The sequence below is a fragment of the Atractosteus spatula genome, chromosome 24 (genome assembly GCF_055471065.1).
Source record: "Atractosteus spatula isolate fAtrSpa1 chromosome 24, fAtrSpa1.hap1, whole genome shotgun sequence".
Classification (NCBI taxonomy): Eukaryota; Metazoa; Chordata; class Actinopteri; order Semionotiformes; family Lepisosteidae; genus Atractosteus; species Atractosteus spatula.
In genome coordinates this window covers 8,756,515-8,828,603 of record NC_142729.1, presented here as the reverse complement: position 1 = coordinate 8,828,603, position 72,089 = coordinate 8,756,515, and the positions used below count along the sequence as shown (strand labels likewise).

Sequence of the window (72,089 nt, the reverse complement as noted above, 5' to 3'; positions counted from 1 at the left end):
TAAAGTAACTGTGAAATTGTTCTTTTTTTATCAAAGTCAATAATTGTCAATACCAAAAAATTCCCAGCACAGATCCCATGGAAATTCTGTGTCTCCTGGTTTCTCTTCAGTCTGAATCGCCGTTTGAGATTTCTAACAGGCATCATCCCTGTACAAGCTCTGTGTTTTGGAACTTTAATTACAGGCCCGCTGATGCCCAATTCTCTGTCAGTTATGTTTTATTCAAATGGATTGAATTCCACCTATTTCAGTACACTATAAAGTGATTCTGTTTAGCGAGACACCTTTATTTACACCATTTCTCCTCAAAAGGCCAACAGCTACCTGAGCTCTTAAAGCAGGGGGCTCACACTCAGTTCCTGAAGGGCACAGTGTCTTCTGGATTTTATTCCAACCTGAATAGTTGACTGAGACATATTTCTGTTATTTTATTAGGCATCAACAGGAGTTTTCTGACAGTCACGTCCTAGAAGGGACAGTCACCACCTGAATGCCTCAATATCTGCAAATATATTACAGGTGGTGCAATTTATAGTGCAATTGAGGTGGCGCTGAGCGCTGGTTTTAGAGGCTGTGCTACAAGAAACAAGGGTGGAGAAAGGTGAATGGGAATTCCATGAACTGCTCAAAGAACGACTCCACCAAACATGGCAGTAAAATGCTAAAGGACATATTTCCAACTGCACAATGAAACTGTTCTTATTTAAGCTCAGGCTTGTGGTGTGTGAGAGCCTTCAGCGACCCTGGGGTGTCGTGTGCCCAGGTCAGAGTTACAGAATGGGATTGCTCTTTGGTGGGTGTGTCAAATTGCAATGAATGGTGGACTGGTCTAACACATGTGAAATGTAATTGAAAGTCTGGTGCGCCTTCTCTTTTGTCGAGTCTGTCAGACCACGCTTTACCAGTGTTAAACAACTGTGGTTGATACAATGACATTCAAACCCACTGTGTTTGGTCTCCAGAACACGATATACATCAGGACACGTCATTCCTCACGCATTTTAACACAGACGATTGAAGATGTTGGGGATAACACTTGAAAACTGACGTATTTTACAGCTTCGTGGTTTTTAAAATCTGATCGTTTAATTATTTCCCCTAGTTGCACGCCTTACTTCAGAAGTATTCGTATAGATCAGACTAAAGGACAATCCTACTGAGGGAGTAAACGGGACTCTTTTGAATCCAGGGGCAGGCCAAGACAGCGAGAGGAAGAGAGGAATGAAATGCGTCACCCGCGCCAGTGGGAGCACATTCTACAAGCTTTCGTTTTCTCGGAAAACACAAAGATATACAGTAATTATGGAGAGAAAGAGGAATTACACCCGGGAGAGGAAACACACAATACCTGCAGTAATAAAATCCTCAACACTTGTGTTCAATTACATCAATATTTATTTGAGATTTCAACTTTCCAAGTGCGAGAAACGGAGTAAATGAACACAACAAACCTTCTTCATCACCACCTGAAACAGAATCATAGTACAGTAAGTGATCCCAAATCCCTCCGGAAAAAAAAAATCAGAGGAATATGTCTTTTCAACTACAAATGCGCACAAAATTCCTCCATAAAGAAAAAAAATAAATAAAAAACAATGAGCATCCCGTTAATAAAAAAATACTAAAGATTGTACCATTAATCTACGGAGAACATACGAAAAAGATACTTAATTCCAAACGAATTGAACTGAAAAACAATGATCGCTGCTCGGGTCCTTGGTTCGAGAGCGAATCGAGTACGGTGGTTTCTAAACTTTTCCGAAAGCGAGTGCAAATACTCAATTAGCGAGAAGCGCAGACAGAAGTAGCCGCCCGTTCCCTCTGTGACTTTACTCTGTTTCCGTGTTCAACACTATGAGCAACGACTCACTTTCCAGGGGGAACCGCCTCGGAGACATTGGTGTCCTGCCTGAGGCTGCTCCTTCCTTGCCAGTTTAAAACAGACTCGTCCATCCAGCTGCCCGACACCACGCAGGGTTCTGTCCTGCGAGAAACGACCTGGGCCAGCGGGACTTTCCGAACCTGCCGAGCTCACAGCCTGACTAATGTACCATCGATTGCCTTTAAATAAACGTTCCATTGAATATCCGTCATTTAGTGGTTTCTGTAAAGTTTATTATTAAAGTAACTGTGACATTGTTCTTTTTTTGATATCACAGATTTTCAATACCAGAGATTCCCAGCGCAGATCCCAGGGAACTTCTGTGTCTCCTGCTTTCTCTTCAATCTTAATCGCTGATTGAGATTTTTAAGGGGCATCACCCCAGTCCCCAGCTCTGAGTTTCAGAGCTTTTATTACTGGACCACTGAAGCCTCCTTCTCTGCCAGTTATGTTTTTATTAAAATGGGTCAAATTCCTACTATTTTAGTACATTATAAACTGATCCTGTTTGTTTAGCGAGACACCTTTATTTACACCATTTCTCCTCAAAAGGCCAACAGCTCCCTGAGCTCTTAAAGCAGGGGCCTCACACTCAGTTCCTGAAGGGCACAGTGTCTTTGGAGCTAATGTAGTGTCAGAAAACAGACCAGAGTCTCCAATGAAGAGGCTGCAGCAATCTGGAGGAGAAACTAAGACTTATTTTTAACCTGTTAATGTTAATTTATTAAATGTTGATACAAGTGCAGTACAAGATATCTTTATTAATGGGCGGGGAAAAGGAAGATCTGCATAAACTCCTGGCCAGTAAAAATATGGTTGAGCCCAAGGAACATTTTTTGGTAGTGCCTGGCTCCCCACTACAGCACCCCAACAATGGTCCTGGTACCAGCAGTGCTCTCGATTTCTGTGGGATTTCCTTCTTTTGTATATCTTTGTGATTGTGATATCTTCGGTATCTTGGTAACCCTCACAATAAGATCTACCATCTGTATCCAGGCAGTTATATGTTTTACATGCACAATTCTATGTATTAATAAATAGATTTTGTGCATTTGAACCTGTGTGTGTGTGTATCACTGATTATTCTGATGATTGATTCCTAATAGCCAAAAGAACCACAATGTAATTTACTATTACAATTAATAAATTGTCCCAGTGAATTCACAAAACTCCTACATGTCTTAACAAAGACGTCCTGTGTATCCTAAGATGATATGATATGATATGCGTAACGGTTCATACTGTATATTCCTAGTGCTTTTTTCCCCAAGACCATTAAGTTAATATTTCCTTATTATGTATATAATGATATGATATGTGAAAGAATAATTTTGTGAAAAAATGCATTTACCATGGAAATGTGTGTATTGTAGCACAAAAGTAACATCCCTGCTCCTCTATGTCATGGCCAGCAGTGTGTTGGTTGGTGTGCATGCATGTGAAAATAATATTCATAATATTCAGGCTTCTTCCTAACCCTTGTCTGGTTTCAGCTCATTGTCCTAACATTTTTTCTTTCATACAGTAGTTTTCTCCTGGTGCCTCTGTGTTTACATTTCAATAGCTTTTCTCTTATTTGTCCCTCAGATTGCCTTACTGGTTTCTGAATTTGGCCTGTCATTGGACTTTGTCTGTGCGTTCAGTATAATCTTCTGGTTATTACTCTAGTTCCTTGTCTGTTGGTACTTATACCTGCACAGGGTCTAGGCAGTTCTTACAACACCCAGGGCAGCTGAATGCCAAGGACATCTTATATGACATTTCAAACCCTTTTGTAAAGTCCTACAGTAAATGACGAAAGTCTCAGAATTTGTGATGGTCGTCAGGAATACATACGGTACTGCATGAAGAAGATGTAAATCCATTCTATACAGTAAAATAATTCAAAGATAAAAATCATACCTCATTGATTTAAATTACACAGAGAATAAATAATAGCTTTGCATTAATATTTTGCACACTGTGTATATAAATTGATGAAAAGGGATTGCACCTGTACGAAAATGCTGTTAGGTGCTGAAGAAAGATGTGAAGACGGGTTTAAATTAAATCCTTTTCTGTATGAGGTTTCGACTTCTAAACAACAAGCTGGACTTTATGGCAGGAAAGGTGGTTAACTGATAAGGATTCCAGATGCGAGCTAAGAACCCCCTGGGGACATAATCTTAAACTGACCATTTGGCCAGGGTCTCTTAACTGGCCAAATACCATGACCCCCCTCTTTACCATAAGAACGAATGACGTCAGAGCAGCAAGGAAGGACTATATAAATCTAAAGTTTGTACCGGCACTTTGAACAATACTTTGGTTTTGTTGTTTCTTGCGGGAAACAAGACTTTGGCTTTATTCTTTCTTGCATGCAATTAACTAATTTGTTTAACTTCATCTCGGGATCCAGAACCTTATTCTTTCTGTTACAACAATTTTGGCGTAGTCATCAGGATGCTCCAGAAGGCGCAGAACTTCCCATCGGCAGGAGAGACGATCAGCATGCACATTACTAAGAGGACTCCTCTTTTAAAAAAAAGTCCCGACTCTCTCTGACCGATTGGGAAGTCTCTGCTCCCTGCGAGAATCGCCCGAGATGACAGAGTAAACGTGAGTTCCTGAATTCCTCTGGCCCGGGGAAGACACCGGTGTACAGTATGTAATGGGTGGTTTGCTGTAAGCCCAGAATTTGGTCTGGCAGGCGGTGATTCGCGGTATTGTGTGCAGGCGTTCGAAACTGGTATATGCCTTAATTGCGACCGGGGTTCTGAAGCTGAGTGGTGCCTTAAGGTAGGCACGTAATTCAGGACTGGTGTGGGCCTTAATTGCGCCCGGTGTTCTGAGGCTCAGGATTGGTGTGGGCCTTAATTGTGCCTGGGGTTCTGGAGCTTGAGTTGTGCATTAAATGCACGTAATTCAGGACTTGTGTGGGCCTTAATTGCACCCGGAGTTCTGAGGCTCAGGATTGGTGTGGGCCTTAATTGTGCCCGGGGTTCTGGAGCTTGAGTGGTGCATTAAATGCACGTATAATCCAGGATTGGTGTGGGCCTTAATTGCGCCCGGGGTCCTGAGATTAGCTACGCCTTGATTGGCGTGGTGTGTTTTTTTGTTTTAAAGGGAACAGGAGAGAAGTAGAAGATATATATGTATGTATGTATGTATGTATGTTTTTGGTGTTTTCCTTGTTTGTGAACATATACACATGCACGATACATAAACACACCTCATAATAAAAGAGCAAATCACTAAGTAGCAGAATTAAAGGACGTTGAGACCCGAGAATCGCCCTGATTGAGCTCAGTGCTTAAGTCCACCCCGAGGCAAAAGCAGCGATGCTGGAATTCTGGGGATGGTGATGTAGTGGTTTGATGGGTTTACTGAGACAATTATCAATTGTAGCAGTAACCACGAGGTTGTTCGTTGGGGCTTTTAGAAAATCAATCGTCAGAACAACTAACAACGCACACACACGGGTTCAATACACGAGATACATTTATTAATATAAACTGTGCACCAAACATATACTAGTCTGCCTGGATACGAGCGGCAGACCTTACTGTGAGGGTTATCAATATACAAGGTATATAATCTCGAAGAGATGCAAACACAAAGAGATACACAACAGAGAATATATGTCAATATATATCGTTCGGTTACCAAATCGCTAATCAGTGTTATTACCCACTGTTACTCTAAACTCGGAAGTAAATACATTACTCATGAATTAAATTGATAACAACTTGTGTTGAGGTACAATTAAATTCTCGAGACGCAATGTAGAACATGGGGTTTACTTATCCACTGTGTTTGGATTTGGAATTTCCCGGCACGAACACCAAACCAGCTGACAGGCTCTGTTGCAGCGGTTGTCCAATGGGCGTTGTGTCGGCGTCCTCTGGCTACCGGCCAACCAGTCGAGGTGCAGCTCGGAGTAGGACGGGCGGAGGAATCTGACTGCGGCGCGCAGGGCAGTCGTTGCTCCGAGGGGATCTACCAGCAGTCCGGCTGGCTAGTAGAAAGTCTCTATGCACAGAGTGTGACCGCGAGTCCTCACAAGTCACTCTTTTGCCTGGGAAGAAACTGGTTCGTTCCCGGTCCAGCGCTGCTTCTGAATAAGCTATTCAGGTTGTCGACGAGGGTCCAACTGTAGGCTGCCGTTGATCAAGCGGAGCATTCACGTTGGTAGAATTCTGAGTACGTACGGGATCCTCGGCCTCGCGCTTAGAACAAAGTCCAAGTCCTTTTGCAGACAACAGCAGTTGTCACGTGATTGTCTCTGAGGATGCGCGAAAATGGCCAAGGAGAGCCCAGAACTGAGCTTGCGCTCCCTTTTTGATCAAGACCCAGATGTGTGCTGATTGGTTGAGAGTTTGGCGGGCATTGGAGACCCACGTGGTATTACCAGTCCCTGATTGGTTGGTCAAGGTGAGATATAAGTCACTTACTCTTGACACTTAGAAATGCAGTCCAGATGTCCATTCGGCACTCCCTAGACTGATAGGCGCCAGTGTATGACCATTGATCATGATAGCCAGGCTTAGCTAATGGCATCCCCGTCTGGGAGCTTGCTTCTTATCAAAAGAAAAACATCTTAAATCAACTTGCATGAATTCTTTCTCTGTGGTTGCACCACAGAGATGGAGGGTGAGATGGGGCCTCCTTTAGGAGCATACCAACGCTTAACTCTGTCTTATTACAAGCATTGCCGCTACATATCCCCCCTTTTTGAAGGTCACGAGGTCCTGAGGCGTTGTTGCCTTCAAAACAAAAACAGTGTTAAGTGATGTTTGTTGTACCACGGTGGATTCTACCACCCAATATTCACATTACCTCTCGAGAATTTGTACAGGAAATAGTGTTGAAAAGAACATTGCGTATACCTGCTCTCAGTTATAAGGTACCTAGGAATGAGGCATTGGGCATCATCATTAGCCCTAGACCTTAAACTTCCGGCAATTCACTATCAGTATCGGATAGCTCTGCAGCAGGCAGACGTTTGGGAGTGGTTACCTGATTTCGGTGATAAACCATTGCTCCCTTTGTCTCATTCAAACTACCCCGCAAGGCTTTGATACAAGAGAACAACATCCAACACATTACCCCAGCCATGATCCAGCTACCCAGCAGCAGTGTCAAGATGACCACGTTTATTGTTCTTAGCGCCCCAGAGGATCCACAACGACTGTGCTTGGGACCTACCAGTGTAGTTTTTAAGTTTGTGTCATTAAGAACAAATTCGACTACCTGTACACCCTCAAGACTTACTGTCTCTTGGATTCTCTCATCCAAGTCAACGCCGTGTCCTCTGAAAGCGTCCACAATCTCGAGTTCCGTTTCATACAGTTCTGACTCCAGGTGATACAGTGCTAAATCGTTGAGATGCACTATCGCTCCTTCAGGAACTTGTAGAAAAACTGTTTGGTTGGGTAGCTGCACTTCGGTAGCTGTATCATGCCTGTCATATGTTATTGTAACCATTAACTGTGGTGTGCTGACCAGCCATTTCTTTCCCACCTGCTCAACCTGGGGTTCGTTAACCTCTCTTTTGCTCGTCACTGTGGCTTTACACTTTTCAGTGGCAGCCCCCTTTCTGATACCACACAACCTCTGAGTTGTGTCCCTAAGGAAAGGCTTACTTGGACATACCCAGTGGATATCCTTGGTTGACATACACAGTTCCAGGTTTGGAGCAAGATACAAATTTGGATCATCCTCCTGGTGAGCTACGAGCGGTGGGGTGGTCAACTTCACATGCATGTCCCCCCTCCAGAAGCCAACGTTCGATATAGACTTGAGTCTATAGATATCCTTGCCACTCACGATGGGAAGGTTCAACAGGAAACCTATTTCCTTGGCTTCGGGGTTGACATGTATAGGAATGGCACTGCCTAGACTGTATGCAAGATGTACCTGTAATGGCTGCACCATCTCAGAAGTGGTTGTCCTAAGTACTTCTTCTACTAAGGACAGTGGAACCAAATAAGTTGGAATCTGTCCCATGGCTAGGCTAGTTATCGTGGCACTAAGCTCCCTAAGCAAATCCTGCATCAGCATCCTGACCTGTTGCACGTAAGCATAATCCCACTGTAACACGTCGACAATCCTGCCCACGGTGTGGAGGGTGTTATTTAACACTGCTGCATGAAGGTTTACTGCTAATATTGTGCCCTGTAAGGTTTTCCCTAGGCTTTCCAGCCGCTGCTGCTGTTGATACAGCCTGTCCTGAATTTCTGGCATTTCCTTAAGTAACCCAGACACCTGCCTTCTCAGGGTGGTCAGGGTGACAGTGTTAGCAGCAAACAGACCAGCTGAAAATAGCGAGCCCACGGCGGAGGCCGCAGCAATCAGACCCCCCAAGAACCTTTTGGGGCGGCTGAGGCCTGTCATCTCCTCCTGGCTGACTGTTGCCTTTCTCAGCTGGCGGAGCATGTGTATAGTGTCTAGCTGGGCATGCCATACAGCATCCTTAGCCCACTGCCTGCCATGATGGGACACCCTACTGTTCATGTTGATGTGCTTCCGAAACACATCACCTGGGTCCAGCCGCACATACACTCGCTGAGTATATGTTCTGCAATTTGTTAACAACAATCCGGGAGCGTCCTGCAGGACTATGCCGGTAGGAGGACCGGGTTCCACAACTTCAAGGGGCTGTGTCGAGGCGATCCACAGCACTGTCAGGACCAGCCGTGGCAGTTTTAGGATTCCCATTCTGGAACACAGATGAGGCACATGGTACAGTTCCACTATAATTTTGAATATATTTTCCTAGGAGGACCTACACTACAATACCTAACTACCTGCAGCTACAAAGGGGCACCCCCCTCTTGATCGGGTTTAGATTTTTAACCCTATTCTGTGTCCTCCGGCGCCATTTGAGGTGGGCGATACAACCGGAGGTGGTTGCGATGCACCCACTTATAGACCAGAGATTGTCTTCCTTTTTCAATCCGAATTCGATAAGCTACCGGTGATACCTTATCGACAATCTCGTGGGGTCCTGTCCAACTGGGTAAGAACTTCCGGGCCACCCCTGCGGGTTTGGCAAATTGGAAGTACAGGACCTTGTCTCCTACTTGGAGTTCCTGGTTAACTGCCTTTCGGTCATAGTATGCTTTCCTACCCTCTGCACTCCTTCCCAGATTGTTCTGGGCAAAAGCAAAGGTTGCCTGCAGATGTGCTCGCAGGTCTGACACATACTGATGGGCCGTAGCAGCCCCCGTTGTGCTAAGGTCCTCCACCCCATAAAGACAGTGTAGGGGAAGAGTCATCTTCCGACCTGTCATCATCTCAAAAGGTGGGACCCCCGTAGAGCAATGGGGCGTGGCTCGGATGGCCATCAGAACCAGGGGCAGCTTAATGTCCCAGTCCCTACTGCTGGTGGAGACAAACTTTTTGAGCATACTAACCACCGTTCGGTTTGCCCTTTCTGCCTGGCCCGAGGATTGAGGGTGGTAGGAGATATGCAACTGGGCCTTGACCCCAAGCATATTCCACAGGGTTGCCATTACTGTAGCTGTGAAATGGGTTCCCCGATCCGAGTCCACGGTCAGGGGGAGTCCCCATCGACTGAACACATGGTTCACCAACAGCACTGCAGTTGTCTCTGCCGTGTCGTTGGGCGCTGGGAGGCACTCAATCCATTTTGTGAATGCACACGTAACCGTGAGGAAATATTTGTTCCCTCTGGATGACCTCACCAGCGGCCCCACCCAATCCATTTGTAGATTGGACCAGGGGAATGTCATGCCCTTTTTCTGGAGTGGTGCACGGTGCAAGGGCCGTGATGGTTGGAACTGGCTACACGTCAGACACCCCTTTACATACGCGGCGATGTCTTGGCCCATGTGAGGCCAGAATGCCACCTGCTGGATAGTGTCGTATGTGGCCTTGATTCCCCGGTGACCCCCACAGGGCTCGTCATGAGCGTGTTGGATCATGACCCCCCGATGGCAGCGGGGAACTACCCACTTTGGGACACCTTGTGCAACTGGTACACAAACCAACAACCCCTTTATAATTTTTAGGTTGTCTTTCACCTCTGCCAGCTCCTTCAGCTCTGGAGACTGGCTCAGCACCTGCTCCGAAAGAGGTTGACGCACTGGGTCAACGATATGCTGATACATTAGCCCAATTGCTGGGTCCTGTTTCTGCATTTCCGCAAGATCGGTGTTAAAACCCTGTGACCCAAGCACTACAGATTGAGGGTCAGCTCCGACATCCTGTCTAGCCCTGCTTCGGGTGACCGCCTTGACCTCAGCCACGGTTTCTGGGGGTAGCCATTCCTGCTGGAACTGCCAGGGTTCACCCTCTAAGGCGCCAGACTTAGCCAGCCGGTCAGCCTCATCATTCCCGTCTTTGTCGGGTCCCTTCACCTGGGAGTGTCCCTTCACCTTCCTCCAGTAAACCATCATTCCAGCCTCGGTCGTGAGCTTGTCACTGGCCAGGAACAACTCTTTGTTCTTTACTTCCTTGCCCCGGGCATTTTTCATGCCGTTACCCTTCCAATACGGAAGATGGGACACGAAGCTATGTCGGGCGTAGTTCGAGTCACTACAGATGACAAATTGTTTAAGGCCATTTGTCAGGGCCTGCTGGAGGGTGATCAGCACCCCAGCTACTTCCGCATACTGACTAGTCTTTGGTCCTAGCTTATAGCGGGTCGGCCCACAGGGAGTATTGTCTTGCCAGACTACTCCTACCCCTGCTAGCACCTGCTGTTCGTGGCGAAAAGAGCAACCGTCAACATAGGCCATGGGTAAGCCCTGGCCCACGTTTTCATCGTAGTACCGGTGATTGTTCGGTAGCTCAGCAGCGGGAATTGTTTCTGGAGCTTCCATGTCAGTGTCACAGCCGTGACACACGTGGCCCAAAGCCAGGCCCTGTCCCAGGTACATTTTCTTGCTCTGTGCATAACGTACCTCTATCTCATAGCCTTGTAGGGCCATCATCCATGCCACAATCCTGCTATTTGACACCCTGCCCGCTTTCAGTCTCTGGCTATGCAGGAATGTCACAGGTTGGTGGCAGGTTTCGATGATGATCTTTTGTCCCCCTACATAACTACGGAAGTGTTCTACCGACCAGACCGTAGACAACAGGGCCTTCTCGCAGTCCAAGAACTTTTGCTCCACTGGGCTCAGGGCTCGACTGGCATACGCCACCACCCTTCGCTCTTGGTCATATTCCTGACTCAGAGCAGCCCCAAGGCAGTGCTCTGAGAACCCTGCTTCAAGGTAGAAGACCTTATTTTTGTCAGGGTAGGCCAAGCACGGCGCACTACCGAGTCTGCGCTTCAGCTCCATTACAGCCTGTTCTGAGGAAGGTCCCCACTCAAAGGGCACGTCTTTCTGCAACAGCTTGTGGAGGAGCCTTGCTATTTCAGCGTAATCCTCAATGAACTGCCGGGAATAATTACATACTCCCAGAAAGCTGCGCAGTTCAGATAGGTTAGTGGGCGACTTCATATTCTGGATAGCTTGGACTCTGCTGGACTGTGGCTGTATGCCTTGGGCTCCAACCAATAGTCCCACGTACTCCACTTGGGTCCTACACCACTGTCCCTTAGCCAGAGACAGTTTGGCCCCTGCACGGGAGAGCTGGGTCAACACATGCCTGATCTCGGCCATGTGTTCTTCCCAGGTCTGACTCCGCATCAGAATATCGTCCACATAGACCAAGTTGCCCCTGGCGGCTGCATCACTCATGGCTTTGTGCAGAAATATGTTGAACTCCGCTGGGGAGTTGGAATACCCAAAGGGGCATCGATTCCAGGTGAACTGCCTGTTTCCAAAGGAAAAGGCCAGTTTGTACTGGTCTGTCGGTTCTACCTTAAGGGTCCAGAACCCATTGGCCACATCCACTGTGGTGAAATATTTCGCTGTTGTCACCTTGGCTAACTCCTGATCTAGGTAGATCATTGGCCATCGTGACAAAGGAACCTGTTTATTCAGCTGCCGGTAGTCAATGGTCAGACGCCACTTACCATTGGGTTTCAGCACCGGCCACAGTGGGGAGTTATAAGTGGAGTTACACTCTCTTATGATCTGACGCTCTAGTAGAGCATCCAACGTCTGCTTTATGGACTCGTATGCCGTGAGGGGAATGCGATACTGCCTGACATAGGTTGGGCGGGCGCCAGGGGCCGTAGGAATGCGCACTGTGGTGCAAATCCGTCACCCCGCAGTCATAGGCGTCCCGTGCAAACACTTCCTGGAAATCCTGGAAGATCTGACGCAGCTGCTGACGCTGGCTTTCCGTTTCCAGGGCATCTGCCTTACCAACCTGTTCCTGTACCTGCTCTAGGAACCCCGCTTTTGACGGCATGGCGGTATCCCGGGTCGCACTCTCGGCTGAGTGGTCCGTCGGAACCCCTGCGTGTACTGTGTACACAACCATCTCATCCTTATCGCTAAGGTCCACTCTGCACACTTCCTGGTTGCAGAATCCCTCTATTGGCATAATTGCAATCATCCGCCGGGGGTAGGTGTAGTACACCTGCTCGGTTCCCCCCTCCCTGGCCAAGGGACCAGGGAGCTGCCCCAGTACTGGGATGGCCAGTTCGAAATCATAGAAACCATTGTCAATTACCAGTCCCATGTCAGTGCGAGCAGGGATTTTGACATCTTGTTTTGCTATGTTTTGCACCAACAGGCAGGTGGCTCGGCCATTCCTTTCCAGTCTGGGGGTACCACAGACTGCTAGGTTCAGTCTGATAAACTGAGCTGATGGTTGGAAGAAAACCATCTCAGCGTCCATTCTCTGTCCCCTCTTTAGGACAAGGCGTACCGGAAACCCTGCTGTTGACGCAGGAACGATCAGGTCCGATTCGTTTACTACCTGGCAGGCCTGAGGAATCGTCTGACCTGACCGAATGTTCTCGGGGTCGCCGCTTAGAGAGTGGGCATCTGGGTTCACCCGTGTCCACAGCACACTGTTTACTGTGTCCAGTTGGGCGCCCAGTCGAACCAACAGGTCTGCACCAATACAGACCGAATGGGTCAGCTGAGGTGCTACCTGGAAGTAGTGAGCAAACTTCCTTTTTCCGATGGAGATGGAAGCTGCGCAGCTTCCTTTGCTCCAAATAGACCTATGAGGTGGGGGTGCCCACCACAGAACCTGTGATTGCGTCACCAGGGTCACCTGACGGCTTCGCGACAGGTCCTCGAACAGAACTTCACTGATTATGGACTTCTCAGAGCTGAGGCTGAGAATTACATCATCAACCTGCACTTCTGCCACCTGGACCCCTCCCACCACCATGGGGTGGTAGTCCTGGTCCCCCTGAGGTACCAGGGCGCACAGAAAGGACTCCCATTCATTACCGGACAGGGAGATCCACTCTTCTTCAGGGATGAAAAAGGGGTGTGCTTTACCTGGCGGGTCAAGCAGCTGCTCGGAGCACTGCTCCTGTAGTTGGGAGACCGTGGGAGTGCTGGCCTGGGCAGGACTTCCCTGTAGTTTTGGAAAGCAAGAAGAGACATTTATTTCTCGTCCAGAGGAACCAGGAGGATCCTCCAACTCAGCTATAGTGTTCAGTGGGCACTGTGTGATCACAGCATAACCACTGAACCCCCCTTTTTGCTGTACGACAGGCTTAGGGTTTTTGACCTGAGCCCACAATTTTCCACGCTGGCAGTCCACCAGAGGCTCCAGCCTGTCAAGCAGGTCTTGGCCAATGAGTAGTGGCTCTGTTTTAAACCTAGAGATGTAAACAGGATGCACCACGTTCATTGGCCCGAACCTAAGTGCCACCCACACTCGGTGTGTGATCCTGGCATGATCCTGGGTATAGCTGGAAATATCTATCTTACACGGTTCTACCTTAAGTCTGATGCCTTTTCCTTTCGCTACTCGTTTGAGCTCGCTGAGTAGATCGGCTGACATCAAACTAATTTCAGCCCCAGTGTCAATCAGTGCTTCTCTATCTAAGACGTTTTCAAGAGAAACCTTGATATAAATATGCCTTGCTTTGCCTTTCTGGCTGAGATTCCCTAAGAATTGTTGGAAGCCTGCCTTTTCTTTGACTTCAGGGGCGGGGTCAGCGCCCAACTCAGAGTCACAGCCTTCTTCCAGGCAGGAACCCTCCCACCCAATCAGATAGACTGAGGGAGGGGTTTGGGATGGATCCCCGCCTCCTCCAGTGAGAAGGGGCGTGGTCCCCCTAAGCTCATTCACGCTTCCGGCATTCGGTGCGGAAGGTTTACCCTGTCCTGATCTCTCAAGCAGGGCTTGTTCAAGCCTGGCCAGGCGGGTTGCAGTCGACTCCCTTCGTCCAGCCTTCTGATAGGCTCTGCCTGTGCCCTTGCCTTCCCCGTAGCGCTCACGGCGGCTCTGACGCTTAGTGCGGTCCTGCCTGCCTATTTTGCGCCGGGGCTTAGCGGGCTCAGGAACCTCAGCTCCCTCGAGCTGAGGCGAGTCGTCAACCCTGCTGGCTTTAGTGGCGAACACGGCCGTTTTAGCAGGTTTTCGCTCTGAGGAAGCAGAGACTTCAGCTCCCCAGGCTTTTTGAGCCAACCTTCTAATGTCAGCCATTTTCATCGCTTTTGCATCAGTGTGCATCACAATCATTTTCCTGATTGAGGGATGCAGATTAGCAATGAATAAACCTTTGAAATTCACGTTCTCTTCGCAACCCTCTTCATTCCGCCCTGCAAAATAAGTGCGCCTAAGCCTCTCATAATAGTCGCGAGGGGCTTCAGCTTTTTCGTGCTTAATATGGTGCGCAGCGGCCACGGCAGCTATGGGATCGATAAAAGCCGAAAATTCTCCGATCATTGCCTGACACAGCTCCTCAAAGCTATTACAGACCTCCGGTCCTTGTCTAGACATCCACTCGTGGACCGCTCGGCTAGTAGTTTTCCTTACTAACATAGCCTTTTCCTGTTCGGACGCTCCGGGCATAAACTGCAAAGTGTGTCTCAGCTCATCGATGTAGGTTTCCACATTATTCCCTGACACTGACGGGTCAAACCTTTCTACATCTTTGGCTAACTGCCTCAGGGAGTGGAGGTTAATTTTTACGGTTTCTCCGCGGGCAGGGGGACGGCCGTGATCAGGAGCAGGGGGTCTCTGCCTGAATTGCATCGCCTTTGCGTCTCGCGCAGGACTCGGCGATCTCCCCCATGCCGATCCAACCACAGACCCTGGCCGGGAGAAACCTCCCCCCGGCGCGCTGGGTGAGCGCTCCGGGCTGCTAGATGGGCTGGCATGCAAGTGGAATCTAGCCTGTTTTGCTTCCAGTACGGCAGCATCTAACTCCTTTTGCCTTTCCTGGCTGAGATCATTTAAACGCTCAATTTCTTTTCTTTTTCTTTCAAGCTCGCTTCCAGGTCTCTCCTAGCTACCTCAGCCGCAGTTTCTCTAGCAGACAGGTCATCTAATTTACCTAAAACTTCCCTGAGTCTGTCTTCACTTTCCTCATTTTTCACTCCCTTTTCTCTGATTATATCCAACAACTCAACTCGCTCCGCCTTATATCTTTCTAGCTTTCCCTGAAGCTTTTGAAACTTTGTCAGCTCGGACAAAGACAGTTCCAGCTGTTTAGCTAGATTTAAGGCGAAACTCGATAGGACCTGAACTGCGTTCACGGACCCTCCTGTGTTAAGCTGGTTCGCTACCTTAGCTACTAAATCTACTTGCAGCTTCTCAATATCATCAAAGTTCAACTTTTCGATACCGCTCCAGTAACCAGGATTGTCGTCGCTAGAAATAGTACTTATAAGCGACTCCACTTCAGACATTTTAGCAGCCATTGTCATTACGTCAGAGAAACTTTAAGAGTATTACTTTTTTTCTTTTACCAAAATACAGTATGGAATCTAAACACCCGAGCAGATGGATTTCCAATCAGCACACGTTACACTAAACGCTAGAAAACAGGGGGATTTCTTTACGCCGTTATCAGCACACCCGGTATTCGCGTATAGAAGCCGCGGTGCTGTGCTGAACTTGAACTCACAGCAATATCAGTTATTCTGTGCGATTGATTCTCATTTCATTCTAAACTGCCCACCCAGGGACGCCATTAAATGTAGTGGTTTGATGGGTTTACTGAGACAATTATCAATTGTAGCAGTAACCACGAGGTTGTTCGTTGGGGCTTTTAGAAAATCAATCGTCAGAACAACTAACAACGCACACACACGGGTTCAATACACGAGATACATTTATTAATATAAACTGTGCACCAAACATATACTAGTCTGCCTGGATACGAGCGGCAGACCTTACTGTGAGGGTTATCAATATACAAGGTATATAATCTCGAAGAGATGCAAACACAAAGAGATACACAACAGAGAATATATGTCAATATATATCGTTCGGTTACCAAATCGCTAATCAGTGTTATTACCCACTGTTACTCTAAACTCGGAAGTAAATACATTACTCATGAATTAAATTGATAACAACTTGTGTTGAGGTACAATTAAATTCTCGAGACGCAATGTAGAACATGGGGTTTACTTATCCACTGTGTTTGGATTTGGAATTTCCCGGCACGAACACCAAACCAGCTGACAGGCTCTGTTGCAGCGGTTGTCCAATGGGCGTTGTGTCGGCGTCCTCTGGCTACCGGCCAACCAGTCGAGGTGCAGCTCGGAGTAGGACGGGCGGAGGAATCTGACTGCGGCGCGCAGGGCAGTCGTTGCTCCGAGGGGATCTACCAGCAGTCCGGCTGGCTAGTAGAAAGTCTCTATGCACAGAGTGTGACCGCGAGTCCTCACAAGTCACTCTTTTGCCTGGGAAGAAACTGGTTCGTTCCCGGTCCAGCGCTGCTTCTGAATAAGCTATTCAGATTGTCGACGAGGGTCCAAATGTAGGCTGCCGTTGATCAAGCGGAGCATTCACGTTGGTAGAATTCTGAGTACGTACGGGATCCTCGGCCTCGCGCTTAGAACAAAGTCCAAGTCCTTTTGCAGACAACAGCAGTTGTCACGTGATTGTCTCTGAGGATGCGCGAAAATGGCCAAGGAGAGCCCAGAACTGAGCTTGCGCTCCCTTTTTGATCAAGACCCAGATGTGTGCTGATTGGTTGAGAGTTTGGCGGGCATTGGAGACCCACGTGGTATTACCAGTCCCTGATTGGTTGGTCAAGGTGAGATATAAGTCACTTACTCTTGACACTTAGAAATGCAGTCCAGATGTCCATTCGGCACTCCCTAGACTGATAGGCGCCAGTGGATGACCATTGATCATGATAGCCAGGCTTAGCTAATGGCATCCCCGTCTGGGAGCTTGCTTCTTATCAAAAGAAAAACATCTTAAATCAACTTGCATGAATTCTTTCTCTGTGGTTGCACCACAGAGATGGAGGGTGAGATGGGGCCTCCTTTAGGAGCATACCAACGCTTAACTCTGTCTTATTACAAGCATTGCCGCTACAGTAACATGCCACTGTTTGTGCATGAACAAAGTTATACTGCAATTTTCCTTAGATACGCGATTAAAAAAAATCAATTTTTTGAATCCCCGGCGGAACACATTCCATAAGGATCAGCGCTTTTATACAGTATATCGGCTTTAAACACATATATTTAAACACGCGTTTACAATTTAAATCAAAACGCGATTCAAATCAATATAAATGTTTATTTTGTAACGCATAGGTGACTATTCATTGTTATTAAAAAGACTTAAATTCGATCATGTGATATTTAGAAATATAAATTTGTTTGGTGCGAGTGAGGTTTTATTTAATCTCTGACCAAGGGAAACGTTTCATTTTTTCAAAGAAATGTTTGTTAAAAAATAAAGTCATTTAGCTGTCTTTAGCCCTCTAAGCTGGTTCATACAGAAATGTAGAGAACCAGGCTCAGAACACACAGCTTCATTAGCGAATACATATGCAGGACAACTAGAGAAGACGTTTTACAGAGGATGGATTTTTAGAAACATCCCATCAGTGACATCACTGAAGTCAACTCCTACTGTAGGTAACTGTCGTTTGGATAGTTTCACAAGAACCAGACAAAGGTTTAAGCATCGCTTGTTCTAGATAAAACTGCAAAAAAAAAACAACAACCCATAATGTACTTCTTTGCGGCTCTGTTTGCCCAAATCATATATTCACAATGTGAAATTAGAAAATAATATTACGTAACCAAAATCCGCAATATGGAAACAGAACCTGTGTAATTGTTGACAGATGATGTTCTCGTAACATTTTTACAAGACGAACTACAACATTTAAAAAATGACTTGTATGTACTTGATATCTCTAATCAATCCACGGCGATATAGTTAAAGCAGTCCCCGCACAAAATGAAACTAAAACACCCTGGGCATACCGTTTCGCCCTTCTTATCAGTTGCTCAAAATTAATTTGACCGTATGAAATGCATAATATAAACCTAGGAACATATACAGTACGTGAGCAGTATTTACGTAGTATCGGTGTCAAGACATACCTCTAAAATACTGTAAATCAAGTTAAAAATATCTCAAGACCAATTCTGGTCATAATGAAACCATGTTCCGTGTATGTTTTCTTTAAGTACCGAGACCAGCCATATACTGTATGTTTATGTTCCAAAATTAATATCGTTTATGGCCTTCACACGTGTTGCAGTATGCTCCTATTCTTTTTATGCTCAGGCACTAAGATTTCCCTTCAGTGGTAAAATTCCATATAAATATTCAATACTTAAACGGGCACAGTTAAGACATTAAATATACATATACATACTGTATACAGTACAGTTTGCATACGGTAATATGTTTATGTTCCTAAATCAATCTCTTTTATGAGCATGTGAAAGGCATGGTGAATCGAGTCTCAAAAAATACTGTACTTTGCGTGATTGGAAAAAAATGCGTGATTGCAAAATGCTGTGGTGTTACTTTTACAAAGACGGTCAATGAAAAAAATAATGTGGACCAGGGCAATACTTTGAGTTTACAGCTTGATCCAAGGTCATTTATTATTAATACTATTAGTAATATCTTCGTTAAAGACTTTGATGGCTACAGCTCAAACATGAGAGATTGAGCTTTATTAGCTCCACCTTGCGGAAATTCCAGATACTATTATTTTGCTAGCGGTATTTACCGGTAACTTGCGGTATTTACCGGTAACTCGCGGTAGACTGCGTACAGCGTACCGGAAAATAATGCGGTATCGCCCGCGCATTTTGAATGGCTGCATCTGTACCATGGACTTCACAGTGCCCTAAGAAACTTCAGATTCCCTGAAACACAAGCAGAGTTCCTGGACTTCAGGAATTTAGGAATATTTCAAGGACATGAAAGAGGCTTTTATTCTCTTTGGCCTGCAATTAACAATGGCATTTGCCCTGAGGCTGTAGGACCTAAGGAGGTTAAAAGTTGATCTTTTTCCTCTCTGAAATTCAAGCTGACCTTGTGTAAAACTAGCTGTGTTTCTTAGGTTGATTTCCAAACTGAACTGACTTAATTGAAATATATCCCACAGCTACATTGCATTCCTTGGCCTACCATTCACAGCTGTAATATTTTCCATTTCTCTGGGACACAAGGATAACAGTGCTGGACCAATTTCTCTAATATATTGAAACAAAGGTCCTGGACCATAGCTTGGATTTGGGCATTAATGCATTAATGCATGTAGGGCACAGAAAGGTCAGTTTGTTTGCAAAAAAGGAGGATCAAAAGTGCCATTTTCATCTTCTTAACCCCTGTGCCTTGCAGCCCAACTCTCAACAGGCTCTTCCAGGAGGATAAGCTAGATTGAACGGGCCAGTTTCTCTGAGCCCTCTGTGAAACTAACCTCTTTACACCATTGTAGTGAACAGGGGTTTTAATTTACTGTAATAAAAATTCTGATGGTAAATTGTGAGAGTACTTTTTAGGAAGCAATCGAACATAATATAATATAAAAGAAAGGAACAGAGGTCTTGTAGCATAAAATCCTATACTCAATTTAGAAACCAGAAACCACAACCTTTTACAACACATTTATGCACTCGTCATTTTACACAATAGCAGCTTGAATAGTTTTAGGTTGAGATGTCCTTCGTATTTTGCCAAGAACAGTTTTGGAATCTTCTGTAAGAAAAACAGAATACACGACTGTCAATTTGCCAGGTGAGATGGAGGGAGCTTTAGAGAACCCTGTCATTGGATAGGTTCCATCTTTTAAGATACCACATCACAAGTTGTTGACTGGCTGAGATGCAATTAGGTATAGTTCTGGACTTTTAACCATTGCTCCATGGAAGGCGTTTTACAATATCACCAGGATGTTAACTGCAATACACACTGTAGACAATTCCTTGACAGATGCTATGGCTCTCAACCTGGAACATGTGGGTAATTCTGTTTGTCTGGCCTTGTGCTGCTGATCATAAAACCCTCTGTGCTTTTTACATGAACATCAACCTGTTTGGTACAAAATGTTTCATACCACTGCTCTACAGAAACTGTTTGGCAGTAAAACAAGAGTCTGGGGAGTTACTGTACCTGGAAGCATTCAGACCCAGTTAATTTTAAAAGTAGTATTGTTTCATGAAACCAATCCTAACTGAATTTAACACACATAATTGTTTTTTAATACAGAAAAGCATCATTCCCCCCCAACACCACCACCAAATCCAGGTAAGGTTCGTATTTCATACATAATCTACAAACAAATATGAGACAAAAGGTGGCTCAGCAGGCCAAAATTGTATTTCTTTTTGTCTACTTTTAACAATTACTTGTTTCACCATGTAGTTAACCATTACTTTAAAAAGTAATGCACTTATCCTACAGTATGAAGTGAAAGACAGGCTTGTCACTTAAGTGGAAATTTATTAAAAAAAAAACAGTTTATACTATCCCTGTGATATCTTGCTCTTTTATCAGAGATCATATAAAAGGTTGCTTGGATTGTTTCCGTGAGTGGGATTGTCTTGGAATGAGTTTGATCAAACAATTGTGTGCACATCATACCCACCCCCTTACACAGCCCATATAACTAAAGTGAGGAAAAGGAAATAGCATTGGGTTTCATGGTGTTCTGAAAACCTAAGAGAGAGGCACCAGACTGCTTGGTCAAGGCACACAGATTATTAGAAATCCTTAATAACACTTCATTCTCAGTGGAATAGTACACCTTGTCCCTACACCCTCCAGCTACCCTCCCTACCTATAAAACCTCCACCCATACTGCTTAAACAGTTACTCCAATGGAACCAATCCCAAAGCCCAGAGTCAACCTCCTGCTGCCATGTTCATCAGTACATTTTTATCTATAGTCTATATACTGTAATAATGTGCTATACTGCACATTGCCCACCCGTTAAATAAGCTCATCTATTCGCGGCATGGGATAAGCATCGAACACTGAGATTTCATTTCATTTTTGAAAGTTATAGTAAAACCTAATTGTTCTGTCTGGCTTTGGAACCAAATACAATTGGTTAGGCCCACTCACTATGAAACTACCATTGCTAACATTTGCTCCACCTTCTCTTAATAATCTTTCTTATTGCTTTGGGAATGCGGTAAGGGGAGACTATACATTTTTCCCTGGTTCCGTGATGATGTGTGTTATGTTTCCAGCTTCTCATACTGCCGCTTTAAGAAGGCGCAGACTTTTCCAAAGTACCTGACCACTCACCTGTTTCGTTCGATCCTCACATTCTCTGCATTTCTCTATTTTAGGAAACCTTAGTCATTCACCCTTTGCTCAGTATTTTTGGAAGTTCTCTCCTAGTATTCAACACTTCTCTTCGTCTCGTTTGGTCTCGTTTCCCCTGTCTTACTGATTGCTTTTCTCCTCAGGCCTTGATTCTTGGATTACGCTTGTCGGCTTGCTGTTTTGGTTTTGCTTTATTGGTATTCGTACTCTTCAACTTTCTGGCTCCCTGGTTTATGACTTTGTTTTGTGTTTCCCTTCGGTTTTGAACTTTTGAACTGGTTTCAGGCTTACGGCATTAGAACACGGTTACACTACTCCGCGCAGGATTCTTCACAATCTACCTGGCTACTTTAACAATGTGATGTTGAATAAAGTGGTTTCTTCCTGGTATTCTGGAAAATACATCTTTATTCTGGGACAGGAACTCCTGCAAGTCTTGTCTCTGGTTTTGAGCTACTGTTAGTCTCCCTTGGCTACTGGATCAGTGCCTTCTTCTAGAGGATCAAGGACAAACTGGACTGGTGAGGATTCTGTCCCATGCCATTCCTTCAACAAATTAATGTTATAGATTTGAAATTGGCTTCTTTTTTAATTTTAATTTTATAATTAACAGGACCCAACTTTTACTGTCAGATTCCCACCACAAAGCCACAAGAAAGTTTTCCCCTGGATGAAATTCCCTTAGTGTGACCCCTTGGTTATAAATTTGGGTTTGTTATGCCTGTGCTTTCTCTAAATCTGCCTTCATCCTCTCCCTCATTTGTTCCACATGTACAAGATTGTTGTTCCCATGTTTCTTTCACTAGATCCAATTATTCTCCGGGTCTTCCAGAATATAATAATTCAAAAGGGGAAAATCCCATAGAAGCTTAGGGAGCTTCCAATATTGCAAACATTAAATAGGGCAAAAGCTGATCCCAATTTTATCCATCCCTGTGCATAGTCTTCCTTAACATGCTTCTTAGTGTGTTATTAAATCGCTCTTCCAAGCCATCTGTTTGTGGATGATAAACTGAGTTTCCAATTTGATGAATACCAAATAGTTTACTTAACTCTCTCATAATGTTGGACATAAAGGGAGTACCCTGGTCTGTTAGGATTTCCTGAGGGTATTCCTACTTTAGAGGAGAACTTAGGAGAGTTCTCTAGCAATGTTCTTTGCACTGGCTACCCTTAAAGGAATTCCCTCAGGATATAGTGTAGCATTATCCACTGTCATTAATATATATTGGTATCCCTTAGCAGATTTGATAAGAGATCCATCTCTATACGCTCAAAAGATGTTTCTATTATTGCATGGGACCAAGGGGGCTTTTATAATAAGGCTGAGGTGCTGTCCTTTGGCACTCAGGACACTACTGGAAGTACTGTTTTATCGCCTTACTTATTCTGGGCCAAAAGAAACCTTTGAGGAGACTTTCAGCTGTTTTCTTTACCTCAAGAAGACCTCCCAGGAGATGGCTGTGTGCAAGATTGAGGAGTGTTCTTTGATAAGGCTGTGGCACAAGCAGCTGTTCTATCTCTTTGCATTCTCCCTTTTGGACCTAATAAAGCAGATACTCTCTCACCGCAAAATAAGAAGAGGAAAGGGATTGATCACACAGAAATCCCTCAATCTTTTTCACGTGACCCATGCATGTTTCAGATTACCTTCTTCCAGTTGCCCTGTTTTAAACTGACCTCGGCGATCACTCACTTTTAGATCTGTTAATTCTATATTCAATAAATCTACATCTATTTTAGATTCTGTTGCTTCTTTTTCTCTTGGTTCCCTCTGGGTCTCCATGGCTTCTTCTTATCCCTATGGCATTTCGTGGTGTCATTCACCATATCCTCGAAGCAAATCAATCTGGGGCAGAGCAGTGACTCTGTGGCTAAGGATCTGCACCTGTGGCTGGAAGGTTGCCAGTTTGAATCCCGCGGCCGGCAGATTAATCCTACTCTGTATGGCTCCTGAGCAAAGCCCTTAACCCCAGCTGCTCCAGGGGTGCCATATAAATAGCCGACCCTGCGCTCTGTCCTCAAGCTTCTCTCTCCCCGTCTGTGTGTCTCATGTAGAGCAAGCTAGGATATGCATAAAGACACATTTCTAATACAAGAAATTGTATATGGCCAATAAAGATCTTATCTTAATCAATGGGTGTTCTTATTGGTGTCTGGACGATGGAATTCTGGACTCTCTTCCTAATAATATGGGATAGAGAAGTTGTTTGGCCACACCCACGGTAGCACGATATTTACCTTGAGAGGTGTTCAAGTTAATACCAGTGGTGGGATATATTTTGGTATCTACATGGATATGGATGAATTCCAATTTCTTTTTTAAGAACTGTCCCTCTGGGTACCCAAGTTACCGGAGTCCAGTAGGGCATCAATGGTTTTCCCTTTTACTTTAATTTTTGTGAGTAGAGGCTACAGGGCAGTTGGATTTTCTTCCGTCTTCTAAATCTACCTGTCTGGGATCTGGCTGATTCGGACAGTCAAAGGCCAGATGTCCTAAATCATGACAAATGAAGCATCTGAGAGTATTCTGTCATGGTGTAGTCCATCAAATAAGTCTTCTTTGTGGGGACATTCGGAGAGGGATAAAGCTTTGAACTGGTCCGCGTTTAGCCTTGAGGAAAAAAAAATAGAATCATTCTCTGAGGTTTTTAGAGAAGAAAAAAGGTCACCTCAGCTGTGTAGCTGACAGCATGGTCCTGGGATGAATGAAGGGGAGATGCGTGAGAATTTAATATAGAGCTCTTGATCAGAAGCCCAGGTGCTAAAGAGACACATTCTCAGGTGACAATCTCGGAGGAAAAAACAATTTAGAGGGCTGCTTTGGTAGTGTTAATGGCCCTCTAGTGGTGAACAGGAGAAGATTCCTTCTGTCCCACACTCCATATAAAAGAGTAGAGGAAGAATTATACATCTGAATGTTTTCATTTATATCATTATCATATGTAGCTAAATAATTGTTACATTTATCTGAGATTGTATATGGTGTTGTCAAAGGCTACAAGATAAACCTGACTTTCAATAATCTGGACTGCTAAAAGACATGGAGATTAAAGTGGGGAGAGGAACTGCAGTGGGACCAGTGCTTAAGGGGTTCATGTTCAACTGCATTTATATAGCACATAAATACAGACTGATAGATGTACAGAAGCATTTACAAGCCTCTTCATATCACTCTATTATGGTGTCAAAATATACAGTGCAAACTCTAAATTCATGTTATTGCAACAGTCTCAGACAATCTGATACTTTACTGTCAATTTGTAGTTAACCAGAACCAGGTAAGGAAAAAGGATTGAAGAAACTTTGATGATTTCAAGTTACATAAAGGTTGTCATGATGTCATTTCTGTTTTTTAGAACTTGTTAACCCATGGAGGGAAATAGTCTGGGGCAAAGAGTAAGTATTTAAAAACACAGTATGAAACCCACATCACACTGTACCTCCCAATGTGGAGCTGTAAGAATGAGATGAAAGCTGTTCAATACAGTCCTGGAGAGCTGCTGTGTTTGTATGTCCCTGAAGAACTGATAGAAGGTGTTCAGTTAAGAACAATAATGAGTATAAAATTGTTAAGAGAAAGAAATTGGAAAGAAAAACTACATTATTCCTTAACCCGTCTCATACCTCCTGACACCCATAGTGTAAAACCCAGAATCCATAATGCCTGGTAATTAGTCATGGTTGTCAGTAATTGGAGTAAGAAGCCACGCATATAAATATATTTTTCATAATAAAAATCTCAAATAAAATTGCTTCCTAATTATTTGTTCCTGAATTAAGCATTATAAAGAAATATACATAATTTCAATGTGTATTAAAAAAGGTTCAATGTGTTTACATTATGCTATAATAATAAATTGTTCCTTATATATATCTGGCAGAGTAATGTAGCTCTCCAAATCTATGTGGATGTAAAACAATAAAAATGTAAAAATAATATAAAAGTAATGTAAAACATTTGGATCTAAACATAAAAAAGCATGTTGCACTCACAACAAGATATAAAAATAAACTATTTCTTTACTGTACCCAACATGGTAATTTTGTTTTGTAAAATAGAACTTGTTTCTTTTTTAAAAATTAATTTAATGTTTAACATTCTGTAATATACAATAGAAAATTAATACAAGTCTAAACTCTATACAACTTAAATTCTATCATTGGAAATGTTTGTCTCAAGGGGCTCAGTATTGAGTGGAATTCAAAACCAGGCTTCCAGACACCATGTTAAGCATTCACTGCACCACCTGGCAGTTTTACAAAACAGTGCTATCCTTCAACACAATATTAAAAAGTGTGGTGTGCTATGTTGCACTGAGGTGTGTTCACTGCAAATTACTGCATTATCCTGCGTGCATTCTGAATGGCTGGATCTGTATATATTAACAGAGATGTTCTTAGTTGAGTAGCAAAAGCAAAAAAAATGTGAACAGGAAGAGTGGTAGAATTGTTTAAAAAAACATAATTCTTGGTCTGAAAATGATTGTTTAAGTAGAGTGACCTCTACTTACAATCGTAATATCACAGGAAATTGTAAATACAAAATTTCAATATTTACTATTATTTTGTTAGCCACTTCGTCAAGCTGTTTTTGACAATAAGTATCTACCCACAGAACAGTGTAGAAACCCAGTTATACACCCTTCTAGGATGTATTATTTTTTCTTTATTGTGGGATCTCTTCTTTCTTATTTGCAGGGAGAAAGCAAGACTGATGAAAGAAATAAGGACTTTAACACCAAAATACAAAGAAGCAAAAGAATTAAGAATCATGATGACTGGACAGATCAAGGCTGGAAAGTCCAGTTACATCAATACAATTGATTCTGTGTTTCAAGGTCATTTGACAAGCCGAGCTTTGGTTGGTGAAGATAAATACAGTTTTACCACGAAGGTTAGTAGCCATCTAGAGGGTCTGTTGAATGGAATAATATATTCAAATTCTTTATAAATTATTTGCAATGCTGATAAACATACGGGTAATTTAGTTATGATAGTATATAGCAAACTCTACAGTGACTTGGCACTATTAATGTATGGATTATTCCTGACTGTTAATGTCATGGATTGTGACGCCTAAATGCAGGAACTGCTTTTGTTGTGTCGATATAGCAATTATGAGGATGCTAGGACCCTTTTTTTCTTGCAACAGGATCTTTTTTTTCTTTTTTTCAGTGCACTCACAGTTAACTCACAGTTATCCTAATGTGCAGAATATCCCAGTTATTTACAGTATTTCAGTCTTCCCTTCACATAAAAGTATTTATATAATAATAATAAATTATTGCTTACACTTATATAGCGCTTTTCTGGACACTCCACTCAAAGCGCTTTACAGGTAATGGGGACTCCCCTCCACCACCACCAATGTGCAGAATCCACCTGGATGATGCGACAGCAGCCATAGTGCGCCAGAATGCTCACCACACATCAGCTATCAGTGGGGAGGAGAGCAGAGTGATGAAGCCAATTCATAGATGGGGATTATTAGGAGGCCATGATCAGTAAGGGCCAATGGGAAATTTGGCCAGGACACCGGGGTTACACCCCTACTCTTTTTCGAGAAATGCCCTGGGATTTTTAATGACCACAGAGAGTCAGGACCTCGGTTTTACGTCTCATCCGAAGGATGGCACCTGTTTACAGTATAGTGTCCCCATCACTATACTAGGGCATTAGGACCCACATGGACCACAGGGTGAGCACTCCCTGCTGGCCCCACTAACACCTCTTCCAGCAGTAACCTTAGTTTTTCCCAGGAGATCTCCCCTCCAGGTACTGACCAGGCTCACACCTGCTGAGCTTCAGTGGGTTGCCAGTTGTGAGTTGCAGGGTGATATGGCTGCTTGCTAAAGCTAAAAAAAATTCTGTGATTGCCCACTCAACACACAGAACAGATGATACAACTAATATTAAGTACAAGAACCCGATTGACCCCAGTTACCAGAACCAAATGTTCCAAAAGAACAGTCCAGTATTTTTATTTTCCATAACCAGCTCTGGCTGGTGGCGTGGTGTGCCTCCTTACACCACAGCAAAGAAAAGGTGTAGTTTCAGGCACCCTCCTCTGTCCCAGGCATCCTAAACAACATGTATCTATGCTCCTTTCACTTCCCAGTTTGTCTCCAACTCCAAACATGTTTTACAGTAAGATGGAGAAGCTTTTCTCCGCTGCTTTCAGTACCTGATATCCAAGTCCTCTCTTGGGTCCAATAGCTACAATCTCTGTGTTTTCTAACTTCTGTCTGACTTTTCAAAATTCTACCCTGTTCTCTTGACTTTGGGTTTTTAGTGCCCCCTTAACAAGGGCTCAAGTTTTATTCTCAGGGGATGTGGAAGTCTTCCTTTGATGTTCTGGGTGTGGGCAGAGCTCACAACTCACTGCTCAGGGCTCATTGAGGAACCAGCTGTATACAGGTGCACTGTGTATTCATGCCCTGTTCTTGAGCCCCCCTCCCATTCACAGGCACAATCAAACCTGTCTTGCAGCCACACCATTAATGAAGGATAATAATTAATGAGGAAGCTCAGAGAACAAGGAATGAAATGCATCAATACTTAGGCTGACAGTGTGCATTCAACGCAACTTAAAGTCAATACAGTCCCAGACATCTGGTCCATACATCTCCCAACTTGTGATAAGCAGAAATTTTACCACCTTTTAGCCTGATCATCAGATTTCCAAAGTGAAACATTGTTGGACTTGATCAGTAGTAGGATGCAAACCTCTTTGAAGCATTATGCATTTTGACAACACTACAACTAAATAGACTTTCAAGATTTCAAGATTTTTTATTTGCCATATACAGTAAGTGTATTGAAATGCTTACTCATTCAGCTGTAGCCAGTAACAGTGAAAAAAAAGTAAAATATGCACAAATGACAAACAGACAATGGACATTACAATAAATTTAGACATTAGATGTTTTAATACAGCCAAGACAGGACATACAGTAGTGCAGACAGTCCAGTACCTTAAAGTGCAGGTGCTAATTTGTGCAGTAGTCAAAGCTTAGCTGTTTATGATAAGTAATTTTTTTAATCAGTTCCTGAAGAGAGAATATGAAAAGAGCAAATGTAGAAATCTGTTTAATGTTTCCAATAAGTCTCCATAATGACTAAATTTGTGCCAAAACAAAGGCAACTATCCATGAAGACCTGAAGTGAGATGATCTAGTCTTTTAGTACAATTGTATTAAAATATCTATACGGACCTTTAAAGTGCAACACACTGATGCCTAAAAGTGGTAATTAAATTTCATCTGCACAATGGGGATAATTCTCTCAGAATTTATAATTTTGCTTTTCTGACTTTTCTGTTTAGTTTAAACCATACAGAGTAGAGGACTGTGCAAATGGAGAAGGAGATGGAGTTCTCCCTTTTGTTCTCTATGATGTCATGGGAATAGATAATATTGTGAAAAGTCCTGATGTCTTCGTCAGTTTGGTGAAAGGCCATATAAAAGATGGATACACGGTAAGTTGTACTCACAATGCATCACAATTCCACCAACACATAACTGCTTTAGGAAAATCAACTGTTTAAACACTAGCCTCTTTAGACAGAGGGCTTGGAGAGGAATCTGAGGTGAGGCACATTAGCAAGTATTGAGTCAAGAATGGTAAAAAACAGGTAATTCAGGTGGAGTTCTGGATGACCACTGACACACAACCTCTGTCTCTGTAATATTGATGAACAGTCTGATTCTACTGTTTGCTTGTACAACTGCTGTAAGTGTAGCTTGCAGTGCTTTTGGGGTGTGTGCTACAACAGCACAATCATTAACATACTGGAGCTCAAGTAAATATTCTGATTTTAGCTTAGTGGCATTTTGGAATCTCCTCATATTAAAGAGGTTCCGGTCCAACCAAAAGTTAAAAAAATACCTCACTTTCTACAAAAATATGCGTGCGCAGGAGTGTGTAACTCACAGGTGGAAGATGTTAAATAGGACTGGTACAAGCACACTGTCTTCAGGAAGCTCTTCAGTGATTGTGGCAATACGTCTGTGAAGCATGACCATCGCAAGACCTTTGCCAGCAGCTGAGAGGAGAGATATTGTCCTGCTGTTGTCACAGATGGATCTGTCAGCCTTCTTCTTATAAATGCTGATAATGTTTTCATCTCTCCATTGATGTGGAATGCGTCCTTATCTCCACAATGAAGCGATGAATGGTTCACATACAAATGTAACCTCCCTGTTTCAAAATTTCAGCTGGGATGAAGTCAGGCCCAGAAGTTTTGTAATTTCTGTAAGACATGATAGCAGAATCTGAACTCCTAATAGGAGAGAGATGGCATTGGATGGTCTTCAATGTGTCATAGACTTTAGCATGCCATATTTGTCCTTGTGGTTCTGTATTTCATGTGCCTTGGATATCCAATACTCATTTCAAAACTGTTGCAGAACATTCTGTAAATATTTTTTTCTCCATTCTTCTTACTGTTTTCTAAAAACCTTAGAAGTGGGTTTGTAGTTCTTGTGCATGGCACCTAGCTGATTTGAGATGTCTTTTGAGTTATCATCAAACAAGTTTTGATGTTTCTTTCAACTATAGCTGATGGATTAGGGTGCTTTCTCATGGAGCAATATAAAGAAGTCCATTCCTCAATTGCACCTTCTTCTGTTAAGCCTCAAGGTTTTCTAGAATGCTGCATGTTGGTTCATACAGTACCTCCACTTCTTGTGTGCCACAAAAACACAATCACTGCAGTTGTTTTTTTTTTCTTGGAAGAGCTCTTTATTTGACCCAACCTTCATTCGTTAACTATGATCATCCTATGGTCCATCCAGCACTCTGCTTCTCTCATGACTCATGTGACAATATCATATTTAATATCGGAGCGCTTAACAATGATGTAATCTATAAAATACAAGTGCTTTGACGTTGGGTGCCTCCATTTGTATTTATATTTCATTTGAAAGATGGTGTTTGTGATAGTGAGACTATGCTCAGCACAGAGACTTCAATCCATTTTTCTCTTCCATATCCAATGCTGGGTTTCCAAAGCAACCCATTCCAGTTGTCACTATTGTTCTCTACTCTTGCATTGAAGTAGAAGGATTTTGTTGTTCTGGGGACTTGGAGCTTCATCCAACATTCTTCATTATTTGTTTTCAGAGTTTGTGCATAAGCACTAAGGAGAGTGGTGTCACGATTGTAGTCCCTCCCCCTTAAGGGCGCTCCAGCTCTTTCACTTCGGACTTGATTTTGTGCACCTGCCCCCTGTTCCAGCCTCCTTCCAGCCCACCTTAAAAGCCAGACGCTGACGTTAATCTGGGCTCTGTATTGCTTTCCGCATCATGCGAGGCCCAGGACCTGGATGCGCCTGGCTCCGTTATGCTTTTAGTTTCTGTTCCTGTTCCCATTCCCGTTTCCCCTGCCAGTCCCAATCTGGCTCTAGTTTTTTAATTGTCAGTCCCGGATGGATCGCCTGGCTTTAGACTTTTGCCCTGTCTTTGGATTCCTCTTTTGACTCATCCCAGGATTGTTTGCCTCGGTCTCACCTCCCCCGATCACCAGCACTCCATGGACATTCCCTGTTTTCATCCCCGTATCCTGTATGACCTTTTCCCCGTGTTTTCTTCACTTTTCCCTGGATCGTGTTATCTGCATAGGGTCCAGAAAAACGCTTCCGTTACAAGTGGCATGCTACTTACAAATGACAGGGATGCAAAGTGACATACAGTAAGCCTTTTGCTTAAGCCAGTAGGTGTTTCCGTGGGGAGAAGCATTTTTTTAATTGCGGTCAACACCATACATAGCCTTCTCCATTCTACCTTATAGACCCAGAAGTCTGGTCTCACTTTGACCAGTAATATCATTATTACAATGTTTCAACTCTGCTGCAATGAGTGCAGTCCTGTGTATGGGTCTATCCATACCATAGTTGCTATCCAGAAGAGTCCTTATGACTATTGCTAGTCCTTATGACTATTCCATATTGCTAGTCATAGTAACACATTACTGCTGTGACATTTTCAATCACCAGGCTCAATGCCCCAATAGGTGAAGCAGCCTACCTTAGAAAGTGTGAGTGGACAATATGTGGGCCACCTTTTCTAGGGTGGTGTGGTCCCTAAAAAAGGGGTGTTCAGAAACACCTGGTTCTCTGCATTGAGATCCCAGCTACGGATGACAAATAGCCCTGTGACACTACCATGCAGGGCCCAGACTAGGGGCTTCCAGGTCATCCAGCCCTGCCCCTGTAACCAGGACCCCCATTGCCAATAGACTTTAGTAATGATAGGAAATTATCATAGAAATGATAATTCCAATCCTGTGATGTTAATAACTGAACAATTGGGGACATGCAGAATCGTAGGGGGAGCAGTACAGAGCCATTCAGGAACAAGGATTTACAGGGGTAGTTCCTGTGTTGTTATTGTCTGAAACCAAACTGGAAGGTTTTGAAAAGCTTATTTGCAATGAGATAGTTGCATAACTAAATTCTAACAGCACATTCTAAAGTTTTAGCCAGAAAAATAATTTAGATATAGGGTGAAAACTAGAAAGGGGAGAACAGCAACAACAATCATCCAGGAAGGAGGTGGAACAGTATAACTCTGGTGGACAACCAAAAACCTCTAAGACAGTGTTACAAAGCTGGGATGAAGCAGGTAATGTAGTAGGTAGGTTTGGCTTGAACAGTCTGGTGAGGGTGGTGAACAGGTGTCTAGGATTGTTAGGATGTTCTCAATGATATAGGAGAAGTAGCTGGATCCAGATGCAATCCAATGCAGCTGTAGTGTGCTCTCTGAAGGCACCAGTTCTGTAGGGTTTGGGCATTTACTGGGACAATTATTAATTGTAGCAGTAAATCACAAAATTGATTCTTTTGATGGCTTTAGAATCCAACCATGCAATATAACTCAAACAATGCACACACACAGGTACTAATACACGAGGATACATTTATTAATACATAGAATATGCATGTAAACCTAACAGATCTTATCGAGAGGGTTATCAGAATACAAAAGATATATATTCAATCAGTTACAAAGTGTTACACATATCAAGAGGACAAACGTTCAGTATATCATTCATTTAGACCGTTTCGTAAATGAACTTGGTTACAACTTCTACATTGGATACTCAAAACAAGTACATAACTCTTAGGAATTAAATTGATATCAACTGGTTGGGATAACAATTGAATTCTTGAGCTGTAATGCATTGAAGTTGAATACTCATCCAACCTCTGGGGATTCAGATCTCCTGCGGGCTCTCTGGCTCCGTGCCAGGCTGTGCTGTGCGGCTTGCGACGGTGCGCTGCTGATGCTCACTGACCGGCTAGTTAGTGTTGGCTTTAACTAGCAAAGTTTGTGCACAGGAGAAAAGATGACTGTGGGTCCCAGCAGGTCAGGAAGAGGACCGGTTCGTTCCTGATGAAGTGCTAGTTCTGAATACTGATTCAACTGTCCACAGTTCCGACCTGTTCATGAGGCTTGCTGCTGGTGTTAACCTCGGGTGGATCCTCTGGTTACTCTCTGGCAACCTCCGCTCTCGACTCTTAGAACAAAGGAAAGTTCTGGCACTCAGACACACTGGCCGTTCCGTAGTTGTCCGGGCTGAGTCTCAGGATGGTCAGGAGGCGCTCTGCGAGAATGTCCTGCCCTTAGGAGCCTTCGGCTCCTGGGCCGTCCTGCCCTGGAATTCTCCTTTGAGATTCTCCCTTTCAGAAAAGTCCACTACAGGTTCTCTGTGTTGCCTGTTTTTACCTGGAGGAACTTCAGCTCGTTCATTGGCTGAAAGTTTCCTGGGCATCAGAGCCCACATGGGTTACTCGGCCCTACCAGTCCCTGATTGGTTGATCAAGGTGAGATATGAGTCACTTGCTCCTGACACTTAGGAATGCAGTCCAGATGTCCATCTGGCACTCCCTAGACAGATAGGCGCCAATGGATGACCATTGATCATGATAGCCAGGCTTAGCTAAGTGAATCCCCATTTGGGAGCTGTCCCTTATCAAAAGAAAACATCTTTAAATCAGCCTGCATGAATAGTTTCTCTGTGGCTGCACCACAGAGATGAACAGAGAGATGGGGCCTCATTTGGGAAAGCACCGCAACACTTAATTCTTTCTTAGGAATAAGCCTCACCGCTACATATCCCCCCTTTTTGAAGGTCACGAGGTCCTGAGGCGTTGTTGCCTTCAAAACAAAACAGAGTTAAGTGATGTCCCTTGTCATTAGAACATTAACCTTAAATGTCCACATTACTCCTCGAGAATTCATACCGGAACCAGCATTGGATACAAACATTATAAACAACATCTGGAGTACTGTATGTATAAACAAGGTAGGAGACATCATCTCTGTCTAGGAATTACACATCAGGAAGTTCACTGTCAATATCTGATATCTCTGTAGGCAGATATTTGGGAAGAAGGAACTTCCTTTCTTTTGACATGCTACCTTTGACTCATTCATGCTACCCAGAGTACATCTTGATGTGAGTGTACAGCATTCAGAGTACATTGTCATGATCCAGCTACCCGGCAGTAGTGTTACAATAACAACAGTTCCTGTTACCAGCACCCCGTTAAACCACAACACCTGTTGGGGTATCTGCTAGGGTGGTTTGGAGGTTTGTTCCATTAAAGCAAACTCAACTACCTGTACCTCTTCAGGGCTTACTGTTTCTTGGATTTCTATCCAGTTCAATAGTGTGGCACCTGAAGGCATCCACGACCTCAAGTTTGGTCTTATATTGTCTGGTTCCAGACCGTACAGTAAGTCACCAAGCTGTACTATGGCCTCCTCGGGAACTTACAGGAACTGTTTTATTAGGTAGCTGTATCATGCCTGTCACAAGTCATGGTGACAGTTAAATGGTGTGTTGACCAGCTATTTACATCCCACCTGCTTTTCATGGGGTTCATTAACCTCCCTCTGCTCGTTAGTAGCTTTACACCCTTCATTGGTGAATCGTTTAGACACAGCCAATGGATAGCTTTGGTAGCCATACCCATCTCAAGATTTGGAACCGAATTCAATCTTGGATTGCCTTCTGGGTGAGCTATGAGCAATGGGGTTAATGTCGCATACTCCTCTACTGAGAAGAGTGGAATCAAGTGGGTTGGGAATTTTGCCGTGGTTAGACTGGCTACAGTGGCACTAAGCTCCCTTAACAGGTCTTGTGTCAACATTCTGACCTGTTGCACACAAGCATAAACCCACTGTATAACACTGGCAATCATGTCCACTGGTTGGGGGATAAGGTTTAACCCTGTTGCATAGAAAGTTGCCTGTAGGGTTTTCCCTAAGCTTTCCAGCCTTTGCTGCTGTTGATACAGTCTGTCACTACCCCCTGGCATCTCTGACACCTGCCTTCTTGGGGCAGTCAGGGTGAGAGTGCCAGTAGCACACAAACCTACCAGAAAAAGCAAATGCACAACAGTGGTGGCAGCAATCAGTCCTCCCAAAAGTTTTTTCAGGTGGCTGATCCCAGTCATCTCCTTCTGAGTGACTGTCGCCTTTCTAAGCTGGCGCAGCGTGTACATGGTGTCTTTCTCAGTATGCCATGTGGCATCTTAGGCACCAACATCCTGGAAATCTGGGGAGATCTGAAGCAGCTGCTGATGCTGCTCCGCAATTTCCAGGGCATCTGCTTTTTCGATTTGTTCATGCCTGTGCTCTAGGAACCCTGCAGGGGGCGGTGCAGCGGTGGAGCATGCCTGACCCTCGGCTGAGTGGTCATCTGGAGCACCTGAGTGATCTAGGATTGTTACCCCATTCTCACTGTTCAGGTCCACCCTGCACACTTCCTGATTGAGGAATCCCTCTATTGGCATGTTTACAATCGTTTGCTGGGCATGGGTGTAGGACACCTGCTCTCTCCCCCCTTCCCTCTCTAGGGGTTCAGGGAGCTGCCCCAGCACTGGGATAGCTAGTTCACGGTCTTTGAACTCACTATCACCCACCAGGCTCATGTCAGTGCAGGCGGGGATTCTGACACCCCGTTTTGCGATGTCCTGCACTGGCAGGCGGGTGGCTTGACCATCCAGTTCCAGTCTGGGTGAACCACTGTTGGTCAGACTCAGACTGACAAACTGAGCTGGTGGCTGTAAGAAAACCGGCTCGGCTTTCATTCCCTGTCCCTTCCTGGGGGACTGGGTGTGTTGGCAACCCTGCCGTTGAGGCAGGAACAATCAGGTCAGTCTCACTCACTACCTGGTAGTTGTGAGAAATAATGTTACCTGACTGCAGGTTCCCTGGGTCACAGCAGAGGGAGTCGGCATCTGGGATCAGGTGTGTCCATAGCGCAGTAGTCTCAGCGTCCAGCTGGACCTCCTGTCTAACCTGTGAATGTTGCACCAGGGGCACCTGGTGGTGGCCCTGTGACAGCTGCTCAAGCAGATCCTCACTGATAGAGGACCTCTCAGGGCTAAGGGCGAGGGCTACATTACCAACCTGCTCTCCTGCATCTGGATCCCTTCCACCACTGCAGGGTGGTGGTCCTGACCCCTCTTGGGTGCCAGGGTGCACAGGGAAAGCTCCTTTTCATCGCCAGGTGGGGAGATCTGCTCCTCTTTAGGGATGTAAAAGGGGTGTGCTTTAGCTGGTGGATCAGGCGGCTGCTTGGAGTACCGCTCCTGTGGCAGGGAGGCTGTTGGGACCTCAGCCGGGACACGACTTCCCTGTATATCCGGGGAACAGGAAAATATTTTTATTTCTTGTCCAGAGGGAACAGAAGGAATCTTCACATAGGCTTCTGTGTTCGGTGGGCACTGTGTGAGCACAGTCTGCCTCTTGGCCCCCCTTTCCTTCTGTACAGAAGGCTTAGGAGCCTTGACCTGTTTCCACACTTTGCCTTTCTGGTGATCCACCAAAGGTTCCACTCTGAGTCGCATGTCCTTTTCTTTTTCTACCCGTTTGAGCTTGCCGTGTGACATCAAACACCTTTCAACCTCAGTGTCAATCAGTGTCTCACTGGGTAAGACATCTCCCATGGCAGCCTTGAGGTAAAAGCTTCTTGCTTTTCCTCTGTGTTTTACTGCCTGCTCTGTGACTTCAGGGGTGGAGTCAGCACTCGCTTGGGAGTGGCTGACCTCATCCAGGCAGGAACCCTTCCGCTCAATCAGATAGACTGAGGGAGGAAGAGGGGACGGGTCTCCGCCTCCTCCAGTGGAGAGTATCAGCTCATTCACGCTTCCGGCAGCCTTGGGGAGCGGTCGTCTCTGTCCTAATAAAACTTGTTCAAGCCTGGCCAGGTGGGCGGCTACTGAATCCTTTTGTTCAGCCTTTTCTAGCTCTTTCCCTCCCCTGGTGTTCTCATGGCACTTAGGACGCTGGGTGCGGTCCTGTGTGCCTGCTTTGGAACGGGGCTTAGCCAGCTCAGGAGCCTGTGCTCCTTCGAGCAAAAGGGAATTAACCCTGCTGGCTCTGACGGCGAACACAGTTGCTTTAACAGCTTTTTGCTCAGACGACTTTGGACATCATACTCCCAGGCTTTCTGCACGAATCTCTTAATATCAGTCATTTTCATGGTCTGTGCATCTGTATGCATTAAGATCATCTTTCTGACTGATGGGTGAAGATTCACAATGAATAAACCCTTGAAATGTGTGTTCTCCTCGCAACCCTCATCATTTCGCCCTGCAAAATAAGTTTGTCTAAGTCTCTCGTAATATTTACGAGGGGACTCGGCTCTCTCGTGCTTAATGTTAAGGGCGGCGGCTAACGCGGCAGTAGGGTCAATAAGCGCACTGTATTCTTGGATAAGTGCTTGACAAAGCTGCTCAAAATCATTACAGACTTTCTTCATCTGTCTAGCCATCCACTCATGTACTTCTCTGCTGGTAGTTTTTCTGACCAGAAACACTTTCTCCTGTTCTGTGGCATTTGGCAGGTACTGCAGGGTATACCTGAGGTCCTGCATATAACTCTCGATATGATTCTCTGACACTGCAAGGTCAAATCTCTCTATGTCCTTCGCTAGCTCTCTCAGAGAATGGAGATTTATTCTCGCTTCTCCGCTGACGGAAATATGACGGAGATCGTAGTCAGACTTGTCGCTGCTAGAGAGAGTGCTTAATAGCGACTCGAATTCAGACCTTTTAGCAACCATTGTTAAACTTAAAGAGTATTACTTTTAAGTACGAAATCACAGTTTTACCTCAGAAAACCACAAGATCAAGTATGCAATCAACCCGGTAGATCACAAAAGATCACAAAACAATCAAGCATTGCTTAAAGAGCAAGGGGAACTTTTTTCCTTTCGGCTTTCAGCACACTGTTTTGTCGTGTATGAAACCCACGGCGTTTTATATGAATTATTCCGCTTGGTTGATTCATTTCAGTCTTACCATAGCCCACGCAGGGACGCCAATAAAATGTAGTGTGCTCTCTGAAGGCACCAGTTCTGTAGGGTTTGGGCATTTACGGGGACAATTATTAATTGTAGCAGTAAATCACAAAATTGATTCTTTTGATGGCTTTAGAATCCAACCATGCGATATAACTCAAACAACGCACACACACAGGTACTAATACACGAGGATACATTTATTAATACATAGAATATGCATGTAAACCTAACAGATCTTATCGAGAGGGTTATCAGAATACAAAAGATATATATTCAATCAGTTACAAAGTGTTACACATATCAAGAGGACATACGTTCAGTATATCATTCATTTAGACCGTTTCGTAAATGAACTTGGTTACAACTTCTACATTGGATACTCAAAACAAGTACATAACTCTTAGGAATTAAATTGATATCAACTGGTTGGGATAACAATTGAATTCTTGAGCTGTAATGCATTGAAGTTGAATACTCATCCAACCTCTGGGGATTCAGATCTCCTGCGGGCTCTCTGGCTCCGTGCCAGGCTGTGCTGTGGGGCTTGTGACGGTGCGCTGCTGATGCTCACTGACCGGCTAGTTAGTGTTGGCTTTAACTAGCAAAGTTTGTGCACAGGAGAAAAGATGACTGTGGGTCCCAGCAGGTCAGGAAGAGGACCGGTTTGTTCCTGATGAAGCGCTAGTTCTGAATACTGATTCAGCTGTCCACAGTTCCGACCTGTTCATGAGGCTTGCTGCTAGTGCTAACCTCGGGTGGATCCTCTTGTTACTCTCTGGCAACCTCAGCTCTTGACTCTTAGAACAAAGGAAAGTTCTGGCACTCGGACACACTGGCCGTTCCGTGGTTGTCCGGGCTGAGTCTCAGGATGGTCAGGAGGCGCTCTGCGAGAATGTCCTGCCCTTAGGAGCCTTCTGCTCCTGGGCCGTCCTGCCCTGGAATTCTCCTTTGAGATTCTCCCATTCAGAAAAGTCCACTACAGGCTCTCTGTGTTGCCTGTTTTTACCTGGTGGAACTTCAGCTCGTTCATTGGCTGAAAGTTTCCTGGGCATCAGAGCCCCACGTGGGTTACTCGGCCCTACCAGTCCCTGATTGGTTGATCAAGGTGAGATATGAGTCACTTGCTCCTGACACTTAGGAATGCAGTCCAGATGTCCATCTGGCACTCCCTAGACAGATAGGCACCAATGGATGACCATTGATCATGATAGCCAGGCTTAGCTAAGTGCATCCCCATTTGGGAGCTGTCCCTTATCAAAAGAAAACATCTTTAAATCAGCCTGCATGAATAGTTTCTCTGTGGCTGCACCACAGAGATGAACAGAGAGATGGGGCCTCATTTGGGAAAGCACCGCAACACTTAATTCTTTCTTATTAAAAGCCTCGCCGCTACACAGCAGACTCCATTACAACCTTGTGATTTAATTAGGTGCTTCTTCCAAGACTGAAGATGTACAGATTCAGCCATTCAAAATGCAGTGCCCGTTCCGCAACATACTGCAAGGTACCGGATGTTTTTTTTTAATTAGGTTAATAGTGAAGGATCAAACATTTATTTCTCTTATTTCACTAGTTTGCTTTTACTGTGTAAATAATTTACTTACATCATTTCACTATCCTGCTACAAAAATGAAAAATTAGTTCGAGATGGCTGCGCACCTGGAACGTGAAGGGCAGCCTGACCAGAACTGAGAGTGCCTGATATCTGCTTAAGCCATGATTACCAAAATCTATAAGTACATAATGTCTGCTTAAACAATAATTAAAAGGATCCTTACAGTTTTTACAGTTTATCATGTACCAAGACTAGCAGCCCTGGCTTTACACCATATATGGCATGGAATTGTACTGAAACTGTTCTGGGTGGGTTTTCTGTTTGTGATTTTGTATAAAAAGGGTCCTTTTGTATCAATAAGTTGAGTCAGTGCTTCATCAGCTTTGGCTCCCGTGTGCACACGTAATAAAGATCATTCCTGCTTCATACACACCCGGATCGTATCTCCTTTGTTAGACACAACAATGGTAACTGGAAATGCCTTGTGGCGCTAGGAAAGCTGAATGTCTCAGGTACAGCATTTGGGCTGTTGCCAGAAAATGCCTGGTTTCGAATCCAGGCTAATACTGAGGGACAATCGTTTTCCAATTAAATAATTTAATTTTAAATCGTGTATTACAGCATGTTAAACATTAAACTGGTTAAAAAGTAGGTATACTTTATGCGAGCAAGATTGCTCAGTTGGACAAAAGATAGGTAAGACTTTACTGATCCCGAAGGGGAATTGAGTGCACACAAAAGTACACAACCTTACAGTGGATTGTAGTTTTAACGTGCTTGTTCTAACATTATAAAGTTTATATACTGTACTTCATAAAACATTATAATGTTTTCTCCATTTCTAAGTATATTTAGTTAGAACACCACTTGCTGTTATTGTAAAAAAATAAAAAAATGTCCTGCTTCAAATACCATTTGATAGTAATATTAATATGGAATTGTGTAACTAAGCAGCTAAAATATCAGAAGTGGATGTTTTGGAAACATTTTGACATTTTTTTTTACTTTTATTGTCCTTATGGTAATAGGCAATGGACTGGCATGTAGTGCGCTGTACCCAGGAGGTTCAAAGTCCGATTAGAGTATTACTTTCTAAATACATAAAAATTGTCCACTATTATAGCTTGTTTCATGATTAAAGATTTCTTCACTGAATTCTTTAAGTTATACAAAGTGTTATTATTACAATTGCCAGTAACTGGAGAGCAGCTTATCAATATGTTGAAACCACACCACAACAGTGAAGACAGATGTGTTACATTTAATTCATTGTTGTTTACTATGTGCTCTGTGGGAATTATTATGTAAACTAAAGAGATATAGAGGAGAACATCTTGTATCGCCTCTTTTTATATTTGTTTTATAAAATGTTCCAATTTAAGTCCAATACGGAATGGATTATTAATAATGTTAATTATGAATGACCATGGATGAGCTGTTAACTGAAAAGTTACAGAGAAGACATGGTGAGTCTTGTCTTTTTAGCTTGGAGTTTAACCTTTAGAGCAATCCTTTTGGCTATATTTTTACATAGCCGGATGTGTATCAAGAGATTAGATTAATAAATGGAATAAAAAAAATAGTTCACATATACTTGGAACCCATACAGCTTTGAAACCATATGGAATCATACTGTACATACAAGTAAATTTATACATTACAGATCACACTGCCGTGTGAGCTACTGTTTTAGTATATCCGTGGATCTAAAGCAGTGGTTCTCAACTTTTTTATCAACTGGGCCACAACCATGCCTAAAAGCAAGTCTCAGAGGCCGCCTAAATTAATCACTACTAAGCCTACCTTACCTGACCTTATCCTTACCTTATTTGTAAAAAAATTAAAAACAATTAAAATGTATAGTCTTTCCATGTGTAATGTCATTAGGAAGTACAATAAGCTTTGATTTCAAATATAAAGCTAACTGGTGAGAAAGGTATGTTAAGTATAATTAAAAGACTTCATGTTAAAAGAAATGACTTTCATTCCATTATTACATTTTAAAGACAGACACGCTCAGTACAAAGCTGCAGAACAGTCTTTATGTATTGCTGAGCTCAGCGGGTGGTGTGCTGTTTCTTCAGCAACCTGCTGATTGCTTCACACCACAAGAAGGAATTGATTGCGATTTTATCTGTACTATATACGTGTTTTGTTTACAAAATCAAAGTGCTTAAAATTAATTAAAAATTAAAAAAAAACTTACAGCTTACACAAAGATTCTAAGATGACCAGGAGAATGAAAAATCACCCTTTTTTGTGCATAAGTAGTGTTAATATCTAAACCCATAAATAACTAAACGCGTTTTTTTTCATGGATTTTAAAGTCATGCAATGTCTAACTTAGATATGAACACTGTATTTTATGTTGCATTTTTATGTTTTTGAGAGACTTCAGAACGCTTTGACTGATGCATAAAAAATATAGCATAATACTAAATAATTTACACCTGGGATTCACTTTACTCAAATTAAATTTTCTAAAAATGCAATCAGATACTAGATATCGTTTCAAGAAAAGCTTTGAACATTTTCACAAATCATGATCTTTAAAATGCCTATGGTTTGAAGGCTCTGTGTCATTTGTTGGCGGAGTTATTGACATCTGAACCATCCTGTCTCAAAAATACGAGATTTAATAAGAAAGCAAAGGTTGTGAAAACAGCGACAAATGACCCTGAACAAAATACAAACACAAAATTGTTATTAATCATTTAATATTGTTAATAGTGATCAAATATATTATAGTTCAGTTTCAGTGGTATTTTAATATCGCTTTATTATTCTCAATTATAATTGTAATATATTCTCCTTTGTTTTAAGACTTGTTGTAAAGGCTTGTCTTGAATTGAATTAAACTGGTTGAAATTCACATTTGGTCATTCATATTTCAATTTATTTATTGAACATGTTGTTATACATATATAATGTCAATATAATGTACATAATATTCGCTACTTTATTTTTTTAGTCTTTTTTGTTGTAACAAAAAGACGTGCTTTGACTGGGATTCAAACACTGACCACCCAGATGATAGGCAAGTGCCAAATCTACTATATCAAACTGTCAGTTATAGGCAAAGCTGAAACAGACAGGTTAAAATGTTTCCAACATAATCACAAGCAAATTAGTCAAAGAAATTTGATGGAGATGTTTACAAAGAAAGTGGAATACGATAATACTTTGAGCTATTGAAATATATTTCACTAGGAATGACAACGTGTCAGGAATAGTTCTTTCCAGACCCTATGCAGACGACACGATCCAGAGTAGAGTGAGAATACATGAGGAAAAAAGGCATGCAGGATACAGGGATAAAAACAGGGGGGGCGTGTCCATGGAGTGCTGGTGGTCGGGGGAGGTGTGGCCGAGGCAAACGATCCAGGGATGAGTCAAACGGGAAATCCAAAACGGCTCAAAAGTCCAAGGCCAGGCGATCTATCAGAGGCAGATGATTAAAACCAGAACCAATTCTGGACCGACAGGGGAACGGGAACAGGAACAGAGACTAAAACCATAAAGGAGCCAAGCGCATCCAGGTCCTGAGCTCGCATGATGTGCGAACCAATGCAGAGCCTGGATTAACATCAGCGTCTGGCTCTTAAGGGGGAACTAGAAAGGGGCTGGAACAGGGAACAGGTGCGGGAGATGAAACTAACAAGGAAGGGCTGGAGCCCCCTTAAGAGGAGGGGTTGCGATCATGACACCCCATGATCAAAGCGTGATGAGCGGATATTTGGCTTAACCTGCATGGCTGAGGGCCGGCCTCCTGGCCATAGGACAAGGAGGCCAGAACCCCCACACAGTGTAACCTGTGGTTGCATTGGTATTTATAGCATTTGGTGGAGGAAGGATGATGGGAGTGATTGCTAATTACTGACAGCTGGGTACAATTGAGCGTGGTTGTTGTCATCCATCCCTATATTATAAACTCCATTTAGATACTTGGATATTGTTATTAATTTCTTTAGATACTTGATTCCATATTATATTCCCTATTGAGCAGATTCTAAAAAGTATATGGTTTTCACTGCGATAACGAAAGCAAATATTCATAGAAAAGGTTAAAACATTTTAAAACATACATGTACCATTTAAACTTTATATAGTCAGAATGAGCACATCAAAAGTTTTCCCAAATAACCACAGTAAGTGACTGGGTGAAAGACTTTGATGCTTAAAATGTTTATGAAGAAAGTGGAGCTCAGGTCTCAAGAGAATTAAAAGAAAAATAAGGTATTAAGAGTAATTAAAAGAGTGCTATTAAACACTTGAACATTACTCACTGCATTTCCATTCTCTTTCTCTCTACCAGTTCAATCCATTCAAATCTATCAGTGATGACTCTCCATATTTCAACAAGAATCCCACTGTGAATGATGTGGCCCACTGTCTTGTCTACTTTGTGGCAGCAGATCAGCTGAGCATTATGGATGATCATGTTCTGCGGCTCATTACAGAAATCAGATCAGTGGTCTCTAACATTGGTAAGAAAATTATCATGTAAGATGCTATGAAATGTAATATTTAAAAATAATATGTATCATGTTTAAAATGATACCACTGGTTGAGCTCTTTGTGGACGCATCTGTATATGTTTTCTCTACTCACTACTATTCCCTGTTTCTTTTTTCTTTCATTGACTCTGCACCCTAACAGTCCTCTCAGTGTACTCCCCCTTGCTGGGGTCCTTCTCTCTCCCTGCAGTGCAGACACACCCAACATCATTCTTCTGAAACACAGCCAGGGTTCTTCAGGCCACACTCCTTGCTCTCTGGATTTCACTCTGGTTCATGTGCAGCATTCACACCTCCCCTGTCTTCACTCCAGGCAGTGGGACTAACTTACTGTACCCACATATCGGTGGTGACTGAAGCTGAAGCTGAAGCTGAACCCCGCCAGTGCCTTACTGTCTTCTGTGTCTTCTGTGTCTTCTGTGCGCCATTTAAAAACACAGCCTGCTCACCACACCTCCTGATCATCTGAATGTCTGACCAGCATCCCTCAGCCATTAATCCACCCTCTGTTTTCTCCTCAGCACACAAACCCACTATAAGGTTTCTGCAGCCTATAGCTGCTCTGCTGTTCAGATTGGAATCATTGATGGCACGTACAGCCAGCAGTCTCTGCTGCCTATGGGTCTTCTATCACCAGGCACTCCCTCAGAGCCCCAGTGGACAGTGTTGACTTTCAGCTGTATCTCTTCAGAGACACAATAATGCTCATAGCATACTGGGTGCAGAACCTGCAAACAAAACCACCTCTCTGCTCTGCTTCTCAGTAGCATCAAAATCAACAATACCAGCTGCCTCACAAACATACACACACTTTCTTCGCAGTTACCAGCCGCTCCGCCAGCCTGCATTATGTTAGTATTGTATATGCTAGTATATTCTTTATATTGCTAATTGATGAGAACACACAGAAAACACATTTGGCAGACTTTTCCACCAACATAAACGCACTTAGGGAGAAGTGGTATTCCTTTATATTCTCCTTGTTCTGAGAGACAGAACATAAGTCTCTCCAGTGAAGTCAGACAGGCCATACAGATGCAGCCATTCAAATTGCGTGGTACAAACCCGTACCGCAGGCAACTCACTACGTCATAACGCGTCATAACGCGGTACGTGATTGGCTGGCCAAAATGACCGACAGGGGCACTCATGGTGCGTTGGTCAGTTGTGGAAAGATTTAATCATTTAATGTCTTTACTGTGCACATTTTAATCAGCTTAGTATTGAATATTTACAGATGCAGCCATTCAAAATGCACGGGCGATACCGCATTATTTTGTGGTGCGCTTTATGCAGTCTACCGCGAGTTACCGTAAATTCTCCTATAATACCGCAAGCAAAATAATAGTATCCGGAATTTCCGCAAGGTGGAGCTAATAAAGCTCAACCTCTCATGTTTGAGATGTCGCCATCAAAGTCTTTAACGAAGATATTACTAATAGTATTAATAATGAATGACCTTGGACGAGCTGTAAACTCAAAGTATTGCCCTGGTCCACATTCTTTTTTTCATTGACCATCTTTGTAAAAGTAACACCACAGCATTTCGCAATCACGCATTTGTTTCCAATAATGCAAAGTACAGTAATTTTTGAGAATCAATTCACCATGCCTTTCACATGCTCATAAAAGAGATTGATTTAGGAACATAAACATATTACTGTATGCAAACTGTACTGTATACAGTATGTATACTGTATGTATATTTAATGTCTTAACTGTGCCCGTTTAAGTATTGAATATTTATATGGAATTTTACCACTGAAGGGAAATCTTAGTACCTGAGCATAAAAAGAATAGGAGCATACTGTAACGCGTGTGAAGGCCATAAACAATATTAATTTTGGAACTTAAACATACAGTATATGGCTGGTCTCGGTACTTTAAAGAAAACATACACACCAGTATTCCATTTCTCCCTAAACATTTTAAGCATCGAAGCCTTTAAGTAACGTGATACCGGAGTCAACAAGCATACTTTTAGAATTTGATTAAAAGGGAATATTATATGTGTAGTGTTTCATAGCCGTTCAGGGACGCCAAATAAATAATCATAGTGGCTCTCTGAAGGCACCAGTTCTGTAGGGTTTGGGCATTTACTGAGACAATTTTCAATTGTAGCAGTAAATCACAAAGTTGATTCTTTTGATGGCTTTAGAATCCAACCATGCGACATAACTCAAACAACGCACACACACAGGTACTAATACACGAGGATACATTTATTAATACATAGAATATGCATATAAACCTAACAGATCTTATCGAGAGGGTTATCAGAATACAAAAGATATATATTCAATCAGTTACGAAGAGTTACACATCAAGAGGACATACGTTCAGTATATCATTCATTAAGACCGTTTCATAAATGAACTTGGTTATAACTTCTACATTAGATACTTGAAACAAGTACATAACTCTTAGGAATTAAATTGATATCAACTGGTTTGGATAACAATTGAATTCCCGAGCTGTAATGCATTGAAGTTGAATACTCATCCAATTTCTGGGGATTCAGATCTCCTGCGGGCACAAAGAAACAGTTGCAGGCTGTTGCTGTCCAATCCGCTCTCTCTGGCTCCGTGCCAGGCTGTGCTGTGCGGCTTGCGACGGTGCGCTGCAGATGCTCACTGGCCTGCTAGTTAGTATTGGCTTTAACTAGCAAAGTTTGTGCACAGGAGAAAAGATGACTGTGGGTCCCAGCAAGTCAGGAAGAGGACCGGTTCGTTCCTGATGAAGAGCTAGTTCTGAATAGTGATTCAGCTGTCCACAGTTCTGACCTGTCCACGAGGCTTGCTGCTGGTGCTAACCTCGGGTGGATCCTCTGGTTATTCTCTGGCAACCTCCACTCTAGACTCTTAGAACAAAGGAAAGTTCTGGCACTCGGACACACTGGCCGTTCCGTGGTTGTCCGGGCTGAGTCTCGGGATGGTCAGGAGGCGCGCTGCGAGAATGTCCTGCCCTTGGGAGCCTTCTGCTCCTGGGCCGTCCTGCCCTGGAATTCTCCTTTGAATTCCCTTTAGAATTGTCCACAGAATCCTCTCCAGAATCTTACTGAATCTCCCGAATCTGAATCTCCCGAATCTCTCAGGCTCTCTGTGTTGCCTGTTTTTACCTGGAGGAACTTCAGCTCATTCATTGGCTGAAAGTTCCATGGGCATCAGAGTCCCACGTGGGTTACTCGGCCCTACCAGTCCCTGATTGGTTGACCACGGTGAGATATGAGTCACTTAGTCCTGACACTTAGTAATGCAGTCCAGATGTCCAACTGGCACTCCCTAGACAGATAGGCGCCAATGGATGACCATTGATCATGATAGCCAGACTTAGCTAAATGCATCCCCCTTTGGGAGCTGTCCTAGGAAACCTTAAATCACCCTGCACTAATGGTCTCTCTGTGGCTGCTCCACAGAGATGAACAGAGAAATGGGGCCTCATTTGGGAAGCTCAGAAACACTTAATTCTGCCTTATTATTAAGCCTCGCCGCTACATATGGAATCGCGTATCTAAAGAAATTAATAACAATATAATTATATTCATGTACCGCAATACAAGAATAGTACACGCTGTACATTGTCTGTTGATAATGTTTCTGTAGTGCTTTTTCAGCACTCTGCATGTGACCTTGCTGGTGGCACAGTGGGTTAGGTTCCTGACTCCCATGTCACATGGTCTGTGATCAAATCCTGCTGGAGCCATGAATTGTTTTTAACAAACATTTCTTTGAAAAAATGAAACGTTTCCCTGAGTCAGAGATTAAATAAAACCTCACTCGCACCAAACAAATTTATATTTCTAAATATCACAACATGATCGAATTAAAGTAATTTTAATAACAATGAATAGTCACCTAGGCATTACAATATAAACATTTATATTGATTTAAATCGCCTTTTGATTTAAATCGCAAATGCGGGTTTAAATATATGTGTTTTTTGATTCACAATCAGACAAATGCAACATAAATTGATATCTTTGTCTTCTAAGTATCTTAATAAACAATAGCTTTTAATAAGCATAGCTTTCTCCCCGTTTAGATTTATTTTTCTTGGGATCTTGGGATCAAACGTGGAAAGATTAGATTGTAATCGTTTTTATTTTTTAAATACATTTTAGAAAAGTGTAATCTATACTAAAAAGCTGTACACCACCTGCTATAAAGATACATATTGTAATACTTTCGAGTTAGGATAGGACAGACACGAGAACTCAGACTTGCAGAGTTAAAGCAAGTTAAAGCCTTGATTTTATATATCACCTTTAAAATTGGCATCTCAAAGCAAAGTAAGTACCCAACACTGATTGTACCCATCTGTCATGCTAATAAAGTACCTTGAATTGAATTGAGGGAGAGAGGGGGGGAGGGCAAGCGAGAGAGCCAGGACAGACAGGCAAATAAGATACACTCCACAGACATTCACAACAGCGACATATCATAAAACGTTTGCACATATAGTTAAATTATTAGTTGTTTTTAAGGAAGCTAAAAAAAACACTTGAATTACTTATCCAGTCTCTCGACTGTTATTTTTCAAGCAATGCAACAAACGTTGGGCAATGTTTTTTTTTTAATCCAACATTGACAGCCACATCTTAAATCTTGTCAGTCAGCTCTTTTTCTCTATCACCTTAAGGACAGCACATACAAGGGTTAATTGCACAATGGACCGCGCAAAGAAATTTAAAATAGTCTTCTTTAGTTGTGAGGGCAGGAGTGGATCACAGAAGGCATAATCAGCAAATTAGGAAAACAAAGAACAGGACAGGTGAGACGTTTATCCAGAGAGCGAGTGATCAGAAAAAGGAACAGCTGTTAAGCCCAGGTTTTACGCTTTCTCTCTGCTGAATGAATAAAAGCATTTTATTAAAAACGCGTTTGTGTTTGTCTGGGTATTTACTTTGTAATCTGTGGTTTACATCTACTGTATTGCTTTGAGATGCCACTTTTAAAGGTGATATGTAAAATAAAGTTTTTTATTATTGTTATAGAGAAACATGATCAGATTTTCCCTGGTTCAGAAAAAAGACGATTAAAATCTGTAATCTTTCCACTTGTATGTCATCGGAAAATACAAGAAGTTTCTGCTTTGTGTAAGGATGGTATCAAAAAATAATCTAAGTGGTGAGAAAGCTGTGCTCCTCAAAGCGCTTTACAGGATAAAAACAATAACAACAATAGTGTTAGGCTGGGCAAACGATTTTTTCATAGAAATACAAAATGAGATATAATGATGTGTTCCAGCTAAGACATTAACAAGTAAAACCCCCCTCTCTGCGGGAGTGCTGGCTGTGACGAATTAAACCGGTTTCACAGGTATTTTCAAAGTAGAAGGGGGCGAGATTTCCAGCGAAAGACACCTCCCCCCTCCAAAACCAAGGAAGTACAGTACTTACTAGTTAAGAAAGCTAGGCTCCTCAATGAAATCGCTTTAACATGCTAATGCGTTGGTGTAACAGTCCGGGCGTGGCAAGCTTCTAATGTCAACTCGACTCGATTGGAAGACAATGAACATATTCTAGCCCTAAATGAATTAATAGCAAACATGGTTTACATAAAAGACATTTTTCCAAGAAAGTTTATAATACGATCTATAGTTGAAATCTGAGCCTTAATAAAAAGAAAAAGCATTTTCAGAGAGCAATTACACTGTGTTTATGTAGAAAAAGTGATTAGGTTTATGAGCAATCTAATTACTTATTCGTTTAAAACACTATATAAAATAAAGTTTATTATTAATTTGCTGGACAGAGCGGTGAACATTATTATGGATAAGACAAAGATAACGATCCTGATCAGTTTAGAAATCTGTGTACGCTGTAAGGTTTTTACTTCTTAAACTTTTAAAATACACGTTTCGAATAGGAAGAAATCATCTTCCTGGTACAGTATGTATAGCAAACCAGCACGTCTTTTTTCTCCAATCAGAGGGGTTAGACGCTCGGTTAAAAGCAAAGGAGAATGTTATAATGGACATAAAAACAAGAGTTCACTGGCATTATATCCTAGAAGACACAGACCGGCGCCAGACCGGGAGAATGCCCGCAGCGTAAAAGAAAATGCCTGATGAACTAGGGATTGGACAGTTTCCAAGTGCTTGTACAATCGATGGAAATGTTCAAATAAATGTGCAAAAGAAAAAACAAAATAATCATTTATTTCTTTATCATATTGGCTAGCTAATGTCCTCTCTTTGCTAGTTAGTGGCCATGTTTCTGCGTTGGGTAGCAACGGGTGACTGTTCTCAGGCAGAAGATGTAAACAGCTTAATTTTCGTGTTAAATATTTTTTTTTAATTAAAATTCATTCTATACAGCAATCGCATATCTGGGTACCGTTTTATAAAACTTTCATGCTTAAAATGTTTAGGGAGAATTAGAAGACTGGTGTGTATTTTTTCTTTAAACTACCAAGACCAGCCATACACAGTACAGTTTACGTACATACAGTAATGTTTATGTTCCTAAATTAATATCATTTATGACCTTCAGATGCGTTATGCTCCTCTTCTTTTTATGCTCAGCTACTAAAATTTCCCTTTAGTGGTAAAATTCCATATAAATATTGAAAACTAAGCGGATTAAAATGTGCACAGTAAAGACATTAAATGATTAAATCTTTTCACTACCAACCAATGCACCACGAGTGCCCCTGTCGGTCATTTTGGCCAGCCAATCACTTACCGCGGGGCACCGTAGGGTGGCTTGTGGGTAGATTACCTTACCGGGGGTTTGTACCGCACATTTTGAATGGCTGCATCTGTATATTGAATTTTACAACTAAAGGGAAATTTTAGTAGCATAAAAAGAAGAGGAGCATTATGCATCTGAAGGTCATAAACGATATTAATTTATGAACATAAACATATTACTGTACGTAAACTCTACTTTATATGGCTGGTCTTGATACAGATGCAGCCATTTAAAATGAGCGGGGTACGCCATGGTAAAACGCGGTGAGCGTGTCGCATCACAATGCGTCATAGCCCGTCATATCGCGTCATACCCCATAATACCGCAGTAAAATAATAGCATCTGGAATCATCACCAGGTGGAGCTAATAAAGCTTAACTCTCATGTACAGCATTTGAGCTGTCACCAGAAAACACCAGGTTTCAAATCCCAATCACTGCTGAGGGACAATCTTTATTCAATTAAGAATTTAATTTAATTAAAAATTAAACATTAAAAAGTTGGCATATTTTATGAAAGCAAGATTGCTCAGTTGGACAAAAGTACATAGCCTACCACCTTTATCATAAATATTTTAATTATGCAGAAATATCTTATGCATCACAGTATTTACCGAAGATATTACTAATAGTATTAATAATGAATGACCTTGGAAAAGCTGTAAACTCAAAGTATTACCCTGGTCCACATTCTTTGTAACCGTCTTTGAAAACGAAAATACTTTCTTTTTTCATTGACAAAAAGTAACACCACAGCATTTCGTTGGTCTGATCATGTATTCGTTTCCAATGATACAAAGTAAATCTTGAGAATCTCCGATTCACCATGCCTTTCACATGCTCATAAAAGAAATTAATTTAGGAACATAAACATATTACTGTATGTAAACTGTACTGTATATGGCTGGTCTTGGTAGTTTAAAGAAAAAATACACACCAGTATTCCATTTCTCCGTAAACATTTTAAGCATTAAAGTCTTACATGTTATTATTTCAGAAACATTTTTACATGCTCCTTCTGACCATATTATTGTACGTTTATGTACTTTGTGAAAAGTGATCGTTTTAACCTTTTCTGCAAATATGCTCGTTATCAGAGTAAACAAAAGCATACTTTGAGAATTTGATTTAGGAAATATAATATGGATTCGTGCATCTAAATAAATTAATAACGGTATAACTATATCCATGTACTGTAGCACAAACAGAAGTATTAGACTTTCCATTGCTATGTGTGTAGCTGTCACTTGACTGGCCTTGGTGGTGTGACAGCTCAAGTGACTGATTTATAACCCTGAGGTTGGGTGTTCCACCCAGCTGTCACCATGAGTTTTCTTTTAACAAATAAACATTTCTTTGAAAAACTAAAATAGCAAATATTATTGGCATTATATTGACATTTTTATATTTCTAAATATCACAACATGTTCATACTGTATGTACACAGCGGTACCGCAGGGTGTAGGGTGCAAATCGAAAGCCCTACATTAATATTGTGTATTTGCCTGGGGCTGCGTGGTTTTCGCATCTCTCTTTCTCTGTGCTGAATTTCACTCCACTCTCTGAGTCTGTGTCTACATTGTTTGTAAACAAACCAGTTTTACAGGTATTTTCAACTTAGAATGGGGCGAGCTTTCCATGAAAGACACTCCACCTTCCCCCACGGACACATGTTTTCTTAGAAAAACAGATTCACAACACGAAGCGTGCATCAGTCTTCTGTATTAAAACATTGGTTTGAACACCATGGGAGCTGTTTTTAATAAGCTGCTGAGTAAAGAATAGGAATATTCCTGCTGTCAGCAGTATTGTGTATATAGTTGACCCTTACCTGAATGAAAACAGGACATAAAGAAAGGGTTTCAGAAATCAAACAAAGCTTTATTCCTGTGCTTACAGTCTGGGTTATGCTGTTATGCTTCCTATGCTGATATATGGGTTTTTCGCACAAAGCCGTATTGAACAGTATTTCTCGCGTTGTGAACGTGTGTACACAGCGGTCCCCCCGAGTTCCAGTTAGTGTGTAATTACACATCAATGAAAAGAGAATTAGCTCACTGATTTTTTGAGTTTTACGTGGAGGCTGTGAACATTTTCACAAGTCGTGGTCTTTAAAATGCATTTGGTTTGAAGGCTTTCTGTTTCCCTTGCGAAGATATGAACAAAAGAAGCGTGGTAAAAAAATGGCTTCAAAATGAAGCTGTGTCACTCTTCTGTGCTTAGTGCTTAGTGCTTACTCTGCTTAGTGTGTAAAACACTTGCAGCATTGTGGGTGCTGTGGTTTAAATGCTATTGGCTTGTGAACAGCAGTGAAGGCTGTGAAAACAGTAACCTGTCCCCACACACCCTGCCCCCACTGCAATTAGAATATACACAAAGCACTGAAATTTTTAAAGTAGATGATCAGGTGTTAACTGGAGTAAAGTTAGCTTGAAGTTCAAGAATGATTTTGGCATGTGTGTAACTTTTTCACAAAACCTCCTAGAGTTATGAAAATGCTTGCTGTGTGTACAAAGTACATTGTTACTGTTTTCACAGCCTGTTAAATAAACACAGCCAAATTGAAACGCTTGGAGTTTGTAATGTAAGGGCACTGTGAACGAGTTAAACTTCTATGCAGGAAACATACTGATTCTTATGGAAGCCCGTTTCCACCAGGGAGTAAAGAAAAACATGCTAGGGAGTGAAAAAAAAAGCTATGGTATTCTCTCCGATGCAGTGCAGTTAAAAAAAATATATCTGATGCTGTTCCTAAATTAATATCATTTATGACCATCAGACCCTTTATGCTCCTTTTCTTTTTTCCAATGGATTGAACAGGGAGAGGCATTTCATTATGTATTTTTCACTGATGAAACAACAGTGGCTCTGGAACAGTTTTCAACCATGTCGTTTTATAAAAAGGGGAGATATGTGAACAAGCAAAACCCAAAATATCCACCGAAGTATAGCCTATTCTGCTCTGATAAGAGTAGAGGGGGTGGAAAGTTGTCTTTAAAATGCATTTGGTTTGAAGGCTTTCTGTTTCCCTTGCTAAGATATGGACATGCGTGGTAAAAACAAATGGCATAAAAATGACAAAGTGAAGGCTGTGAAAACATTCACAATGTACTTTATACACAAAGCAAGTGTTCTCACAACTCTAAGAGGTTTTGTGAAAATGCTACAGGCGTGCCAAAATCGTTTTTGAACTTCTAGCTGACTTGACCTTCCCCGGTTTTCATTTTCAGATTGTGAAACATGCATTTGTGATTTTAATCAAAATGGGGTTAGACCATTAGAGTTGCAATACACTTCCTCGTGATCATCTTAGAATCTTTGTGTAAGCTTTAAGTTTTTTTTTTACTTTTTAATTATACACTTGAAACACTTGAATTTTGTAAATGCAACATACATTCCGTACAGATACAGTACAACCACATTCTCCTGTCTTCCCATGGTGTAAAACGAATTAGCAGGTGATTGAGATAAAAATGCATCGCCCATTGAGTGGAATGTTCTCATTTGTTCTCAGATATAAAAAGAGGTGATAATTCTTAACAATTCCGTGTCGCATTAACTAACTCTTCAGTTTATTCTGCCAGACAGTACATGAATATAATTATATCACTATTAATTTGTTTAGGTACGCGATTCCATATTATATTCCCTGTTAATCAAATTCTAAAGGTATGCGTTTGTTTAATCCAATAACGAGCAAATTCACAGAAAAGGTTCACAAAGTATATAATCTTATTATGGTCAGAAGGAGCACGTAAAAACGTTTCCGAAATAACCACATGTAAGACTTTGATCCTTAAAATGTTTAGGGAGAAATGGAATACGGATGTGTATTTTTTCTTTAAACTACCAAGACCAGCAATATACAGTACAGTTTACATAATATTTTCATGTTCCTAAATTAATATATTTTATGAGCATGCAAAAGGTATGGTGAATCGGAGATTCTCAAGACTTACTTTGTGTGATTGGAAATGAATACGTGATCGGATCAACTAAATACTAGTTACTTTTTGTCAATGAAAAAATAAAGTTTTTTCATTTGCCAAGACGATTACAAAGAATGTGGACCAGGGTAATACTTTGAGTTTACAGCTTGTCCAACGTCATTCATTATTAATACAATTAGTGATATCTTCGGTAAAGACTGAGAGCAGGAACATTCCTATTCTTTACTCAGCAACTTATTAAAAACAGCAGCCACGGTTTTTTACACAGAAGAGTGACACAGCTTCGCCTTGTGAATCTGTTTTTCCATGTTTACAAAGAAAGTGGAATACAGTAATACTACCTGCTATATAGATACATATTTTCTAGATGTTTAGATCCTTAAATTAATATAATTATTTATTTCTTTTGATACATGATTCCATACTATATTCCCTATTATAAAACGAATAATTCCGGTCCTGAAATCTGATTGGCTGATACACATTCGAAGCCGTGCTATATTCTCTAATATACGCACACCCCGGAATTTTGACTTCACTGAGTGATAAAGAAATTTCAAAGACTACTTCTTAGCGTAAATAAAAAAGCTTGGATTCTCATGTATCTGATATCTTTTTCTGCTGTCTTTGTTGCGCTCTTGAGGATCCTTGTGATATTTTGAGCTCTCGTTGAATGATAAGTGTCGCATAGTTTAAGTCATTTTCATTCTTAGAAATTATGAAACACCCAGTTTAAAGCAAGGGAGTTTTTATGTCTGTTATAGTAAAAGAAAATTCCTGACGAACTAGGGATTGGACACTTTTTCAGTGCTTGTACAATCGATGGAAATGTTCAAATAAATGTGCTAAAGAAATAAACAAAAAACAAATCATTTATTCCTTTATCATATTGGCTAGCTAATGTCCTCTCTTTGCTAATTACTTGTGGCTGTGTTTCTGCGTTACGTAGCAACGAGGGACTATATTTTCAGGTGGAGGAATGTAAACAGCTTAATTTTCATGTTAAATAAATTTAAAAAAATAAAATTCATTCTATACAGAAATCGCATATTTGGGGACCGTTTTATAAAACTTTTATGCTTAAAATGTTTAGGGAGAAATGGAATACTGGTCTGTATTTTTTCTTTAAATTACCAAGACCAGCCATATACAGTACAGTTTACATACAGCAATATGTTTATGTTCCTAAATTAATATCTTTTATGAGCATGTGAAGGACATGGTGAATAGGAGATTCTCAAGACTTACTTTGTATGATTGGAAACGAATGCGTGATCGGATCAATGAAAAGCTGTGGTGTTACTTTTTGTCAATTAATAAAATAAAGTCTTTTTGTTTACAAAGACAGTTACAAAGAATGTGGACCAGGGTAATACTTTGAGTTTATAGCTTGTCCAAGGTCATTCATTATTAACATTATTAGTAATATCTTCGGTAAAGACTTTGATGCATAAAATATTTCTGCATCATTAAAATATTTATGATAAAGGTGGTAGGTTGTGTACTTTTGTCCAACTAAGCAATCTTGCTTTCATAAAATATACCATTTTTTTTAATATATGATGATTAACATACTGTAATACAGTTTAAATTTAAAAGTCTAAAGAGTATACAACTTAAATTCTTAATTGAATAAAGATAGTCCCTCAGCAGTGATCAGGATTCAAAACCTAATGTTTTCTGGTGACAGCTCTAATGCTGTACAGGAGAGGTTAAGCTTTATTTTCTCCACCTGCCGGTTTTACAAGGTGATTCCGGATACTATTAACATAATCTAATTTGCATATGGTAGGATGCGGTATACTGTGACACGCCCACTGTGTTATACCACAGCATACCGCACTTGTTTTGAATGGCTGCATCTGTATACTCGATATAGAGACCATCACAGCTGTAGCTCATCAAACCCTCAATTCACTACACCTATGTTTTCCCAAACTGGCTGACAGCCTAGAGCTCATTGTAAAAACACTCAAGGACTCAATGAACACACAGCTTTCTACACAATTATGTGTAACATTCAAATGCATTCTACGTATTTCTAATTGATGAGACTTAAGCTAACATGATTTTATCTCTCAGATAGTTAACATTTACAAGTAAAAAAAAACTTGTATTTGGCTGCCTGTGATTAATATACTTTTTGATACAATTTGTCAAACAGTTATCTCTCCCATGGAACCGCTTACAGGAATGCCTTGTTTTATTGCTCAATAGTGACTTTAAGGAGGGATAAGATCACCCTCAGATTGGTATAGATTCTCTTGTAGAGCTCATTATAGGACACACAATGTATAGATCTGACAGGCAGGTGTCAGAGTTAGAGAGTAAATGCAAACTGAAATGAGTAACAACAGACAATTCAATTTAATCTGACTGGGCATAAAACAGCAACTAGCTATTCAATTTAAAAAATAAATTAAGATTCTTTAAAAGATTTATGCCAAAGTACAAGTACAAGTACCTTTTTAGAGCTTGAATAATAATAAATGTTGTTCAAGACATTCATTTGCAGAAACAACAGTGGATTTAATGAAAGCCTCTAGTATCATAGAAGATACAATATAAACAAAGAATTTGAGAGCATTTTTAAATATTATTAAATCAGGCTCATATATGCAATCTGCACAAATTAGCAAAAGACGACTGCTCTTTGGCTGTATAGTAATTACGAAAGACATTAATAAAGTTTTGGGTCACACTGACTGCAATCACTGCACAGCAATAATTCAGAATTCACCACTACAGGAGCCCTCAGTGCTCACTCACTCTTGGAGGTAGGTACCTTGCTCATAGCCATCACAGCTGTTAAAGCTAAAGGGTCCTGTCTAAAAGGATAGTTTTAAAATTACTTTGCTGTTGTCATCAACCTAAACTGAATTTAAACCCTGGAGAGTTGTAATGACACATGGACAGTTTTGTGGCCAAGAGAAGAAATAAAACAGAGATGAGGATTGTAGTGTGCTCTCACGAGGCACCAGTTCTGTAAGGTTTGGGCATTTACTGGGACAATTATGAATTGTAGCAGTAAATCACAAAATGATTCTTTTAATGGCTTTAGAATCCAACCATGCGATATAACTCAAACAACGCACACACACAGGTACTAATACACGAGGATACATTTATGAATACATAGAATATGCATGTAAACCTAACAGATCTTATCGAGAGGGTTATCAGAATACAAAAGGTATATATTCAATCAGTTACGAAGAGTTACATATATCAAGAAAACATACGTTCAGTATATCATTCATTTAGACCGTTTCGTAATTGAACTTGGTTACAACTTCTACATTAGATACTCAAAACAAGTACATAACTCTTAGGAATTAAATTGATATCAACTGGTTGGGATAACAATTGAATTCTCGAGCTGTAATGCATTGAAGTTGAATACTCATCCAATCTCTGGGGATTCAGATCTCCTGCGGGCTCTCTGGCTCCGTGCCAGGCTGTGCTGTGGGGCTTGTGACGGTGCGCTGCTGATGCTCACTGACCGGCTAGTTAGTGTTGGCTTTAACTAGCAAAGTTTGTGCACAGGAGAAAAGATACTGTGGGTCAGCAAGTCAGGAAGAAGACCGGTTTGTTCCTGATGAAGAGCTAGTTCTGAATAGTGATTCAGCTGTCCACAGTTCCGACCTGTTCACGAGGCTTGCTGCTGATGCTAACCTTGGGTGGATCCTTTGGTTACGCGCTGGCCACCTCTGCTCTCGACTCTTAGAACAAAGAAAAGTTCTGGCACTCGGACACACTGGCCGTTCCGTGGTTGTCCGGGCTGAGTCTCAGGATGATCAGGAGGTGCGCTGCGAGAATGTCCTGCCCTTGGGAGCCATCTGCTCCTGGGCCGTCCTGCCCTGGAATTCTCATTTAGAATTCTCCTACTGGAATAGTCCCTAGAATAGTCTCCTACAGGCTCTCTGTGTTGCCTGTTTTTACCTGGAGGAACTTCAGCTCATTCATTGGCTGAAAGTTCCATGGGCATCAGAGTCCCACGTGGGTTACTCGGCCCTACCAGTCCCTGATTGGTTGATCAAGGTGAGATATGAGTCACTTACTCCTGACACCTAGGAATGCAGTCCAGATGTCCATCTGGCACTCCCTAGACAGATAGGTGCCAATGGATGACCATTGATCATGATAGCCAGGCTTAGCTAAGTGCATCCCCATTTGGGAGCTGTCCCTTATCAAAAGAAAACATCTTTAAATCAGCCTGCATGAATAGCTTCTCTGTGGCTGCACCACAGAGATGAACAGAGAGATGGGGCCTCATTTGGGAAGCAACACTTAATTCTGTCTTATAAACAGGCATTGCCGCTACAGGATATTAGGTCTTACAATATTAAAAAATAGCACCTACCATTTACACATATGCACCAAATAATTCTACACCTGATCAATGCTGTAATAAATTGGGAACTTCCATTCAGCACTATTAAACTGCTTGGTAAAATACAGATTCACAACAACATCTAAAACATTGTCAAATAAAATTGTGAGAAAAACTCTAAAATATATAATAATATAAATGACGGATTATTTTCTCCATCAGTGTGAAATGATGAAAGTAAAACAAAACACAATGCAATCTAAATGGTACAGACAAAACTTTCACTACATCTGAAAAACAAAATTAAAATGTATAAAAGTTTTAAAGATCCCAAATAAAAGAGAGGTTTGTTCCAATAATTCTGAATGAATTGTATTTCATGACAAGTATAGCCTTACATTACCCCAAGAATATGATCCACTACACCTGATAGACTGATCCGAGGAATATTCTAAAGCTGAATGAGTGAAGTACAAAAATACAGTGTATAAAATCAAATTGCCTGGAAGAAGCTCAGAAATAATAGTCAATAATAGCTCCACTTTTGCCATTTCCCTGCCTCTGAAATCATAACTTCTGCATAAGGAAGGTTTGATTAAAAAAAAATATTTTTTGTTTCTGCAGATATTCCCCAGGTTGTGCTGTTAACTAAGGTGGATAACGCCTGTCCATTGGTAGGAAAAGATGTCAGGAAGGTGTACAGGAGTAAATACATCAAATCACAGGTGAGTTTAAACTTTGCTATTTAATATTAATGTATTACTGTCTCAAGTTACACTTTAATAAAGAGAATGCAAACCTGACCTTAATATTCAAGAAATACTCCTTCAAGGTTTGTACCTTATTAAAATATTGTAATCAGCTTAAATTACTTTTGCTGATTTGCTTCATAATCAGTTGCCATCTAGGCTCCGGCTGGAAGGAGACAGTAAGAGCTCTGAAGTTAAGGGATCTTGTTAGAGTCTAACGGCCTCTGAGACTCTCAGTGAGGTATAGTAGGCTTAGATTATGCAGGAGATGCATTACTGAGGTGGGTCTTGGGTCTGAGACAAGCAGGTTGCAGCCTCTTTGCTTGGCCCAGTAATTTAGAAATGTGTTGTTGAGGAACTGAAGCATCTTCTCACAAAAGAAAGGAGAACAGAGTCTGGAGAGCACAGGCTGTGTCACTAGTCTCCCTGCATACCAAGATCTGCAGACACACAGGCATTCACTGGGACATTTGACATTAATAGACATTAGATTCTTTGATGTTTACAGTATGTCTGCAATGTTTAAAGTACAATTAAATTCCTTGGACTTGTATGTTATATTTAATCAATCATCTGTCTTTCTTTATATTTCAGATAGAGAGGTTTCATCAGATATCGGGCATTCCTGTAAACTGCATTCTTCCCGTGAAGAACTACAGTGAGGAAATCAGCCTGAATGATGACATTGATGTCCTGGCCCTGACAGCACTGCTGCAGATACTCAGATTTGCAAATGGACACTTACTAAACTTGACGCAAATGGAATATAAGAAATAAAGTTGTAAAGTATTAATAACTATGCACTATATTTTAGAAATTCCGCTGATGCATATCTAAATTAACAGCTAAATTAACTCAATTTTGTTTCTTGTTTTTCTGATATTCTCATATATTTATTAGAAATTTGACAAGGGAAAAATGCCTCTGTATAAGAATATGAACAGAAAAAATAATAAAAACCACCTAATGCTAATATGAATTAAATCATTCATGAGGTTCTGCTTTACTCCAAGATATAAAGTAGCCGATACTGTATATCATTTTATCAAGCAGCCCACTGAAGCTGGCCTGGCCAGTACCTGGACCTCAGAAAGCTAGGTTGCTGCTGAAAGAGGTGTTAATGGGACCAGGAGAGAGCACTCCTTGAGCCCTTGAAACCATGTACCCTTTGAAAACATGAATTAGGATCCCATGCAATTCGAAAAAGAAAGTACCCATTTCTCCACCTTCAAGATCTTTTTATAACATTACTCTTATAATACTTACATCAATGGTGGTCAGGTCCTTACAATAACTTTTTAATTCCAGTGTAACTTGTCTCCTGAGGCTATTTCAAAACTTAAAGTACAGCCCCAGTGGCATCAAGCCGGCAGAGCATGGATGGGATCATCAGCTGTTCCTTTGTCTTTCTATGTGGGAGTTAAGATTCCACTGTCATACAGTTAGATATTCAATACCTGGAGAATTCAGTTGCTATCCTGATACATGCTGATATCAATTTAATTACAGTATCAGTTACTTAGGCGTATCTGAATTTGAGCATGTTAGTGAGACAGTCTAACAAGTTGGTGTAACCAATATTATATTAAATGCACAATACAACAGATGCAGCCATTCAAAGTGCGCAGCACAAACACGTACCGCAGGCATTCGGCTACATCATCGTGCGTCATCAAGATTAAAATGTCTTTACTGTGCCCATTTTAGTATTGAATATTTATATGGAATTTTACCACTGAAGGGAAATGTTAGTAGCTGAGAATTAAAAGAATAGGAGCATAACGTGTGTGAAGGCCATAAACGATATTAATTTTAGAACATAAACATACAGTATTACAGTATGTAAACTGTATATGGCTGGTCTCGGTACTTTAAAGAAAAAACACACACAAGTATTCAATTTCTCCCTAAACATTTTAAGCATCGAAGTCTTTAACATGTGAAATAACGTGTATAAAAAGTGGTAGTTTTAAGCTTTTCTGCAAATACGTTCGATACCGGAGTAAATAAGAATACTTCTTGAATTTGATTAATAGGGAATATAATATGGAGTCCCGTATCTAAAGAAATTAATAACGGTATAATTATATTCATGTACTGCAACACAATAGTATACGCTGTACAATGTCTATTGATTCAGGTGGGTAGCTGCGTCAGCATGCGTAGGCTGCAAAGGAACAAGTAATAGGTTTATTTCATGCTGAAAAAAAGAAGAAAGAGAACACAACGTTTCGTCCGTGGAGCCTTCTTCAGGTGTGAGAGAGACAGGGTAGTAGGCAAAGGTAAAGTAGCGGGAGAACAAAGGTTGGGATGGAGGAGGAGTGAGAGGCGGGAGCAGGGGACAGAAAGAGAGGCCAATCAAGAGGTGTGAAGTCAGAATGTCAAAATTTAAAAGAACAGTAGTCTGTTGTTAAGAGAAGGGAGAATGTGTGATCCTAGCTGCAGAATAATTTTGGTTTCGGTGGTCTTCCTGATGTATGAGTTCGGAAAACCGTCTTTGAGAACACAGATGGAGAGATTAGAGTGGTCGTGGCCGTCAGAGGTGAAATGAGAAACAATGGGCTTGGAGAGATCTTTAATCTTTACAGCCCTGACGTGTTCTCTGAAACGGTCTCCGAGTCTCCTTCCTGTTTCTCCAATGTAGATGGCTGGGCATTTACTGCAAGAGATACAGTAAACAAGGTTGCTGGAGGTACAAGATGGTGTCTGGGTGATCCGGAATTGTCCTGAGGGGCCTTGAATGAGTGTGGTGGTGGATGTGTACTTGCAGGTGATACAGCGAGCTCTGTTGCAAGGGAAAGTGCCTGGTGTGGATGGTTGTTCACAGTTCCTTAGGTTACGACAATTATGCAGCGATGACATCGACTTCGAGAACCAAGCCCTCAAAATGTACTCATTTTTCATCAACAGTGTGATTGACAGGGCCCTTGCCTGAGCAAAAAACACCCCTCGGACCATCAACCCAATCATGAACTCCCTCCGTAACATTCGCATTCCTTTGGTGCTTCCTTATCACCCTAACACACTTCCTATCCCCAGGACCATTAACCACAACTTTTCCATCCTACAGGATGATCCCTCCATTGGAGCCCTCTTTTCTGATCGCCCTATCATCTCATATCGCCGACCACCTAATCTGTGTAACCTCCTTGTTCACAGCTCCCTTGACCACCCTCAACAACCATCCACACCAGGCACTTTCCCTTGCAACAGAGCTCGCTGTATCACCTGCGAGTACACAGCCACCACCACACTCATTCAAGGCCCCTCAGGACAATTCCGGATCACCCAGACAGCATCTTGTACCTCCAGCAACCTTATTTACTGTATCTCTTGCAGTAAATGCCCAGCCATCTACATTGGAAAAACAGGAAGGAGACTCGGAGACCGCTTCAGAGAACACGTCAGGGCTGTGAAGATTAAAGATCTCTCCAAGCCCATTGTTTCTCATTTCACCTCTGACGGCCACGACCACTCTAATCTCTCCGTCTGTGTTCTCAAAGACGGTTTTCCGAACTCATACATCAGAAAGACCACCGAAACTAAAATTATTCTGCAGCTAGGATCACACATTCTCCCTTCCCTTAACGACAGACTACTGTTCTTTTAAATTTTCTCCATTCATTGGAAGTTTCATTTCACACCTCTCTGCACCCATTCTGACTTCACACCTCTTGATTGGCCTCTCTTTCTGTCCCCTGCTCCCGCCTCTTACTCCTCCCTCCCAACCTTTGTTTTCCCGCTACTTTACCTTTGCCTACTGCCCTGTCTCTCTCACACCTGAAGAAGGCTCCATGGCCGAAACGTTGTGTTCTCTTTCTTCTTTTTTTCAGCATGGAATAAACCTATTACTTATCAATTATTAATCTCTAGTAAAATCAGTTCGCCAACCTCCTTGGTAAAACTGTGTTCATCTTCACCAGCCAAGGCCCGTCTTGACACATGACCTAGAAACGGAGAATCGACTTTATTGATGTAACTAGACTTCCCAGCCTTGATCTGCCCAGTTATCATGATTCTTATTTGTTTTACTTCGTGTCTTGGTGTTAAGGTCCTTATTTCTTTCATCAGTCTTTCTTTCTCCCTGCAAACAAGAAAGAACACATCACACAACAAAGGAAAAAAAAATAATCCTAGAAGGATGTATGACCATGTTTCTACACTATTTATTTGTTAGATATGCACTGTTGAAACTACAGATGCAGCCATTCAAAAGAAGTGGGGTTCGCTCTGGTATAATGCGGTGGGTTTGTCGCATCAAAATGCGGTATAACTCGTCATTTCGCGTCACACTGCAAATTACTGTATGCAAATTAGATTATGTTAATAGTATCCGGAATCATCTTGTAAAACCGCCAGAAGGAGCTAATAAAGCTTAACCTTTCATGTACAGCATTTGAGCATTTAAATTTAAACTGTGTATTACAGCATGTTAATCATCAGTCATTAAAAAGTTGGTATATTTTATGAAAGCAAGATTGCTCAGTTGGGCAAAAGTACACAACCTACCTTTATCATAAATATTTTAATTATGCAGAAATATTTTATGCGTCAAAGTCTTTACTGAAGATATTACTAATAGTATTAATGATGAATGACCTTGGACAAGCTGAAAACTCAAAGTATTACCCTGGTCCACATTCTTTGTAACCGTCTTTGTAAACGAAAAGACTATTTTTTCAATGACAAAAATTAATACCACAGCTTTTCGTTGATCCGATCACGTATTTGTTTCCAATCATACAAAGTAAGTTTTGAGAATCTCCAATTCACCATGCCTTTCAGATGCTCATAAACTATATTAATTTAGGAACATAAACATATTATGTAAACTGTATATTGCTGGTACTGGTAGTTTAAAGATAAAAATACACACCAGTATTCCATTTTAAGCATCAAAGTCTTACATGTTGTTGTTTTGAAAATGTTTTTACGTGCTTCTTTAGACCATATTACTGTGTGTTTATATACTTTGTGAAAAGTGATCGTTTTAATCTTTTCTGCGAATACGCTCGTTATCGGAGTAAACAAAGCATACTTTTAGAATTTGATTAATAGGGAATATAAAATGGAATCGCGTATCTAAAGAAATTAATAATGATATTATTATATTCATGTACTGTAACACAAACAGTAGTATATGTGTATGGCTGTTCCAGTAGCTCTCATGTGATTGTATCAGTGGTGTGATGGTTTAATTGACTGACTTATAAGCAAGAAGTCGGGTGTTCAAATCCAGCTATCGCCATGAGTTTTCTTTTAACAAACATTTCTTCGAAAAACTAAAATAGCAAACTAAAATAGCAATAGCAAAATTATGGACACTCTTTTGACTTTTTTATATTTCTAAATATCACAACATGTTCGTACTGTATGTACACAGTGGTACCGCAGGGTGTAGGGCGCAAATCCATGTGAGCCCGAAAGCCCTACATTAATATTGTGCATTCGCCTGGCGCTGAGCAGTTTTCACATCTCTCTCTCTCCCTCCCCCCCGGGAGTGCCACCTGTGCCGAATTTCACTCCACTGTCTGAGTCTCTGTGTCTACATTGTTTGTAAACAAACCGGTTTCACAGGTATTTTCAAAGTAGAACAGGGCAAGTCTTCCGATGACAGACACTCCACCTCCCCGCCACGGACACGTTTACTTAGAAAAACTGATTCACAACGCGAAGTTGTTTCAGTCTTCTGTGTAAAGAAAATCGGTTTGAATACCATGGGTGCTGTTTTTAAGACGCTGCTGAGTATAGGAAGTTTCCTGCTGTCAGCAGTATCGTGTATATAGCTGACAGTTACTTGAATGAAAACAGGACATAAAGAAAGGGTTTCAGAAATCAAACAAAGCTTTATTCCTGTGCTTACAGTCTGGGTAATTGGAGGCTACACTATTATGATTCCTATCGTGATATACAGGTTTTTCACACGAAACCATATAGAGCAGTATTTCTCGCGTTGTGAACATGTCTACACAGCGATCCCCTAGGGTTCCAGTTAGTGCGTAATTATGCATAGATGAAAAAACAGAGGTTTATAAACATAGTTTTATATGCAAGCTGTGAACATTTTCACAAGTCGTGGTCTTTAAAATGCATTTGGTTTGAAGGCATTCTGTTTCCCTTCCGAAGATATGAACAAAAGAATATTGGAGCATGGTAGAAAAATGGCTTAAAAACAACATAGTGAAGGCTGTGAAAACAGTCACAATGTACTTTGTACACACAGCAAGTGTTTTCGGAACTCTAGGAGGCTACAGGCGTGCCAACATCATTTTCAAACTTTACCCCAGTGTGGGCACTGCATTGTTATCTCAATCACCTACTTATTCATTTTACACCACTGGAAGACAGGAGAATCTTTATGGAATGTATGTTTTCAAAATTAAAGTGTTTAAAATGTATAATTAAAAATAAAAAAACTTGCAGCTTACTCAAAGATTCTAGATGATCACGAGGAAGTGTATTGCATGTCTAATGGTCTAACAAAAACTACAGTATGCTTAAGAGTTGTTAAACCAGATTTTATTTTTTGGCACAGCCAGCCGGCTGAACCACACAGACACCAGCTAGCCTGGTAGAGTGCCACAATTTGCACTCAACCACATCCCAGATCACAGATCAGTCCCAGTGTATGAGATATTACTGTTTAATCTTTGATCTGAGCTTTAATAGAGAGCTTATCTATGAAAAATAAATCTAAATAGTGAGAAAGCTAAGATTAAAGTGAATTAAGGGACTTAGAATGCAAAGATAATGATTTACATTGCATTGTCAGATTGTGAATCAATAAAGGCATTTTATTATACACGCGTTTGCTATTTTAATCAAAATGGGGAAAATGGGGTTAGAATTGCATTAGACACGCAATAAATTTCCTCGTGATCATCTTAGAATCGTTGACTAAGCTGCAAGTTTTTTATAGCATTCAGAAATACAATCGAGAATAGTTTTGTGGTATATGCATAGATGAAACTTTTCTAAAATGTATAACAAAATTAAAGAAGATTAAAATCTGTAATCTGTAATCTTTCCACATGTAATGTCATTAGAAAGTTCAAGTAAGTTCCTGCTTTGTCTAACGATGGTATCAAAAAAGAAACCTGTGCTTAATGATAATTAAGGGATTTAGAAGTCAAAGAAAATTCAACATGAGTCTGAGTCACTGTGTCCTTCCTATATAATAATGACACAATATGTCTTTTATGTGTCGCAAAAAACTGACTTGCTTTAACAAAATATAGTTACTAATCCTTTAGCCTGGCAATCTATCTGAATGCCCAACTATCTGAGAAGCCCTCCGTGAAACCAAAAGAACCAAAACTGAATGAGTGTTGATAATAAGAGAGAAAGTGAAATAATAAGAGTCCCTGTTACCCCCATTTTGATTTAAATCGCAAACGTGTTTAATTAAATGTCTTTATTGATTCACAATCTGACAAATGAAAGGTAAATCATTATCTTTGTCTTCTAAGTATCTTAATAAACTTTCAGCATAGCTTTCTCCCTGTTTAGATTTATTTTTCTTGGGATTTTGGGATCAAACGTGGAAAGCTTAGATTGTTATCATTTTTTTTAAAATAAATTTTAGAAAAGTGTCATCTATACTAAAAACTGTATTTATTTAATGCCACTTGATAGTTATATTATTAGAGATAAGAATTCAAGTTGATACTGTTTACACTTTTAATTATTTTAAACTGTATTACAGCATTGTACACATGCTTAAAAGAGAAGAGAGAAAAAGCAATGTTTCAGCTATGAAGCCTTCGTCAGGTGTGAGGGTCTTCAGCTCAAAATGCAACACTAAACTTGTTAATGCGACACAGAAGATATTACTATATGAATGATGTAGCGTTTTTGGCTCATGTGGGTTTGGACCCTACACCATGCGATACCAATGTGTACATATAGTATGAGCATGTTGTGATATTTAGAAATATAAAAAATGTCAATATACTGTAGTGTCCATAAGTTTTGCTATTTTAGTTTTTCAAGAAATGTTTATTTGTTAAATGAAAACTCATAGCAATTGCTGGATTTAAAAACCCAACCTCACACTTATAAGTCAGCCACTTAAGCGATCACACCACCGATAAGGTCATCTGCAAAGCACTGAAACAGCAGAACAGCCCCAAAACCAGCATATCCACTTCTAGACATTACATTGACATTAACAGGGACACTCTGAGCAAGCGTCTGAATGAACACACTTGGTCTGTGTACTTCAGCCCTGTGTCTAAATGTGGAGAGAGGAGTGTAGGGGTTTTGTGCATTTGCTGGGACAATCATTAATTGTAGCAGTAAATCACAAAATGATTCTTCGAATGCTATTAGAAAATCAAACTTGCGGAACAACCCTGCAACGCACACACGCGGATACTAATACACGAGAATACATTTATTAATACATAAAATGTGCATTTAAACATAACAGATCTTATCGTGAGGGTTAGGAGAATAGAAAACGTAGATATTTGATCACGAAGTGTTACAAATACCAAGAGACACATACATTCAGTATACCACTCATTTATACCATTTACCACGTTAAAGAGCTTTGATCACAACTTCTACACTAGATACTTAAAAGCAAGTACATCACTCATAGAAATTAAATTGACATCAACTGGGGTTGAGGTAACAATTGAATTCTCGAGCTGTAATTCAGAATGTTGAATACTCATCCAAATTATGTGGATTCAGATTTTCCACGGACACAAAGGAACAGCAACAGGCTGTTGCTGTGTCCAATCAGCATCCTCTGACCCGGTGCCATACAGTCCTGGTGCGGCTGGAGGTGTGGGAGAAGGAGGGAGACGTTCCAGCGGAGACATGCTGGCAATGACTCTCTGAAGACCGGCTAGTTAATCCCTGCTGAACGAACAGAGTTCGTGCACATGAAAAGTGACTGTGGGTCCGAGCAAGTCACACTCTTTAGACGGGAAGAAGACCGCTTTGTTCCCAAAGTACTGTAGAGCTAGTCCTGAATACTGAGATTCAGCTGTCGACAGATCCGACAGTAGTTCACTCGTAGATCAAGCGAGCATTCACAGTGGGTTACCGGCGGTTCACGAGGCTTGCTGCTGGGCTAACCTCGAGTGGATCCTTTGGTTACGTGTGGGCGACCTCTGGTCTCGAATCTTAGAACGGAGTAAAGTCCTGGCACTCGGACACACTAGCCGTCACGTGATTGTCTGAGATGAGTCTGAGAGTGTCCTGGAGGGGCACCTTCTGGGCCCTGTGCTGCCTCTTTTATCTGGAGGAACTAGGGTCATTTATTGGTTGAAAGTTCCGTGGGCATTTGAGGCAACCGTGGGGTTACCCTGCCCTACCAGTTGCTGATTGGCTGATCAAGGTGGAGGATGAGTAACTATACTCTCTGACCTTAGGGTTGTAAACCTTGGGATGAGACTCTCCCTTAGAATCTCCCAGACAGAAAGGCGCCAGAGATGACCATTCACTGGGGCGGCTGGAGAATCTCAGCCTTGGGAGTTGTTCCTTATCAGGAAACTCTATCACACAGAAAAACACCTTAAATCTGAGCCACATGGAATGGCCTCTCTGTGTCCAGCACCGCTAAGATGAGGGAGAGAGGAACTGGCAAGGGAGCAGCAAACCTAATTCCTGTATTATTAATAAGCCTTGCTGCTACAGGAGGTTAATGGAAAGTCTGTGTCTGTGCTGTTCACAGGGTGAAGCTGAACAGACCGGGGTCAACAATGTCCAGTGGTGTGTCCATGAAGAGTGACCAGTCAATGGATCCACCAATACAGTTCACTGATGGAACCTTCATTCCTCACCCCAGGTGGGATCACTGTTGTCCATTGAGTGCATCATGAGATGATCAATAAAAATACTGCTGAATATTTTTATTTATATACTATTTTTCCAAAGCCAAAGATGCTTGACATATGTGGGTGATGCTGATTACCTGGTGTCTTTCAGGAAAAACACAGACTGAGATCCTTGGATTAATTAGCTACTAACTACCAAGCTGACCAGGTGGACCCAATCATTCCTTTAATGATTGTAGTTTAGCTTGTAACCGTGGACACTACAGGTACTTGCATCTTTTGAATTTTCTGATTTTCACATTCTGGATGTGATGAATTTCTGCCTGCTTTTACAAGGTTAATAATTTAAGTGGACCAGAGAAGGATTAATAGGTAATTGAATTTACAGGATAATGTGACTGTGTGAAGGACCAAAAGGGAGATGAGAAGATTTATCAGTTAGACCGACATCACCAGCTACAGTACACGATTAATATGTGACTTCATCTGAGCAGCTCTGACTCTCCAGTAGAAAAGTGACTCCAGGCTCTCTGAGCTGCTCCAGTCTGGAAACCAGCAGAAACACCCTGGAGTTCAGGCTCAGGTTCACACACTGGGACTGTGTGCTGCCCCCTGCAGGCTCTTTCCTTCAAGCCATGAAGAGGGAAAGGGGCTGTGAGCCTGGATGTGAAGTAGAACAGCCTCAAAACCAGCATATCCACTTCTAGACATTACATTGACATTAACAGGGACACTCTGAGCAAGCGTCTGAAAGAACACACTTGGTCTGTGCTGGACAGACAGGGGTCACCAATGCCCAGTGGTGTGTCCATGAAGAATGACCAGTCAATGGATCCACCAATACAGTTCGCCTTTATTCCTCACCCCAGGTGGGATCACAGTTGTCCATTGAGTGTATCTCTCAACTGGTCATGAGACACAATTGTTTGACCTGGATCACTTCTCCATTTCTTATTTCCTTTGCTCTGTGAAACATTTAAAAATAATGAAGAATTGACAGATAAAAAGTACTGAAAAAATAAAATTATATTTTCTTACAACTAAGGGATGAAACAGTGAGTATGCAGTGTTTTTATGACCACACACAGCAGTGTTGTTATGGACACACACAGCTCTGGAGGAAGAGTGAGCTGTAATTGACCACAATAGTGAGGAGCAGTAGAATATAGAACCTTGATTCTCATAACATTTCTCTGCCTTTGAAGTTATCTGCACACCATGTGTGACAGAGGAAGAGGGCTGCAGAACCATCTCCCAGCTATATGTCCATGACTTTTTTCCTCTTCCTGTCTTGAAGTCTGCAAGGATCCTTTTTTTCTCTTGTCCTGAATTCTTGTGCTTGTATTTTGTTTGTGTAAGGAGCTGTACAGAGAGATTCTGCGTGAATTTTGTGACTCTCGGTCTTTGAGTTCAAGGCACAATATGAATATTTTGGTCATTCACAGGTCTGTTGGGCATGGAGATGTTTTCTGTGACTTCTGCCTTAAGAAGATGGTCAGGGCTGTGAAATACTGTTATGTCTGCCCAGCCTCCTACTGTGAAATACACGTCCGACAGCACTACACAGTCCCAGCTCTGCAGAAACACAGACTGGGGGACATCAGTGGAGACCAGGACCTCAAACTGTGCCAGAAGCACAGAAAAGCTCTGGAAATGTTCTGTAATACTGACCAAACTCTCATCTGCAGCCTGTGTTCAGTGCAGGAACACAGGGGACATGACACCGTCTTTATGTCAGACCAGGGACTGACACAGGTAAGAGGCTTCGGTCACTCATCTGCTATATAAAATCAGACCTGTGCTGAATATTGACACTATTTTCACCAGCTCATTTTACTGTTAAACTCTAAAGACTGAGTGACTCTGTGTGTCCCTGTGCTCTCTTCCAAAAGACAGAGATAAAGAACTGTAGTGACTAGTGAGACAGAATTAATACACATTCATCACTGAGGGCAGTTGGGTGTCTGTGTGTTGTTTTATTTCACATGTACAGTGTAAAATATTAGTGACCACAACCCACTATCTCAGTGCGGATACACCAAGGAATGGTCTCTCATTCCTACTGTAGAGTTGTTGTCACTATGGATGCCATCATTGTGTTAGTATGAAAGCTTCATACCTCTTGATTCCTTTAAAATCTGCCAATTCTACCTATTTCTGAGTCTCACCCTTCTCTCTGTACTTTATGCTCAGGATGTGAGGAGAGATGTGATACGAGGATTCCAGGATACTGACCAAACAGGTTAGTGTGAAAGAGAGTGTGTTAGTGTGTGTCTATTTGTGGTATGCGGGTATGTGAGCGAGTGTGCATCTGTGTGTAGAAGAACAGACAGGTCAGTGTGTGCAAACGAGCGTTTTCTGACAACTGCCAGGTATCAGATATAGTAATTTAAAGTTCCATACACCGATTTTAAACATACTGTATAGTATATGCAGTTTATTTATTGATATACCACCTGTCACAATTGACCCACTGAGCAAATGGGAGGATGGACCCTGTGTGGTACCTCAGGTGGTCAGGAGACTAGAAGATAGCTTCCAGAGTAAATGAGGACTAGGCAAGAGACATGGGTCAATGGTAAGTTCCATGGGTCATATTGTGAAGAGTAATAAGAAGGCTTCCAATCCAAGAGAGGGCTAGGCATGGGACATGGTCAAAGGTGAGTTCCATGGTTTGTAACAAGAAAAGCAAGGTGAGGGTTTAGAAA

At 41.7% G+C, this 72,089-nt stretch overlaps 1 protein-coding gene across 1 annotated transcript; it reads left to right on the top strand.

Annotated features, from left to right (window-relative positions):
* Positions 1-20,412: 20,412 nt before the first annotated feature.
* Positions 20,413-60,563, top strand: LOC148815860 (interferon-induced protein 44-like). Its single transcript, XM_088904861.1, has 7 exons — positions 20,413-20,446; positions 24,833-24,872; positions 26,175-26,370; positions 28,801-28,953; positions 43,664-43,835; positions 59,466-59,566; positions 60,185-60,563. Exons 3-7 carry the CDS (start codon positions 26,191-26,193, stop codon positions 60,365-60,367), a joined length of 789 nt encoding a protein of 262 aa, XP_088760987.1. The 5' UTR covers positions 20,413-20,446; positions 24,833-24,872; positions 26,175-26,190; the 3' UTR covers positions 60,368-60,563.
* Positions 60,564-72,089: the final 11,526 nt, after the last annotated feature.

Coding starts and splice junctions, on each gene's coding strand:
- LOC148815860 (XM_088904861.1), top strand. CDS start 26,191: ATGAAAGAAATAAGGACTTTAACACCAAAATACAAAGAAGCAAAAGAA. Junction 26,371..28,800: donor AATACAGTTTTACCACGAAG/GTTAGTAGCCAT, acceptor TTTTCTGTTTAG/TTTAAACCATACAGAGTAGA. Junction 28,954..43,663: donor ATATAAAAGATGGATACACG/GTAAGTTGTACT, acceptor TCTCTCTACCAG/TTCAATCCATTCAAATCTAT.